General features: G+C 37.3%; 1 pseudogene; it reads left to right on the top strand.

Annotated features, from left to right (window-relative positions):
- Positions 1–7426: 7426 nt before the first annotated feature.
- Positions 7427–37142, top strand: LOC128591346 (glutathione S-transferase omega-1-like; annotated as a pseudogene).
- The last annotated feature ends 23806 nt before the right edge of the window (positions 37143–60948 follow it).

Raw genomic sequence — 60948 nt, 5'->3', positions numbered from 1 at the left:
TATTTTTCTTCAGATTGTGGTATTGATCCTTTACATGCAAAAAATGAGAGAAGAAATTGGTATAAGATACACAGTTCCTCATTCAAATTATTGAAACACAAATGCTATCTATTAATATGTGTTTTTTCGTATATTCTTTAAATCACAGAATTTTTTAGGCAACACAATCTTTCTTAAATCTAGAACTATTCACCATTCAAAGCTCCCGTACCCACATCTTATAATCTCCCCATGACAGAGGCCTCCATTTATAGGATGCCAAAGTTAAATAAACTATGTATGTAAATATATGTTGGATTTATATACATATGTAAATCAATGTATATAAATATATGGTTGGATGTTGGTGAAAAGTGAGGTGATGTAAATTCTACATAATGAAATTAATTTATTTGTAAAGTAGCTTCTTCCTACTTAAACTATTTCAAGCAACTTAAAATTAAAACATAGATACAGAAATGTATTTCAAATAAAGTAAATATGAATGGTGAACGTGGAAGAATTTTTTCTTTTGCTTCTTTATAGTCTGATAAGTTTCCCAAATTTTTCATAATGAGTATATTTTTTAAGTAAATTCAAAATATGTAGGATAATATTTAGAAATAAACATATCCTACATCAAGCACACAGAGTGAACTCAGTGTGAGTTTAAAATGGCTTGGTATTTTTCCAGAGGCTTAAGGGACCTGGGCACCCCCGGGACACACACAGAGTTGGCTTGCCTGGAGTTAAAAATTCCACAAGCCCATTCTCTGAAGCTGTGCGCCCCATGAAGCCTGAGATCAAAGGGTATGCCACCCTTCCTCAGAGATACAGGCTTGATGTATGTTAACAAGAGGGTTGATGTATGTTAACAACATATTGTCAGAAGTCTATAGGTGCTCTGCCCTGAGGAAAAGACACAGTCATTACTTCATACTGAGTAAACTGAGTGAATGCTTGAAGATACTCTTCCATTAACTCTGTTCCCCTGTGGCTACTTTCTTCTTTGTGATCTTTATTTAGATAACTGCCCAGAGATTAGTCAGTGTCTAGAAGAAGATGTTTACTGTAAAAGTGATTGTGTTGATATGGTAACAGGATATTTCTTTTCAAGTTAATTTCAGATAGGTAAAATGAGCTAATGGTGAAACTAACAGATGATAGATTAAGTGTGTACGTGACTAGAAAGGTATAAAATCACAACCCTGAATAAAGAATTTCACTACACGGCATCCCATCCCAAGTAGTCTGTTTCTTGACTTAATAATTACAGGAGCGAGTTTACACCCACGGCAAAGCTGCTGGTCGTTCACATCTCTGGTCACGCAACAAAATACATCAAAAAAGGGCAAAAATCAGAGACTGCATAAAGACAGGAGAAATACATTATACACAGAATATGGTGTAGTCAACTAAGAATGAAATTAAGCTCTTACTTAGAGACCAGAAGCTGGTCTGGTGAAAATTATCTCAGTCATTTGGATAAGATCAAAATCTTTCCTGGTACTATGTTCCAAGAGGAAACTGTCACTTGGTTTTATTGAAAAAGCAAAATACTGGACATAAATACTCAGGCTCCACCCCCAAAATATTCTCAACTAATTTTGAGACCAATTACTTAATATTTCTGAGATTCACAGGGGGAGAAAGTAGTAAGAGTCACTTCATGTTTCTAAGGTCCCTTTGGCTTCAATGTCATATGATCCATGTTCAGGTAGAAAGTTTCAAAATAAAATTGGGAGCTTTTTCTTTTTCTACATTGAAAATGGAACCTCAGCAACAATTCTCGCTGACCCTGAGAACTTGAAAGAAAAACTGTATCCCTTTGCTCATGTAACGATAAAGACAATTCAGAGTCTTGCCTTCGCCAAAGATAAAAAGAATGACTCTTACACTCTCCTCTTTCCTAGATTTCTGTTTTTAGACTTTCACACAAGCAAAAAATATATAGAGGGAGTCAGTCTTTTCCAAGTCTCCTGCTGCTCCTTTGTATGTATTTAAACCCAGTGTTTTAGCAGAAGATGAGAATAGATACTCAGTGCTGATGTAAATGGCAATGCCGTCATCACTCAGCTAACAAGAAAACAGAAATCAAGGAGAAGGGAAGTCGAGCAGTTCTGAGGTTGATGGTAGTCAGACATGCTATCCAATTCTTTTTTTTTTTATTATTAACTCATAGTTCAATGATGTCTTTCTTTTCCAAGTTATAGTAGCACTACCTAAATTCTCCATTTGGTAATGTCTCATGCAAAATCAAGACATGTTTTCTTTTGAGTCGACTTCTTTCTATAAAATGTAGTTAGTTTCATGATCTTCCAATGTCACACTCAGAGGGCCTCCTACCAGGTCAGCAGTATCTTAGGGGCAGCAATGTATTGTAGCACTTTCTACCTTTCATGGTAGCTTTCCAGAACCTGTGCCCTGCATGTGGGGTTTTGGTTGAGACTTACATTCTCTGCATCTGAGAGGTTATTTAGAGAGTGTGGATTGGTTAAATGAACTTAGCTATGACTTGCCTGTTGCCAGTGTCTCCATTCTAGTACTTTGTTCAAAATCACTTGACCTGCCTTTTTTGTTACTTCTCCAACTTCCCCCAAGGGAACTTCTTTCCCTTGTTTCTTTCTATTTCTAACCCAACATCTTCTTCCAGATTTACATGAAATTTTACCTTTCCTCTTTCTATTTCTAACCCAACATCTTCTTCCAGATTTACATGAAATTTTACCTTTCCTAAAAGACTTCTGCTCTTAATATTTTTTCTTCATTTTGACCATCCTTTTTGAAGTGATTTATAGTATCTTGAAAATTCAATTTTCCTTTTTTGCTGCCATTTTAAAATGTTTTGAATGTACTTCCACTCTATAAACTTTGCTTCTAAACAGATTGTGAGAAACAATGCTGGGTCACTTTCTTTTTCTTAGTGCTGAATATGCAATGCCTGGTACATTGTAGTAACTCAATAAATGTTAGTTTCTTCTTTTTGCAGCAGCCTCAAAATAGCAGGCAGTAGAAATGTCTTATAAAATTACACTGATACCCCAGGCTGAGCAAGAGGGAGGCCCCGTTTCTACCTAAAATGAAAAATGCTAGCCAGGCATTGTGGTGGGCACTTGTAGTCCCAGCTACTTAGAGGCTAAAGCAAGAGAATTGCTTGAGCCCAAGAGTTTGAGGTTGCTGCAAGCTATGACGTCACGGCACTCCACGAGGGCAACAGAGTGACATTCTATCTCAAAAAAAGAAATAAAGTAAGATAAAAAATAAAAATACAATACAATAAAATAAAATTACACTGAGACCGTCTTATAATATAAAACCATATTTTTAACAGGAAAAAAAGGGAGGTGCTTCATATAACAAGTTTCCTGAAACAATAAAGGCTGGAAGCAGCAGACAGAATGAAGAGTTACTCTTAGTGAAGTTATCTGACACCAAAACCAAAGGGCTAAATTCTTGCCATATTCTATCCCACAGTGATAAATTAGAAACCACTTAGATATCCAGAATAAGAAAATTGTTAATTTAATTATGGCACCTAAGCAATGGAATATTATTTAGTCACTAAAATTCATATTTTATAAGACTAAAATGTTAAAACTATTTCTGGTAATGAGTTTGGCCCTCAGTGACCACTGCCACTCTACCATGTTTATTAATTCAAAGTAGAGTGGAGTAAAATGACAAGAAACTTGTTACATTTTGGAATCACAGGATAGCAAAACTCTATACAGAAGCTGTGTGATGACTCTCGTGGGGGCAGAGCTGGCACCCTAAAAAAGGCTGTGACTTTGCTAAAGTCAAATAGCCAGTTCAACAGAGGGCACTTCAATCTAAATCATCTCAACAGAGTACCCTTGTGACTCTGCCTTTGTAGCTCTGCTTCTTCCTGAATCAATACTTTTCAAACTATTAACATGTACTTCTTGGTGCTCCATCTCTAATACGGCTATGGAAGGTTAATTTCCTCCATTTCTTTTGAATTGAACCCTTCTGATAAAATATTCATGGCAGTTCATCTTTTGTAGACTACCTTCAAAGCTTGTCGAACTGGCATATATGTGCCTCTGATGATTCATGGATGGGGTAAAGTTATTTATAAAGCCACAGGATAAACAAGGCACATCTTCCAGTAACTTCATTTTCATATTAAAGCACAACAATAGATTTCCTTTTCAATAATGGGATCTTAAAAAATTTCAAAGTTATGACTGCTATTAAAACCTTCAGGCTACTCTCTCTGGAATAGGCATTTCGGCGGCCTTGGAGTTAGAACTCAGGAATAAAAGTTGAAGCAGAGAACTTAACAATAGCCAGTGCAATGCAAACCCCTGCAGCATCAGTTTATAAAACTATCTGGACGCCCTGTATTAGTTGTGGTTTGGCCTTGACTTTCTATCAGTCTTAATCTTTGTGTCCACTATCATTTAGCTAGGTACTGAGCACAGTACACATTTATTGCCTAATAAATATAGAATGCATATTAAGGGTGACAAACAGTGAGTGAAACTGCAGAGTTAGAGGATTTGAAAATTTCTGCCTCGGGAAATATGAAGGCCCAGATAAGCAATAGTAAGTAATGTTTTAATCTCTAAGAAAAAATCCACAAATAAAATAGAAGCATCTAGTGAGTTTAATTGCTGTTAAATGTTTATTTAAGCATATGTGGAAGAATTTTGGGGAGAGGAGCTAAAATCACTTCTATTATATTTTTAATAATTTGGTCCTAAAAAAGAATTTAATTACTTATGTAAATGTATATTATTGTATTCAGAAGATAAATAGTACTTAATCATATTGATTATGTTTATGAAAAACCAGAAACCTACATATTTAAAAGCTAATAATTTAATTTATAATTTAATAATTTAATTAATAATTTAAAAATTCAACAGAAAATATATTTTCTCATCTACAAAATTTCAAATTTTATTTGATTGCTTCATGATACATAACTTCAAGAAAAAACAAAAGCTTGCTGCCTTCTGTGGATTATAAATTCATAAAATCAAAAGCATAGGTTAGCTAACCAATGGGATTTTTCCACATTTTCATAGTAAGGTGGATAATGGCTCCCTTTTCATAAAAATAATGCTATAACAATTTGAATACAAATACTTAAAAATAGAGAAAAAAATCCCTTGAACACTGCTATAATTGAGAAAGCCATAACCTTGGTCTTAGGAGACTTGAATCCTAATCTTGAATGTTCAGGACACATAAATAATGTTATAAATATTCAGAATCTTTGACACTAGAAATGCAACTTACTGACTAAATTCACTATTGCTCACTTTTTGTGAAAATTTCTCTAAAGGACATAAAGGATAGTTTTATAGGCTCTTAGTGTAATATTTCTCAGAGCTGTTTATGGAATAAATTTAGATTCTACCAAGATGACTTTATTTTATTTTAATAATTCTCTATTATGAAAATACATATTACAAAAAAATTTTCCTATTGTAGTAGTGTTCAAAATGTTCTTTGATATTTACATTATTTATTTGTTTTAAAAGAGATTATATGAAATATTAATATAAATATGATAGGTGATAATAAAGTAAAAAATATTTCAGTAATACAGGATGCCTGATTTTTGAGAAATAAATACTTCCCTAGGCTATGCAAACTCCAACTTGAAAAATTCTAGACCATGTGGTAATCAATACCATGTTTCCCCAAAAATAAAATGTCCACCGAAAATAAGACCCACTTACAGGTTTCCTTCTGGGTGAAATATAAGGCATCCCCCGAAAATAAGCCCCCCCCCAGGCTCTGTCTCAGAATGAAAATTAACTTACTGTAAACTGGTTGCTAGGGCCATCCCGACTGGCATCTAGCAACCAGTGACTTTTCGGTAATCCTGACATCACTGCTGTGTGGAGGCGGAGCGTAGGTCGGAGTGAGTGGTGAGCGCAGGGCGGGAGAGAGGAGGAGACTTTCGCAGATGCATGTAGAAGAACAGGAGGATCAGAACGGACGGGAAGCCGCAAATGTGGTAAATGCTGGTCTGTCTCTGGTGACACTGCCTGATGCTCACGGCTGCCCTCATGATGACTGAAGGTAGGATTCACAGTTTGTCTGGTTTGTGTTGACAACTACCATACTACTGTACCATATACCGGTAATAAATTTCCTTTATTTTCATTTAACAGTAAATGTGTACCGTATTCTTCTTCATGGAAAAATAAGACATCCCCTGAAAATAAGACCTAGCGCATCTTTGGGAGCAAAAACTAATATAAGACACTGTCTTATTTTGGGGGAAACAGGGTATCAATACCCTCCCCCCATTTTTAAATACAGGCCTCTAGTAAAAGTACACCGTGGTAGCTTTTACAGTCTCTTTTTTGTCTCTAATGCATAAATTTTGTGTCCCACATGTAAACTTTGAGAACCTTAAGCTAAATTTTATTTTTCTTTGGGTGGCACCTGTGGCTCAGTGGGTAGGGTGCTGGACCCATATACCGAGGGTAGCAGGTTCAAATCCGGCCCCGGCCAAACTGCAGCCAAAAAATAGCTGGGCGTTGTGGTGGGCACCTGTCGTCCCAGCTACTTGGGAGGCTGAGGCAAGAGAATCGCCTAAGCCCAAGAGCTGGAGGTTGCTGTGAGCTGTGATGCCATGGCACTCTACCGAGGGTGACAAAGTGAGACTCTGTCTCCAAAAAAATTTATTTTTATTCAAAATGCAGTTTCTTATGTCTTAGGGGGTTCTTCACATTAATTACTCAACATGCTTTGAATCTTAACTATTCAACGTCTTTTAAAGGGAAGCTTTCATATGGATATAGCTCATCACCCAGGACCTTTTCCAAGGGAGCATAGTTTCAATAATCAATTCCATGTGGTATTAGTGCTGATTATTGGACATACACATAAAAGAAAAAAAATAGAGACCACTGAAATAAATCCATTTAAATAGGATTAATTGAATTTTAATAAAGGCACTTAAATATTTCAATGGGCAAGGTAATAAAATGTTTGTTTAACTGAAAATGCTGAAACAACTGGAACTTTAGGGGAAAAATGAGTCTTGAATCTTATCACACATCCTATGTAAAAATTAATACAAAATAGATCATAGATCTAAACATAAAAGCTAAATCTACAAAATTTCTAGAAAGAAACAGGGAAAAAATCATGGTTAACTCATAAGATTTTCTAGGTGGGTTACAAAAATCACCAACCATGTAAGAAAAATATGCAAATGAAACTTATTCAAAATAAAAAGAAACCACTTTCGGAGAGACATCAATATGAAAAGAAAAACCACAGATTGGAAAAAAAATTGACAATACATATATGTCTGATAGAATATCTGGCAAAAAATTCATAACTCAATAATAAAGAGACAAGCAATTCAATTTTTTAAAAAGATTGTCAAAATATATGAACAAACTTCACAAAATAAGATACGCAAAGGACCAATAAGCCCATGGAAAGATGCTCAATGGCATCAGTCATCCGGGACATGCAAATTAAAATGATGACATCACACACACCCATAAGAATTACTACAACTTTTCTGAGATTGGTAATGTCACATGTTGGCAAAGACTTAGGATAACAAAAGTCTCATACATGCTAGTAAGAATATGTGAGAGCACTTTGGAAATCTGTTTTGTAGTAATGTTCAAATTAAGCACATACTTAGTATGTAACACATTAATTCCATCCCTGGGTATTTACCTAACAGAAATGAGTGCTATAGCCACATAAAATCGGTATACAAATACACATAGCAGTTGTGATCATAGTAGCTCCGAAGTAGACACAATCTAAAGTTTGAATAACAGGTGAGTAAATAGAAAACTACTACTACTTAGCAATTAAAAAAGAATGAAATCTTAGAAATGGACATAAAGAAGTCAGAAATAAAAGAGTATATATTATATCTGTGATGAAATTGTAGAATCAGCACAACCATTCTGTAGCAACAGTAGACAGACCAGTGTTTGTCTAAGGCCAGCAGTCAAGGAGATTGACTTTAGAAAGGGATACATTTCTGAGTTAATAGAACTCTTCTAAAAATTTTGTTTTGAGATGTTAGTTACACATGCAGATTCACTTATGTGTTGATCTGTACAATTAAAGTGGGTTGCATTTTATTTTATGCAAATTATAACTTGATAAAATTTATGTTTTAAAAAACTATAAAATTATATTAATATAGTGTCCGCTTATGGGGTAGAATTGTAATGAGCACAAGGGAACTTTACAGAGGGATGAAAATATTCTGTATTTTCATTGGGGTGTTATTCTGCTGTATACATTTGTCAAAATTTGAACTGTAAGCTTAAAATCTACCCAATATATTCTATGCAAATTATTCTTCTATTAAATAAGATAGTATTTCCCCTTCTTTCAAATCATTGAAGGTATATTACACACACATCTATATACTATGCATGTATATTTGTATGTCTAAAAGTTAATAAGATGGACATTTTTGTTTACTGATGTTGGGAGTACAAACTAATATATTTTTGGAAATAAATTTGCCAATATTTACTAAGCTTCTGAATATTTATATGCTTTGATCAAGTAGCTTCCCTCAGACTTTTATACGAACAAAACACTCAGAAGTACATTTATGTGTAAAGATATTCATCCCATATAACCTGTAATTTAGAAAATTGGAAAGAAACCTGAATGTCGAACAAGTATGATATAATTAAATAAATTATGGCATTACCATGTGGTTGATTACAAAGTCATTAAGTGATGTTTATAAATGATTTTTAATAGAATGGAAAATATTATGTTAAAAATTTAGAATAAGGAAAAGAAATCAAATAATATTTAGAATATTATCCCTACAACATAAAATATGAATGTGAAAACATAAAAGAAATCAATGTAAATTTAATAGTAGCTATTACTGTAAACCAAGATTATGATTGTTATATTCTTCTTTTTTTTACATTTTTAACCCAAATTTATTTTTATTTTTAGTTATTTTTTTTTGATTGTTGGGGATTCATTGAGGGTACAATAAGCCAGGTTACACTGATTGCAATTGTTAGGTAAAGTCCCTCTTGCAATCATGTCTTGCCCCCATAAAGTGTGACACACACCAAGGCCCCACACCCCTCACTCTATCCCTCTTTCTGCTCCCCCCTCATAACCTTAAATGTCATTAATTGTCCTCATATCAAAATTGAGTACATAGGATTCATGCTTCTCCATTCTTGTGATGCTTTACTAAGAATAATATCTTCCACCTCCATCCAGGTTAATACGAAGGATGTAAAGTCTCCATTTTTTTTAAAAGCTGAATGGTATTCCATGGTATACATATACCACAGCTTGTTAATCCATTCCTGGGTTGGTGGGCATTTAGACTGTTTCCACATTTTGGCGATTGTAAATTGAGCTGCAATAAACAGTTTAGTACAAGTGTCCTTATGATAAAAGGACTTTTATCCTTCTGGGTATATGCCCAGTAATGGGATTGCAGGATCAAATGGGAGGTCTAGCTTGAGTGCTTTGAGGTTTCTCCATACTTCCTTCCAGAAAGCTTGTACTAGTTTGCAGTCCCACCAGCAGTGTAAAAGTGTTCCCTTCTCTCCACATCCACGCCAGCATCTGCAGTTTTGAGATTTTGTGATGTGGGCCATTCTCACTGGGGTTAGATGATATCTCAGGGTTGTTTTGATTTGCATTTCTCTAATATATAGAGATGATGAACATTTTTTCATGTGTTTGTTAGCCATTCGTCTGTCATCTTTAGAGAAAGTTCTATTCATGTCTCTTGCCCATTGATCTATGGGATTGTTGGCTTTTTTCATGTGGATTAATTTGAGTTCTCTATAGATCCTAGTTATCAAGCTCTTGTCTGATTCAAAATATGCAAATGTCCTTTCCCATTGTGTAGGTTGTCTCTTTGCTTTGGTTATTGTCTCCTTAGCTGTACAGAAGCTTTTCAGTTTAATGAAGTCCCATTTGTTTATTTTTGTTGTTGTTACAATTGCCATGGCAGTCTTCTTCATGAAGTCTTTCCCCAGCCCAATATCTTCCAGTGTTTTTCCTATGCTTTCTCTCAGGATTTTTATTGTTTCATGCCTTAAATTTAAGTCCTTTATCCATCTTGAATCAATTTTTGTGAGTGGGGAAAGGTGTGGGTCCAGTTTCAGTCTTTTACATGTAGACATCCAGTTCTCCCAACACCATTTATTGAATAGGGAGTCTTTCCCCCAAGGTATGTTCTTGTTTGGTTTATCGAAGATTAGGTGGTTGTAAGATGTTAGTTTCATTTCTTGGTTTTCAATTCGATTCCAAGTATCTATGTCTCTGTTTTTTTGCTAGTACCATGCTGTTTTGACCACTATGGCTTTGTAGTACGGACTAAAATCTGGTATGCTGATGCCCCAAGCTTTATTTTTATTACTAAGAACTGCCTTAGCTATACGGAGTTTTTTCTGGTTTCATACAAAATGCAGAATCATTTTTTCCAAATCTTGAAAGTACGATGTTGGTATTTTGATAGGAATGGCATTGAATAGGTAGATTGCTTTGGGAAGTATAGACATTTTAACAATGTTGATTCTTCTCATCCATGAGCATGGTATGTTCTTGCATTTGTTAATATCCTCTGCTATTTCCTTTCTGAGGATTTCATAGTTTTCTTTATAGAGGTCCTTCACCTCCTTCGTTAGGTATATTCCTAGGTATTTCATTTTCTTTGAAACTATGGTGAAGGGAGTTGTGTCCTTAATTAGCTTCTCATCTTGAAAGTTATTGGTGTATACAAAGGCTACTGACTTGTGGACATTGATTTTATATCCTGAAACATTCCTGTGTTTTTTGATGACTTCTAGGAGTCTTGTGGTTGAGTCTTTGGGGTTCTCTTAATATAAGATCATGTGGTCAGCAAAGAGGGAGAGTTTGACCTCCTCTGCTCCCATTTGGATTCCCTTTATTTTCTTGTCTTGACTAATTCTATTGGCTAGAACTTCCAGCACTACGTGGAATAGTAAAGTTGGCAGAGGACAACCTTGTCTGGTTCCAGTTCTAAGAGGAAAAGCTTTCAGTTTTACTCCATTCAGTAAAATATTGGCTGTGGGTTTGTCATAGATAGCTTCAATCAGTTTTAGAAATGGGCCACCTATGCTTATACTCTTCAGTGTTCTAATTAGAAAAGGATACTGAGGGCGGCTCCTGTGGCTCAGTCGGTAAGGTTCCAGCCCCATATACCGAGGGTGGCAGGTTCAAACCCGACCCCGGCTGAACTGCAATCAAAAAATAGCCGGGCGTTGTGGCGGGCGCCTGTAGTCCCAGCTACTCAGGAGGCTGAGGCAAGAGAATCACTTAAGCCTGGGAGTTGGCTTAAGTTACTGTGAGCTGTGTGATGTCACGGCACTCTACGGAGGGCCATAAAGTGAGACTCTGTCTCTACAAAAAAAAAAAAAGAAAAAGAAAAAAAAAGGATACTGAATTTTATCTAATGCTTTTTCTGCATCTATTGAGAGGATCATCTGATCTTTATTTTTGCCTCTGTTAATATGGTGGATAACGTTTATAGACTTGCGTATGTTAAACCAGCCTTGCATCCCTGGGATGAAGCCTACTTCATCATGATGAATGACTTTTTTGATGATAAGCTGTAAGCTATTGGCTAGGATTTTGTTGAGAATTTTTGTATCTATATTCATGAGCGAGACTGGTCTGAAATTCTCCTTTTTTTTTGGTCTTTTCCTGGTTTTGGTATCAGGGTGATGTTTGCTTCATAGAATGTGTTGGGGAAGATTTCTTCTTCCTCAATTTTTTGGAATAATTTCTGCAGTACAGGAATAAGCTCTTCCTTGAAGGTTTGATAGAATTCTGGAGTGAAGCCATCTGGACCAGGGCATTTTTTGGTTGGAAGATTTTTATTGTTTCTTTAATCTCAGTGCTTGAAATTGGTCTGTTCAGGAGCTCTATTTCTTCCTGGCTAAGTCTAGGGAGAGGGTGTGATTCCAAATATTTATCCATTTCCTTCACATTGTCAAATTTCTGGGCATAGAGTTTCTGGTAGTATTCAGAGATGATCTCTTGTATCTCTGTGGGATCAGTTGTTATTTCCCCTTTATCATTTCTGATTGAGGTTACTAGAGATTTTACATTTCTATTCCTCGTTAGTCTGGCCAATGGTTTATCTATTTTATTTATTTTTTCAAAAAACCAACTCCTTGTCTCATTAATTTTCTGAATGATTCTTTTGTTTTCAATTTCATTGATCTCTGATTTGATTTTGGATAATTCTTTTCTTCTACTGAGTTTGGGCTTAGATTGTTCTTCTTTTTCCAATTCCATAAGATGGCTTATGAGATTGTTGATGTGCTCTCTTTCTGTTTTTCGAATGTAGGCATCTAAAGCGATGAATTTTCCTCTCAAAACTGCTTTTGCAGTATCCCACAGGTTTTGGTAGCTTGTGTCTTCATTGTTGTTATGCTCAAGGAAGTTAATGATTTCCTGTTTTATTTCTTCCTGCACCCATCTGTTATTCAACAGAAGATTGTTTAATTTCCATACCTTTGGGTGGGGTCGAGCATTTTTGTTAGAGTTGAGTTCCACCTTTAGTGCCTTATGGTCTGAGAAGATACAAGGTAAAATTTCAATTCTTTTGATTCTGTTGATATTTGTTTTGTGTCCCAGGATATGATCAATTTTGTAGAATGTTCCATGGATGATGAGAAGAATGTATATTCTTTATCTTTGGGGTGGAGTGTTCTATATGCGTCTATCAAGCACAGTTGTTCTAGGGTCTCATTTAAATCTCTGATATCTTTGTTTAATTTCTGTTTAGAGGATCTGTCCAGCTCTTTAAGAGGAGTGTTAAAGTCCCCTGTTATTATGCTATTATCAGATATCATATTGCTCAGACTGAGTAAGGTCTGTTTCAAGAATCTGGGAGCACTTAAATTGGGTCCATAAATATTTAGCATTGAAACGTCTTCTTGTTGTATTTTTCCCTTGACCGATATAAAGTGACCATCTTTGTCTTTTTTGACTTTAGTTGCTTTAAATCCACATGTATCTGAAAATAAGATTGCAACTCCTCTTTTCTTCTGAATTCCATTTGCCTGAAAAATTGTCTTCCAACCCTTGACTCGGAGCTTGAATTTGTCTTTTGAAGCCAGGTGTGTTTCTTGCAGACAGCAAATGGATGGCTTGTGTTTTTTAATCCAGTCAGCCAATCTATGTCTCTTCAGTGGGGAATTCAAGCCATTAACATTTATTGAGATAATTGATAAGTGTGATAGTATTCTATTCGTCTTATTTTGTGAGAGTCCATTGCTTAGTTTTATATCTTGCATCAGTGTGGAGGTTAGGTTCTGTCCTTTAATTTCTGAGCTCTTACTTTGCTGCTAATCCATTGTGGTGGTCAGTGTGCAGAACAGGTTGAATTATTTCCTGTAGAGCTGGTCTTGTTGTGGCGAATTTCCTCAATGTTTGTATATCCGTAAATGATTTGATTTCTCCGTCAATTTTGAAGCTTAGCTTAGCAGGGTACAGAATTCTGGGCTGGAAATTGTTCTGTTTAAGTAGATTAAAGGTAGATGACCATTGTCCTTTTGCTTGGAAAGTTTCATTAGAGAAGTCTGCGGTCACTCTGATGGATTTGCCCTTGTACGTCAACTGGCACTTAGTCCTGGCAGCTTGCAGAATCTTTTCTTTTGTCTTGACTTTGTATAGGTTCATCACATTGTCTCTTGGAGAAGCTCGGTTAGAGTTGATGTGACCTGCAGTCCGATATCCCTCTGAAAGCAGTGTGTCAGTATCTTTGGTGATGGTTGGGAAATTTTCTTTTATAATATTCTCTAGTATGGCTTCCATTCCTCTGGGGCATTCTTCTTCCCCTCCTGGAATTCCAATAACTCGTATGTTGGAACGCTTCATGAAGTCCCATACTTCTGACAGTGAACGTTCTGCTTTCTCTCTCTTCTTTTCTGCCTCTTTTACTGTCTGAGTTATCTCAAGAACTTTGTCTTCTACCTCTGAAATTCTTTCTTCTGCATGGTCTAACCTGTTGCTGATACTTCCCATTGCATCTTTAAGTTCCCTAATTGACTGTTTCAGTTTCTTCAGCTCTGCTATATCCTTTTTATATTCTTCATATCGTTCATCTCTTATTTGATTCTGTTTTTCGATTTCCTTTTGGTTATTTTCCACTTTATTAGCAGTTTCCTTCATTGTTTCCATCATTTCTTTTATTGTTTTCAACATGTGTATTCTAAGTTCCCTTTCTGTCATTCCTAACATTTTTTATAGGTGGAATCATCTGCAGTAGCTACCTCATGGTCCCTTGGCGGGGTTGTTCTGGAGTGGTTCTTCATGTTGCCTGGAGTTTTCTGCTGATTCTTCCTCATGAGTGATTTCTTTTATCTGTTTCCTTGTCCTAATTTTCCTTTCCCTTCCTCTTGCTCTTTAAGTTCTCATGCCTGTGGACTAAAGGTTACAGGAGCAGAAGGGTGAGAAGGTTGAAGAGCAAAAAAGGGATGAAAGAAAGGAGGACCGAGTTATAATAAAAAAAAGAAAAATAGAGAAAGGAGCGTGGGTGGGTAAAAGGAATATTGACAAAAAGAAGAGAGGCACAGAAAGAGGGAGACAGAGCAATATAGGTGTACAGTAGGGTACTTTGACGCAACCTTAAAAGAACCCCTCCTTCTGGGGGTGCCCAGTTGAGTGGTTCCCTTGCGGTCAGCAGCTCTTTGCTAACCTGATCAGACACAGTACCCCACCTCCACCAAGTAGAGAGGAAAGACAAAAATGCTATAAATCAAACCAAAACAAGCAAACAGAAAACTTTACGGGATAAAATTGGGTGGAAAACCAAATAATAGCGGTAGAAACACTAGCAAAAATGAAGTTCTAGTTATTGAAAAAGGCAGCAATGGGAAATTATAATTAAACTAGAAAAATTGAGAAAGTAAAGGATCTGTATGGAAAAGGTTGAAATTAAAAAACAAAAAAACATCAACAACATCAAAATAAACAAACAAACAAAAAAAAACAAACCAAAAACAAACAAACAAACAAACAAACAAAAAACCAAAACACAACCAAAAACAAAGCAGTATGTATATGTTATTGAATATTGTCTGGGCAACACGTGGTCTTCTGGGGTATGAGATATTAATCAGTGTTTTGACACGACTGGAGGCTGCTGATTTCTCAACCCCCAGCAGGTAGACACCCTAAATCTCTCTTTAGCCCACTTGAAAGGAACTTTGAACTTGTAAACTTGCTGAGCACAAGCTTTCCCAGTAAAGGCTTGTCACTGGAATCACTGCTGAAGTGGCTATCCACTTACCCAGTGTGCCAAAACCAGTCTCACTCTGCCCCTGAGGGTTAGGGCTGCAAGGCGGCTCAGACCCCACCCTTAGGCTACTTGGTCACTGGGTTACCAGCTCCCACCCGATTCTAGCTCTGCAATCCTGAGGGCGGTGCTTGCCGGGGCAGATTGCTCACAATGGCTTCCTGTGACCCACAGCCAAACACTATTAGCTCCGTCTGGATCAGCGGCTCAGACTGGGGCCCTAGACAATGGCCAAAGTTCTCCGCACTCCTGCTCAGGCCTTCCCCAAGGCAGTTCAACTGAGTGCCAAGTCCAAAGACACCAAAACAGTTCACAGGTAAGGCCTCTCTGGTTTGCAGTCTCGCTGCTACTGAACTTACAGTTGCGGGCGGGTTTAGATGGATTGAACACACGTGACCACTTGCCCTTTTTCCACTGTTTTAGTCCTCCTCTTGGGGTCCAGAAGTCTCTCACTGACTCCCTGTATCCTCACAGGGGTGATGATAGGCAGATCCCACCAGCCAGAGATGCCTGGATTCCTATCTCCCCAGACTCACGGTGCCCAGATGCAAGGAAGCTGTTACTCGGCTGCCATCTTGCTCCGCCCCCCGATTGTTATTTTCTTTTCTTTATAGTTTCCTGTGATCCTTATTTTCCTAATTTGCAAGTATTTTTGTGAGAAAATTAGGATTAAAATTACATAATAAATCTTTCTCGTTAGTATTTGCAAATATAAATGTGTATTATTGTATAAAGATACTAAAACTTTGTATTATAAAGATATCTAATATATGCCCCATACAGTGGCAAACTCTATGATTAATGTTTTTGATTTACAAATAAAACATGACATTTCTCTGAATATAAGACATTGAATTATTTTTATCAGTTTGGAATTTTTTTGTTAAGCTTTGTCTTCTTAATTGTTATGACTACTAAAAAGTAACTTCTATTTTTTCTTTGAAAGGAGAATTAATAACTTGTATAAAGTAGAATTGCATTTTTAATATAGTACTCAATACTCATAATGACTGCTCATGTTGTGACAGATAGACAATTCTCTATATTAATTAATAATGTCAGTAATAATTTGTATTAATTACTGTAATTAATGCTTACATGATTCCCCACCATTCCCAGCTCCCTTTCAGCATAACCGTACGATGAATTCTGGCGAAAGGTTTTACCTTTCAGATGTTTCTTCCCCTGTAAATCTTCCCCTATAAAATCTTCAACATCAGATGGAAACATTAGGATATTCTGCATGAAGATCTGCTGGGTATCACTAACCAGCAGCAGAAATTTTTTTTTTATGTTAAGCCACTGAGATTTCAGGATTTCTTTCTCACTTCAGCTTCAACTAACTGCACTTACTAATACAAATGTTGCTATTAGGCTGCTATAAAACAAAAGCTTTCACATCTATTAAGTGGGAAAAGCATAGACACTAGAAAGGTGATGAAACATGTTACCCTTGGCCGTGTGTGGTAGTGCTTACTAGAAGTGTGGCCTATACTTGACAAGTTATTACAAAAACAACAAAAAGAGCTTTTGAAACAATTTTCTGGGGTATAAGTGAAAACAGAAAGGAATATTCAAGGCCTTGTAGATTGGGGGAAAAATGAATGATTCTAGACAACATCCCATAAGGGACAGTATTTTTAAAAGGCTCTTTTCAATAAATGGAATATGGAGTGTTAGCTCAAATGACTTAAAAAAGATTAGATTCATGATAGTAGCAAGCCAATGAAGAGAAGTATGGGGCAAGAAAGTACAGACATGTAGCAAATCTGGGACATCAATGCCACTACAAGCATACGAAGGGGAAAAAAATTATTAAATTTGTAAATCAAGTTTTAACTTCATGCAAATCACGGGTTTGATCTAAAAATACTGTGAATATTTAAATATAACACGATCATTAGGCCTTCAAACTTCCCTAAACAAGAAATAGACTGAGATAGAAAAACTATACAGTCCTAAAGACAGCACACTCTCTAACAGCTCCTTAAAATATAGCAAAGAGAAAATGATAGAAAAACAACCCCTTTATGAGCCATGAAAAACAATAGTCAAGAAACTTTCCTCTGGTTGTTGAATCAGGAGCTGGATAAACACAGTACATCCAATAAGATTTCAGAATAACCACCGTCCAATACAGGCTGCATGTCTCTCATTCTTTCATTTATAATGGGAGATTTTATTGGGATTATCCTCTTCTTTCCCCACTACTGCATACTGGAGGAGGAAAATGTAGACATCTTGCTTTTTAGCTGATAGATATCTATACCAGGGATAGGGAATTTCTGGCTGTCTCAGTCCTTAAGTGATCCCTTAAGTGAATCCAAATTTTATAGAACAAATCCTTTTTTGTATTAATACATTTTTATTTATCTTTATATTCACATTTTATTTTAAAATGAATGTGTTTAGAATACAAAAAAATCAAACAGCTTTCAACAAAATAATCTTCCCAGATTGACTGGAACCATTGGACCATTAGTAAGCTGTAAGGACTGAAGTGATGGCCGCTATGCTTACCACCTAGTTCTAAGGCGCTCCAGCTGACTGGCAACCAGTGAGGCTGGTTGGCTAAAGTTTATGGGGGTGGAGTAAGCCGGTTTGTTATCAGCTTTGACAATAGTGCACTGTGTTTCTGTTTAAAGTGGAATCTGTGAATAGTTGCACAGCACAACAGTATTTTTTCATTCCATCTGCTTAATGGCCGGTTATGCCAAAGAAGACCAAGAGAACCCTGGAGGAAGATAACAGATTTCTTAATAAGGATTGGGAATTGCAATATTATCCTGTTTCTATTACGGATGATTTACTTGCTTTATGATACTGTAATATCAAGATTAAAGAAATTCAATGCTCATCAGCATCCCAATAATCGCATGGATCCCACATTATTTTATATTAGAGTGACAGGTGTGAAAGATTGCATTGTAGAAACCAAAAGATGAAAAGCAAAACCAAAGACAATTCTTCCAATAGCAATAAGACCTGGCAAACATGCCGCTGAAGCAACTGATAAAGTAGCTACATACTCAGGAAAAAAGGAAAGCCATTCAGTGATGCAGGAATTGAGAAAGAGCGCACTGTTGAAGTTGTAGAATGCTTAACCCCTGATAACATTTCAAAGTAGAAACAAGTGTGTCTTGCGAGAATTGTAATTGATCAACAGCCTGAATTAGCATTCAACTTAGCAGAACAACTTCAAGCAGTGCTTCAAGGAGAAAATATATATTAATTATTCAATCACTTTGGATGAATCAACTGATACACTGACAGGTTTTATACTTCATGTGACAACAGATTTTTTTTCCATGAAGAGTTACTTGCTTTGGGCCCTCTTAGGAACAGAACACAGGTGATAGATACCTTCAATAACTTTTAGGATAAATGTCATGAAGTTGAACTGAATTTGTAAATTTAGTGTGTACAGATTGTTTCCATAACAGGAAGCCATGAAGGGTTTGCTGCATAGATAAAAAAGTATTAGCAAATCCAGATGCTCTCATTTCATTTCATTGTATTTTGTGTCAGCAAAATCTCTGTGATAAAACTATTTTATTTTATTTTATTTTCTGACACAATCTCACTCTGCTTCCCTGGGTAGAGTACCCAGTGTCATAGCTCACAGCAACCTCAAACTCTTGGACTTGAGCAATCCTCTTGCCTCAGCCTCCCAAAATTAGCCCTGCTAATGAAAAATGATTAGCAGTGGAATGATTTCTCATCTCATTTTAGTAGAGATGAGAATCCCAGAGTGCTAGGATTATGTGCCTGAGACACTGTGCCCTGCATAAAGCCACCATTTTAAGTGACACTTTGCAACAAGTTATAACTATTATTAATCATACTTGTGCAAATCCAACACAGCATTGTCAGTTTTGTGACATGCTAAAGTTGAAAGATGAGATAGTTAGTGTGGATTTGCAGTATCATTCTAAATTGCGTTGGCTAATGCAGGACAGGTGTTAGCCAAAATTTTATTTCTGTGAGAACAGATAGTAAAATTTATGAAGAAGATAATCAGTAATGTGAATTATTGAAAGAAGATTTCTATAGGAATGCAGCATTTCTATGTGGTCTCATGTCAAATTAAAATGACTTGAATATTTCTTAGCAAAGTAAAAACTAAGTCTGAAAGTAAATCCAAGAATTTCACAAAAAGCTCTTCATAAAAAGGATATTTTGGATGAACATTTTTCCCAGTTTGCTAAGGTCATTCATTGATGAGCAGGATGATATATGCAAATTATTTGAAGAATATGCAGCTGTTACAGAACTATTAATTGGAGAATACAATGAAAGGTTCACTGACTTTGAGAATCATGACTTCACACTCAAATTAGCATTTCAGACTCACCTAGTTGATATCACGAAGGTCCTAAAGAACTACAGATGGAGTTGAAGTTGATTGAGCTCTCAATAAGTAACACTTTATTTTTTTGAGTAATTTTTTATGTTTTCAAATAATATGAGGGTACAAGTTTTAGGTTACATTGTTCTTCTTCCAGGGTAAAGTTTCATTTGTAGAAGAACCCTTCACCCAGGGGACATGTTATACAACCTTGCAATGTACCCATTAGGTGAGAATAAGCAACACTTCAAAGTCATTGTTTGATGCTAAAAAGATCTACTTGAAATATGGAAAAATACATAGAATATCCATGCTTTTGGCAACATTCCTAGAAAAAAAATGCTTTCTTGCTTTTCAACCATTTATTGTTGTAAATCTACCTTCTCCTACTTAACCCTAACCAAGATGTCTTTAAAATACACATGACTAATATCCTTCAGGATCAAGTGAAACTCCAGGCTTCTGGGTTATAACCAAATATTCAAATGCTTCCCAAGGAAAAGTAAGACACAACAAAGTCAAAGGTTTGTGAACCTTAAAATTAACAAATAATTTTTAGTTTTTGAAATTATTATGTACACCACAGTTAGATTTTTACAAAACAATGAACATCTTCAAGTATATCTAATTGAAGTTTCTTGATTGTGGCTTTATTTTATTTCAGATAAATTAAAGCAGGCTTTGAAGTGAAAAGTTTCCCCATCCAGGAATGACTAAGAGGAGCCACCACCTAATCAAGTATAACTTGAATTTCGAGCAAGATACAGTGATAGAGTATGTCATTAGGTTGTGTCTTTAGAATAAGGTTGAGTGCAGCTGAGTAGAAAAAACTAAGAAAGGGATGTTTATTTACCAGAAGAACAGATAGTGGTGTAGACATGGGATAAACAGGCTCTTCCCTTGTCTTCCCTTCATCTCTTAGTCCCTTTGCAGTTATGCAGAACCATGTAGCTAGTTGATAGTGAAGAAGCTAAAAATAGAATTATATGTGCACGTTAATGTCAGCTGCCAAAAACTTAATTTTTGTTAATATTGGGTTAATTTTTGTTGCACCACGATGTAGTTTATCTTGACAGATAAATACGTCAGTAGAGCAGTTGAGTAAATTTGGAAAACAAAGGGAAACTGAAAGAAAAACAAACAGCATCTATAGTATGTTCACAAAGCTTTTATTTTGGGTAGCAGTTGAAGTTTTATGTTTGGAGTTAGAAATTCAGAAAATGCTGCCCATAAAAAAGTAAAAAATAAAATCACTTATATTCACATTTCTCAAATACAATCACTGCTACCATTGACACATCATTAAAATATGTGTGATTTTCAATAGTATAATTATAATTTGCATATTTTGTTATCTGAATTAAAAAAAATCTTTCCACGTCAAACAAATCTATTTCATTCTTGATATAAAAGTATAATTTATATTACGTTTATGTATTTTTAATTATAAAATCTCATTACATAAAATTAATAGTTTTCTCATGGCAAGGCAGACATACTTTACATCGTTTGGATATATTTGAAATATTAGCATCACGCTGTGCTTATAAAGTCTTCGATGTATATATATTAAAATACTTGTCAGATTTTTTGAGTTTTTTTCTTAGATTCTGCTAGGTTTCATGTCTTTTGTAAATAAATTCCCCCCACCCAATTATAACAAATATTTATTTTTATTTTTACCAAATAATCATATGAGATTATCTGTGTGTTGTCTTGCTGTATTTATTAAATTCTGGATCTTGGCAGCCCCAAATTGATAGTCGTTTGCCTCCCCCAGAATTTGCAAAAGTGTGTTTAACATGTATTAATATCTTACATAAATATGTGTTTTTTGCACCTTCTATTGTATTCCATTGATTTCACATATACTGTTGCCAACCTATGTTGTTATCATCGATGCATTCTTATAAAATATTTTATATCTTTTAGAGTAAGTTTTCCTTTTTTGTTAAGGGAAGAGGGAATACTTTTGCACATGGTTCCTTAGGAAGAATTGCATAATTAGGGAGTTGCAATAATCTTCAGAATATTGTGATTGGATTTCACTAAACATATAAATCAACGAAAATGTATATATCACATTACTAAAGACTGACTTTCACAGGAAAAAACTGTATACTCATCTCCATTTATTCAGATTTTATACAAATTTTTAAAAATGCTTATGTATCTTATAAGGACCATCAAATTCTCATGTTTCGATGAATTGTAAAGTATGAAAATATACGAAACAATAAAAAAACTTAAAATAATTCTAACTATATTAATGAAATGGAAGGAGACAAATATTCTTTTTCAAATAAAGCTTATGGTCATCAGAAAGGCAACCCGACTAGCAGGGAGGACTTGATTCTGCATTACTAGATATGTAATAACATACTTCATCTATGTTAAGATGCAAACCTTTTTATACATTCACTCTGAATATCTCTGAAATTGTCATGTGTAGTACATTTTATGGAACACAGGCCTGTATGCATGTCCAAAATTTGGTCATCACTGATTATTTGCTATGGCATCAATTAAGCTATGAATATTATTAAACTATATGATGTACACTGAGGTCTACTTTTGTGTGTGAATTATAATATAATTGAAGCCAGACATGGTGGCTCATGGAAGATTGAAGCTCTTTGGAAGACTGAAGCAAGAGGATGGATTGAGACCAGGAGTTTGAATTTGGAATGATCTATGATAATGTCACTGCACTCTAGTTGGAGTGAAAAAAAGTGAAGTCATTGCATACCAAGAAAAGCAGTGGTGTTTGGAGTGTTTTCTATCTGCAAAGAAAATATTTCCATTAGAAGAGTAAACCAACTCCACACTTTCTTGCAGATCTGCAGCCAGTACTTAATGAGCCCCAAGAAAGAAATCCATAGCAGATAATGTGTAAGGTTTTGTTGCTAAAGGACTGCTTATCACACACAAGAAAGAGTAAGCATCAAAACTTGCAGAATAGGTGTTTAGGACCTAGAAAATGCAGAGACAGCTGTTGGCCATTTGAGAAAAGCTATTTCTATAAGGAAGTTGTCTGGTAAGAACATAGGGTCATGGAAGATGATGATGATTGAAATGACTTGAAGAGTTGGACTCTGAATGGAAATGTATTTTAGGATTATTTTAACTAACAACTAACTTACTTTACTCTCACTCATAACCTCTTTCTAATGAATGCCCCCAAAACTTAATGTTTAAAAAAACTACCTCGAAAAAAGTCTAATAAAGAACTTTCAAAAAGTACAAATTTTAAAAACCCAAGGGATTATAAATCATTGATTCTTAGCTTAATTGGAAGGATTTTATTCCCAGTAGTATACAAAATAACAAGTATTTTGATGGATAGTGTTTTACATTAGATGACATATATTTCACATTAGTTAGAACTCCTTCACTGTATGGGAAATATAAAAGCTTCAAATTTTCCTAAACACCAAACAGAATAAATTAGTTTACTTAATTATAACGTCCAGTTTTTTCAACTTGACTCAGGTAAGCTTTGATCCAGGGTCTTATAATATCAAAAGAAATTAGTTTTGTGTCCCCACTGTGCCTTCCACCATGGGCTTTACCTCCAGGTCAGCTCTTTTCTAATGTAAACATGACCCCCAGCAGCTGCTAGAGCTACAGCCTTCTTTTTCCACAGCCATGAAGATAAAGTGGGAAATTTCACCCAGGAATCCAGAAAAAGTCAGCATGTAACTCTAATTAGACCACCTTAAGTTATAGCTCCACCCCTTAATCCCCAAAGGTAACAGGGAACTCTTGCACAAGGGGTAGGGCGCCAGCCCCATATGCTGGAGGTGGTGGGTTCAAACCCAGCCCTGGCCAGAAACTGAAAAGAAAAAAAAAAAAAAAAACAAGATGAAAAAGACAGAGAACAGATATAGGGAAGACAACCACACGTGACAAAAACATTCTCTTGTTCACCAAGTGTGAACTTGGTGATTCCCACATCATCACACACTTCAGGGGTGTTGGGCCTGATTTCCAGCTGCCAGCACCTGGACCTCTTAGTCTGAGGACTACTTTTGTGTCCAAAATATTCTTTGTCCACCTATGCAAGAGGCCAGAAGTGACAGGAAGCTAACGGCCCTGTGTAAATGGATAACTCTAGCTCCTAGTTCCTTTGCTCTTTGAATGGGCTAATTCTCAGGTGCATGTATGATGCTGGTTCTCAGAGCAGGATTGAATCTCAGTAGCCCACAGTGGTAGATGATTTGACAATACATTCTTTGTTGATTGCCTGCCCTTCCCTCTCTCATGTCTCCACTTCCCTTCTGATGATTTATTCTTCTTCCGAAAAAACTCTTTGCACTTGTACTTTTGGCTCTAGATCTACTTCTGGAAAAATCCATACTTAGTGATATTAAAATTTCAACTTTCCCTACCCATTTTAAATAAAGTGTTTATTTTGCAAGATATATTTGAAACTCAGTTTTCTTGAATAAAATGGGCATAATAATGTGTGTCCCACCTTTCTTGACAAAACCGTTAAGACGATCAAGTGATATAATACATCTAAAAATGTTTTGTAAGATGCTGTACAAATGAGCATTGCTATTGTTATAATTATCATAAACTAATGCTTTATAAAAGTAAATCGTCACAGTTATTGGCAAGTAAATAACACAGAGTATTCATCAGTGGTGAGATCCTAGGCAGTGCCTTCTGCCTTCTCTTGATTTCAAAAGGATAAGAATCAATAAAAAATCAGATGATTCATCACAAAGGGATTGCCTAAGGCAGCCTTTTGTGTAATATACAGCTGCCACTTACCTGTGGTTAATACCAGAGACCTCTCAGCAGGTAGGGAGTATAAAGTAAACAGGCAAAAAAATGCTAGAAAAGGACAAAGAGAAGACACCTGCTGGGCACTGCTCACTCAAAGACGAATTTAACCTGCAAGGTCTCACACCTCAGGCTCTACAGGGCTGCAGACCCAGAGCGGGAGTATAATCCATGCCTCTCCCACTTGACAGATGCAGAATGTTGGTTTCCAGAGAAAAATCAGATCAAATTAACAATAAATAGTTGCCAATTTTATGGTCATTAATCTTACTCAAGTTTGGAATTCAATATGCTTTACTTTTATTGTTTTTTCAAATATGCATATTCTTGAACTCGAATAGGCATGCAGGAAAGTTTATAATTCATATGTGCACCTTTTAAGGGATTAGGATATTACAAACAAACTGGTAATTACCAAGCAAGTCAAGAAATAAAGCATTATGGGCACCCCTTCTGCCTACTCCAGTCACCACCCAACTCTCTTCCATAAAGGTTACCTCTGTCTGGATTTTACCACTAAATATTAATTTTACCTGATGTTGAACTTAATATAACTGATCCTTCCTGTCTAGCTGTTTTCACTAAAATCCTGATTGGGAGATGCATCTATGCTATATTTCAGTCCTTTCATTGCCATAAAGTATTGCATTGTCTGATTTTTTTTTGCCATGAGTTATATATCCTATCTGCTGTTGATAAATATTTAGTTTGTCTTGTGTTTTGGACTATTATTACTCATTGTGCAGTGTCATTCTTATAAAATATTTTTTATGGATGTATGGACTCATTTCTTTGGGCCATAGATCTTGGAACTGTTGGGTCATAGAGTCAGTATATGGTCAATTTTATTAAAAATTACATTCTTTCAAATGTATCATGTACAATCACCTCAGTAGTTTAGGAGAATTCCACTGTTATATATCCTTGTAAGCACTTTTTATTGCCTGTTATTTCACTTTTACATTTACTGATGGTGTCTCATTTGCTCTGAAATTCTATTTCATTGATCACTAATGACTTTATCATCTTTTAAAATATTTTTTGGCTGTTTGGATATCTTCTTTTGCAATGTGGCTGTTCAAGTCTGTTCGTTTTTTTACTGCCTTATCTATATGTCTTTTATTGATTTTAGGTAGTTAGACATAGGCATCTTGAATATAAATAATTTCTTAGTTAAATGTATAGTGTCCAACTTCTTTCATTCTGTGGCTACACTTTTTATTCACTTTATGTATGTCAAGAAACAGAAGTTCTTAATTTTAATTTAGCTTAATCTATTAGTCTGAAATTTTGCCTACTCTGAGATCAACAGGTATCTCTATCATGTTTTAGAAGATTTTTTGCTTAGATTTTTATCATATTTTATTGCTAAACTTTACCTGTAATTAATTTTTTATGTGTGCTCAAGAATCAAGATTCACTTTTTTGGTCTATGGTTAGCCAGTGATTTGCCATATGCTTGAAGAAATTCCCTTAATATTTCTTATAGTGCACATGTGTTGGTAATAAATTCTCTTAATTTATGCTTGTCTGAAAATTCTTTCTTTTCGTTATTTCTTTTCTTCTGCTGGGTTTGGAGTAGCAATATTCTTCCTTTTCTAGTTGCTTGAGATGATCCATTAAGTTGTTGGCTTCCTCTCTTTCTGTTTTCTTGATGAAGGCTTCCAATGCTATAAATTTCTGTCTTAGGACTGCCTTTGCAGCATCCCACAAGTTTTGATAATTTCTGTTTTCATTATCATTTTGTTCCAAAAATTTGGTGATTTCTTTCTTAATCTTATCTTTGACCCAGCTATCATTCAACCTAAGCTTATTTAGTTTCCATGACTTTGAGTATGAAGATACCTGTTGCTGTTGAGTTCAACTTTTATTTCATGGTGGTCCCAGAAGATGCAAGGAATAATTTCTATTCTTTTAAATTTTTGAAGGTTGGACTTGTCTCCTAGGATATGATCTATTTTGGAGGATGATCCATGGGCTTTGAGAAGAATGTATATTTAGTTTTATTAGGATGAAATGTTCTGTAGAGGTCCATGAAGTCCATTTGTTCTAGGATCAGGTTTAAGTCTAATATTTCTTAATTTCTGTCTAGTTTCTTCTTGGAGGATCTATCCAAAACTATCAAAGGGGTGTTAAAATCTCCAACTATTATAGTGCAGGAAGATATCAAGTTGTTCACATCCATTAGGGTTTGCTTTATAAGTTGAGGAGCATTCTGGCTTGAAACGTTTTGGCTGAGACATCTGCAGTCATTCTGATATTTCTCTCTTTGTGGGTGATGCTTTTCTTACATCTGGCTGCTTGCAGAATTTTCTCCTTAGTCTTAACTTTGTAAAGTTAATCACACTGTGTCTAGGAGATGCTTTTTTTGGATTGAATCCTGCTGGGGTTCTGAAAATATCTACTATCAGAAGCTCTGTATCTCTTGTTATGCTTGAAAAATTATCCTCCAAGATCTCTTGGAGTAGAGCATCGGTACTTTTAGGACCATCCTCCTCTCCTTCAGGAATTCCTATAACATGAATGTTTGATCTTTTGGAGTGATCCCACAACTCTCTCAGGGAATGATCAGTTTATGCTCTCCATTTATCTGTCTCTTCAAGTGTTTGGGAATGTTCAAAAGCTTTGTCTTCAGTTTCAGAGACCCTTTCTTCTGCCTGGTCAACTCTATTACTGAGAGATTCTACTGTGTTTTGGAGCGCCTCAACTAACTTTTTTATTTCCTTAAGCTCTGCTATCTCCTTTCTCATTATGCCCATATCTTTGGTGATTTTGTCTTTGAATTCATTGACTTCTTGAGACAATCTTTGGAATTCAATTTCTATCTTTCTTCCATTCTATTTTTCTTATTTGCCATCCGTATTCTGAATTGAATTTCTGACATTTCTGCCATCTGTCTATGCATGGCATCTTCAGTTTCATCTCCTTTGTCATTTCTTGGGGGGGGGGGTTGATCTACTCTGGTTATTCACGTTTCCAGAGTTCTTCTGTTGGGTCCACACCATGTTTATTATCCACCATTTGGTTATTAGAACTGGTAGGGTGAGATTGAATTGGGGTTCCCAGGTAGTAGAGATAGTCCCTTACCAAAGCACTAGGCTTTGTAATTGTGGCTTAACTCCTATAACCTTACAAAGTTCCCTTTCAGAGTTTTGGCTGGAGACCCTGAGGACCTACTTGGTGAGATAGTACAAGCTAGCTCTGTTTTGATATCAGCCAACCTCTACCCTATCCTAAGAAGCCACAGTATTACTTTTAAATCTTGGCTGTGATGAGATACAAACAACTGTGGTGCCCAGCCCCCATTCTTCAGTTCTTTCTGCTACAGAACTTCGAAAGTCAGCCTCAGCATATCCCCAACTGGAAAGCCCCAAACACAGTTCCAATTAAGTTGTCTCAGGCAGTGCAAACCCTGCTCAACAGAAAGGGATTCAAAAGTCTCCAACTGCACAATTGGAGCTAGGAATCCACGCCCCTGCCTGCCAGACTCAGTCCACACTGTTGTCTGCTTCTCTACTCATAGGCCCAGTTAGAGCCAGGGGCCACAACCCCACCCACTGGTCTCAGTCCACACCCAGCTTGCCTCTGCTTGTTAGCCACAACTGGTGATCAACTTGTCCCTATGTGCTCAGGACTTTTCCAGTATTAGCTCTAAAAACCTGCATTCTGGTTTTTAGTCCAGTTTGTCCAGCCCTACGTATGTTTTCAAACTAAAAGTCCTGCATCTTGGGGAATTTCTCAGTCTCACACAAACCAGAATGGTTAGTTGCTCTACATCAGCTTATCTCTTTATTACAGTTTATATGTCCCTTCCTCTCTAACCCCTGCTTCTCTACCAGCTTAATTCAGATCCTGGGCATTTTATTTGGATTGTAGTAATGAGCTGCTAAGTAGTTTTCATGCTGTTATCATTGGTCCCTATACATTGCTGATTTTAGCCATCATTTTTAAGTATGCACAGATTCTAAACTATGTTTCTTGAAGCCAGTTCTATACCAGATTTGCCTAGAGACCAAAGCTCTCTCTCTCTCTGCTAGAACGTTGGTACCTATATATTTGTTCTAATAGCTCAAGAGACCATGCCTAGGCTGTAGGAAATAATCTAATTTAATTTATAAAAGGCTGTGTTTTCAGATCCAATGTGCTCCAACTTTCAGTGTCAAAACAGATTCCGAGGAACTTGGTGTTTTTGCTAGTGCAGTGGTTCTCAAACTTCCTAAGGCTGCGGCCCTTTAATACAGTTCCTGTGGGTCATGACCCACAGGTTGAGAACCACTGGTCTAGTGACTTGACAGTTCTTGCTGATGTCTAGCACTCATGTGGGTGGGTAACTGTTGTGCTCTTTTTATGTCCAGGGGATTTAGAGTGATCCTAAGTGAACTGTTCTAAGAAAAGAATGCTCATTAAAAGTATATATGGAATATGGGGTTTGGATGCAAAGAAAGTAAAAATAGTTAAGAAAGTGGAATAAATCTTGAATTAATTTTTAGCTTTGTGGCTATTGAAAAGTTAGGGTACATTCCATTCTTTCATGGTTTGTGGTTCCAGATAAGCCAAGTATTTTGGTCCTCTTCTGATTTCTTGGGAGGAAAGTTCTGGGTATTTCTCAAGTGAACCAGTTTTATGGAAATCTGAGAATTTTTCTAGAGAAATTGTGGGCATTACAACTACCTCAAAAAAATCTTAAATTAAATAATGACAGTGGGACAAAATTTATGTACCAGCTCATCAGCAGCGCTTAAGGGAAGATTTTGATTCTTTCTGATATTGTCTATTTCTACTTAGTGTCATCATTGCCAAAAACTTTTATAAAATTATCAAATCACTTAACCATTTCAAAACCATGTTGGGAATAGAATTTGGCAAATAAATTACCTTGAGGCCAGAAAACCATAAACTTTGTAGTTGAATTCATGGCCAAAAGATCACTTGGTAAAATGGTTTTGAAATTGTATGTTTCTTCGGTGGTGGATACCTTTTTTTCAAATAAACTCTCATACATATGTGTACTGTATAAAAGAAGAAAAGTAGCATTCCTGTGGATAAAGCATGGAAACATAATTGCTCACCATTTCCCCTCCCCCGATATTTGCAGTATTGTGAATAAAAGAGATTTATTAGAATTTATGATCAGATTGTACCAACTTTGCACAAAATTGTCATGTAACATACAAAAAAACTGTGTAGGAAATTGCTTCCCAAGCTATATTCCTGAAAAGAACACAGTGGAAATACACAGTTATCCTATCAGTTTGAAGTTGGATATATCATGCATTTTCATATTTGGAAGAGCTGAAAGGAAGTTTCCAAAAAGCCTCATATTTTTAAACTCCTGTATTAAAAACAACATTTGAATTATGCATAAAATACCTATTTGAAAAGGTGGACTGTTATCCCTTTGTAATAAGAAAATGTTAAAGGCTTTAATTCACAGATATAAACTTTTTTGTTTGTTTGTTTCTTAAAATAGGGTCTCACTCTGTCTCCCAGGCTGGTGTGCAGTGGTGAAATCATAGCTCACTGCAGCCTTGAACTCCTGGACTCAAGAGAACCCTCTGCCTCAGCCTCCCAAGCAGCTGGGAGTGTAGGCACATACTATCACACCCTGCAAACTTGAAAAGTATTTTTTTCAATGAGATCTCTCTATGTTGCCCTGGTTGGTCTGTCTCCACCTCAAGCAATCCTCCCAGTACAGCCCCCTAAGGTGCAGGGATTGTAGGCATGATCTACCTTGCTTAGCCAAATTTTTGATTCATATACTTGTTTTATATCTTTGTATTTTAAATCTGTGTAATCATTTCTTTAAATCAAATTTTATGTGTAAGTTCTCTGGGTGAAATACTTTGAGGCTGAGCTCTTCTACTTGAAACAGGAAAGAATCCCCAAATCCTAACCCTTTGTTTTCCCAATGACATTTTTTGACCCTCTAAGAATCTGTTTGTAGGCCCAGATCCCCTCTCTGCCAGTGTGGAAACCACCACACTAAAGGCAAAATAGTTAAGGATGCAGGGTCTAGAATCAGTGAAATCTGGATTTAACTTACATCTTTGCCATTTACTGATTTGTCAGCCTGATATCTCTGACCTCCAATTTCCTCACCTGAAAAATGAGAACATTGCAATCCATAATCTCTAAAGTAGGTACCATCATTTCCTTTTCTCTATGTACAGCCAACATGCTCCACCCATCAAGAGGTAGATTCTTCTACTTCCCATCCCCTTGAATGCAGGCCCACCCTGAAAATTCCTTTTACCAATAGATTGTGGAGGAATTAATTCTGTGTCAGTTCCAGTAATAAGCCTTATGAAGTCTGGAACAGTGGTTCTCAACCTTCCTAATGCCATGGCCCTTCAATACAGTTTCTGTGGATCACAACCCACAGGTTGAGAACCGCTGGTCTAGAAGGTTCTGGCCAGGTACAGTGACTCACGTCTGCAATCGTAGCACTCTGGGAGGCCAGGGCGAGAGGATTGCTTGAGCTCCGGAGTTCCAAACCAGCCTGAGCAAGAGGAAGACCCCAACTCCAGAAAAAATAGAAAAAGTTTCCAGCTATCATGGCCTGCGCCTGTAGTCCCAGCTACTTGGGAGGCTGAGGCAGGAGGATCCCTTGAACCCAGGAGTTGGAGGTTGCTGTGAGCTAGGCTGATGCCAGCACTCTCCGGCCTATGGCAACAGAGTGACACTCTGTCCCCCACCCCCCCAAAAAGCCTAGTAGCTTCTGTCCAGGAAAGCCAGCTGAAAAGATCCAGTGAGACAATTAGATGGGGCAAAGACCATGTAGTGAGAGAGAGGCCACGTGGAGGAGCACTGAGGCACCAGACATCTGAGTGGAGCCTCCTTGGAACTTACAGCCAAACCCAGGCACAGCTGAAGCCAGACAAAGGCATGGTCCCTGTGTAGAAAGAGAATTGTCTAACTGAGACGGACCTAAATTCTGACCCACTGAACACTGAGCTATGATACATTGTTGTTAGTGGCTGCTCTGCATCCGTGGGTCAGAGTTCCAGGGACCTCTCCCTTTTGGGAGCTTACATTCTAGAAGGGGCAGGCAGAACTATAAGTAAATGATGGAGTTTGTTAGCATATGATAGTCTGTTGAAATGCGATTAAGTACTATGGGGGAAAAAGGAAAAAAGAGCAAAATAAAATGGTAATGGGGAATTGGAAAAGAAGGAGACAGTTTGCAATTTTAAATAGGACAACCAAGATAGGCTTTAAAGAGAGATTAAATGTCAGAAAAGGACTGTAAGGGCCTCAGGGAAGAAAACATTCCAGAGAAAGGACACGGTGGGTACAAGCACTCTAAGAGAGAGCCTACTTGGAGTGTTCAAGGCTTAGAAAAGAGGCTAGTAGCTGGAACACAGTGGACACAGTGGAGCACGCTAAATATAAAGATAATATTGGGGTGAGATATAGACACCGTGAAGACCTTGACTGTCCTAGAACGTCATTCCATGTAATGAAGGCATTGATCTTGTCTTTCAAAAACCAAATTGAAATTGAGCAAGACCTTTTAAACACTTATTGTTAAAGCAGACAATTAGTTGCCTGCAATCATCTTGCTTTGTTAATTTCTTTACTTGTATATCCTGCCAGTCCTACTAAAATGTAAGCATTATGAAAATAATGCTTTATTTCATCATTGTAGCTCCAAAACTTAAGAGTCCCTGGCCTAGAGTAGATGCTCAAGAAATAATTTTTGTTAAGGAAATTCACAGGCAAAATCTTATGATTAACAAACATATTTTAAATTACAAGATGTTTTTACATAAATTATATCATTGTAACCTTGTAACACTGTGAGGTGAAAAATATTATTATTACATGTTATAGAAATGGAGATTGAAGTGCAGAAATTGTAAAGTTCTTGCTGGGGAGGTCCTCTGGAGCATCAGAGGTAGGTGAGCTAGGCTAATTTTAGGGAGGTCTTCAAAGGTTTTGTTTGCATGCTGTCTTGTTTTTTTAAAAGGAGTTGGAACATATTCTTCTTAGTAAAGCCGCATAAGAATGGAAAAGAAAGAATCCAATGTACTCAATTCTAACATGAAACCAGTGGACGATCTAATACTCACATAAGGGAAAAACTCAAATCAAATTAAGGTTGGGGGGGCGGGAGCAGGAGGGAGGACGAAGAGGGGAGGAAGGTGGGGGGTGGGTGTGCTCCTACTTAATGGGCACAATGTTAAGGTGTATGGCACACCTCTTGGGGGCAGAACACAATTATAAGAGGGACTTTACCTAATAAATGCAAACATTGTAACCTAATTCTTTGTACCCTCATTTAACCTGAAACAAGAAAAAATAAAATAAAATGAAAAACAGTTGTCTCACATTGCACATTTTAATTTGATATCTAAATAAATTCTTATCAAACATTTAAATAATTACAAAAAATGTAATTTCTGGCACAGTCAAATCTTGACACCCTTCTTTTATAAGGAACAAATTCAATCTAACTATTAGAGCCATTTTATATCTACTATTGTCCTTAAAACATACATAAACAAGCTTTTCCCCCCAAATTGGTTGAAAATCTTTATATATTTACTTTTTTCTCTTTAAACACAAATTAAAGAGAACATTGATCTTTATGTTCACTATAAGCTTTCATCTTAACCAAATTTTATATTTGAAAGATTTGAATTGGTCACTCTATCAAAATTCTTAGCAACAAAACTGCACATGTAAATTAAAATTTAAACATTTTATTTACTATAGCAATAAGAATTCAGGTTGAGTTATATCATTATAATTATAAATGCACAGCTAATAAAATTTACATAAATATATTATAAATGCTAAAAAATAATAAACATAAAAAGTAAAAATGTACAGCATTTTTAAAGGAAATGGATGAGGATTTTCTATATGCATACAGGAAATACTTCACTTATTTTTAAAAAATACAGGATTCAGCATTACTTTTACTCCGATTTAAAGTTTTTTCTGATATAAGTGGTAGGAAGACATGTTTACATAAATAAATAGATGGAAATGGAAAGAGTTACATCATCAGCAAATCTTTGATAACTCTTCCAACTTAAATAACCAAAACTGTTTAGTGATCCAGCATCAAAAATTATTTTTAATAATCTATAAGCTGATAACTCACTTAGATAAGTCATGAAAGCCGACATTAGGAAGCACCTGATCTGAGAAAACTTTTCCAACCATTTTTTATACCAATGTTTAGAAAAACGTTTTTGTGCATACTGGAAATTTCTTACCTGAGTAATGCAACAGAGTAATACAAAGCGTGATAGAAAGATACTTTAGGAGGTGTTTGTAAAACAGGAGGTGAGAAAGGAGAACTTGTGTGAAACATTAGCAGGGTAACTTTTATGTGAGATTATATATGGAAATTGACAATTTAGTATTCCATTCTCTTTAAAACGTCCACATGCCCATCTTCTCCCAGGAAACCCACTGATTTCTGGACCCCAGAAATTTCTGGACTGCCTCATAAGAGAACAGTCTTCAGAACTGCCCAATGTAGGAAGGGGACAAAGAATGAATGTAATAACCAAAAATAGAGTCCAGAAGTATGACCTCCAAGAAATCATGATGCATAGAGACACAGTGAATGTTTTAGACTAAGAACACAGAGTGGATAAAGCAGAAAGTTTAGGAGCAAAGTCCTAGATCTTTGGGTTTCTAGGGATGAAGGCGTGGGTGGGAGTGGCAGGGATTAAGTATGATGGGACCAGTGGGGGGGATGAGAGGGGGAGGGCAGCTGAGGGGGGTGGGGAGAGAAGTCCTCAAGGAACTTTCACCTTCAGATCATTGGAAAATTTTATGTGAAACTTCTCTTTGAATCTTATAGGAAAATATATGAAAAAATTATAAAAGAGGAATGATGTAAAGGGAATCATATGCTTTTATTTGCTAGTTTTAATGTTTCATTTGTTTGCTGTCTGTGTAGTCAAGTAAAAAATCCAAGGCACTATAGAGCTATACCATCAATAGGACAGCCGTCTGCATTACGCAGCCTTAAAGAAAAATGGAGACTTTACCTCTTTCATGTTTACATGGATGGAGCTGGAACATATTCTTCTTAGTAAAGTAACTCAAGAATGGAAGAAAAAGTAATCAACGTACTCAGCCCTACTATGAAACTAATTTATAGCTTTCATATGAAAGCTATAACCCAATTATAACCTAAGGATATGGGGAAAGAGAGGGGAGAGGAGGGGGAGGATGAGGGGAGGGAGGATAATTGGTGGGACCACACCTACAGTGCATCTTACAAGGGTACATGTGAAACTTACTAAATGTAGAATATAAATGTCTTAGCACAATAACTAAGAAAATGCCAGGAAGGCTATGTTAACCAGTGTGATGAAAATATGTCAAATGGTCTATAAAACCAGTGTATGGTGCCCCATGATTGCATTAATGTACACAGCTATGATTTAATAATAAATAAATTTTTAAAAAATAGGACAGCCATAATAACAGGCGGATCTTAGGCACTTGACACTCAGCTAGTCAGTTTAAGATGTGCTGTGTGTACATAATACATATCAGATTTCAAAGATTTAAAACAAAAAAAGAATGTTACATCTTTTTGTAACAGATAATATTTTGTATTGATTACATCTTAAAATTACAATTTTTGGATATATGAAGTTAAGTAAAATATACCACTTAAATAAATTTCGACTTTCTTTTGATTTTCTAAAATGGACATTAGAAAATTTTATATTATATACATGGCTTGCATTTTATCTTAGTGCTGGGCTAGAGCTTCTTATTTATCTGAGGAATTTTTTAATCAAAATTATTTGGTGTGGTTTTAAAGTCACTTAAATTGTGGTATCTATGAAAATTTTAAAACATAGAGAAAAAAAAGGGCCCGTTAATGGATTTCAAAAAATAAAGATATAAATAAATACTTGACATAACAACTAAATGGGATATTATTAAAATCATGGTATGTTATACTCCTAAATTTGAAAAAAATAAACATTTTTTTAAATTTTATTTTATCATTAAATCATAGCTTTGTATATTAATGCGATCATGGGGCACCATACACTGGTTTCATAGACCATTTGACATATTTTCATCACACTGGTTAACATAGCCTTCCTGGCATTTTCTTAGTTATTGTGTTAAGACATTTATATTCTACATTTACTAAGTTTCACATGTACCCTTGTAAGATGCACCGCAGGTGTAATCCAACCAATCACCCACAGCTCCATCCATGTAAACATGAAACAGGTAAAGTCTCCATCTTCCTTTAAGGCTGCATAATATTCCATGGTGTACATATACCACAATTTATTAATCCATTTGTGGATCGATGGGCACTTGGGCTTTTTCCATGACTTAGCAATTATGAATTGGGCTGCAATAAACATTCTGGTACAAATAAATATCTCTGTTATAATGTGATTTTTGGTCTTCTGGGTATATACCTAGTAGAGGAATTATAGGATTGAATGGCAGATCTATTTTTAGATCTCGAAGTGTTCTCCAGACATCTTTCCAAAAGGAATGTATTAATTTGCATTCCCACCAGCAGTGTAGAAGTGTTCCCTTTTCTCCACATCCACGCCAACATCTCTGGTCTTGGGATTTTGTGATGTGGGCTAATCTTACTGGAGTTAGATGGTATCTCAAAGTAGTTTTGATTTGCATTTCTCTGATGATTAAGGATGATGAGCATTTTCTCATATGTCTGTAGGCTGTGTGCCTGTCTTCTTCAGAGAAGTTTCTCTTCTCTGGGCAAGTCCCTTGCCCAGCCTGCGATGGGAAAAATAAACATTTAAATAGATAAATGATCGGACAGTTCTTCACAAAAATATTAATAATGGATTTTCCCTCAATGATGAGATTATATATGATTGCAGTTTTTAAAATTGTATGTTATGTTTCCTAATTATCTCAAATAGACATGCCTTGTTTTTCTTATTAATTTTTAAAATAGTATAATGAGCCACAAACCCAGAGCCTGAGGTGGCAGGAGATCGGCCACCATGTCCAAGTGTCAGCCATGAGCCTGGCTAAGGGAAGTGCATCCCCTGGGTCAGTCCCTGAGGGTTTGATCGCATCTACAGCAGGAGGTTCTGCCTGTATGCGAACAGGACGCTTCTAGTCCTGAAGACCAAGGGAATCCGGCATGAAGTCATCAACATCAATCTGAAAAGTAAGGCTGAGTGGTTCTTTAAGAAGAATCCCTCAGATCTGTGCCTGTTCTGGAAAATAGTAAGGATTAAACTGATCTACGAATCTGCCACCACTCATGAGTACTTGGGTGAGGCATATGGGGGAAGAAGCTGTTGCCAGAGGACCCCTGTGAGAAAGTTTGCCAGACAGTCTTTGAGTTATTTTCTAAGGTGCCATCTTTGGTAACAAGCTTTCTTGGAAGGCAAACTAAGGAAGGCAGCTCTTGCCTCAAAGAAGAATTGCATAAAGAATCTAGCAAGCTATAGGAGTGTCTGAGTAATAAGAAGACAAACTTCTTTGGTGGCAATTCTCATCTGTGATTACCTCATCTGGGCCTGGTTTGAACGACTGGAAGCACGCAAGTTAAATGAGTGCATAGACCATACTCCAAAACTTAGGGTCTGGATGGCAGCCACGAGGGAAGACCCCACAGCAGCAGCCCTCCTCATTGATGTGAAGAGCTATAAAGGTTTCATAGATCTCTACTTACAGAATAGCATGGAGTCTTGTGACTATGGACTCTGAAGGAGGCAAGAGTTAGCAATTAAGCTATGACTGGCATATTCCTTCACTAATATGAATAATAACATTCTTGTATTTTACCAAGTGCCTTCACAAAACAATAGTATAATGAGAATATTTTATTATGAGAAAATAATAAAAATGAATAGACACAATGAGAAATGTTTATTTCTATTGTTTGGGACATATGAGAGGATAACTAAATTATGTGATGGATGATAAGTATTTTAGGAATACTTATAGTTTCGTTCCTGCATTGTCCGCTATTAATTGGGACTTTTTGTTCTCTTTCACTATCAATAAACTGCAAAATAATGGGTTTCAACAACTAAAAGCATTGAGTCATGAAAAGGATTTGCTCAATTTTTCAAAAACATTGTCTGCAAGAAAATTCTGTCTACTTCACCACCACATAAAAGACTGAGACTAGGGCGATGCCTGTGGCTCAGTGAGTAGGGAGGGCACCGCCTCATATACTGGGGGTGGCAGGTTCGAACCTGGCCCCAGCCAAACTGCAACAACAACAACAAAAATTGCCAGGGGGTGGCACCTGTTGTAAGGCGCCGGTCCCATATGCCGAAGGTAGCAGGTTCAAACCCAGCCCTGGCCAAAAACTGCAGAAAAAAAAAAAAATTGTCGGGCATTGTGGCGGGTGCTTGTGGTCCCAGCTACTCAGGAGGCTGAGGCAAGAGAATCACCTAAGCCCCAAGAGGGAGATTGCTGTGAACTGTGATGCTATGGCACTCTACTGAGGGCAACAGAGTGAAACTCATTCTCTAAAAAAATAATAATAATAAAAATAAAAGACTGAATGTATAAAAAGCATTTCATAGACTTGATCCTAGTACAAAAAAAAATAAAATAGAAATTACAAAGTTGATTTGCAGAGATCCCTGATATGGCAAATATTCATCTATAGTTTACCAACACAGACAATGAAAAGTGAAGAGAATTCTCTCTGAACTTGCTTTCCTAGTATCTACTTTTAAAAATTGTATTTAATTCATTAAAGCAATAATTTTCTAATTATATTCAGCTGAAAGAGACTTCTGCCATTTCCAAACATATCTAATTTATAATCAAGGGGGCATTTCCACAGGAACAATGTGAATCTGTTTGCAAGTATGTCTGAAATACCCGTCTCTGGTTCATAATCATCAACCACATGATTATTTATTTACTTATTTATTTATTTTTGAGACACAGTCACATGATTTTTTTTACAGAGTGAAGATATGCAACCCAATATGTGAGAAATACTGATGTCTCAAGTCTTAGGAATGGCAACAACGAAAAGACTGCTTCATTAAGAAATGGCAAAGTAGTCTAAACTCAGCAAGAAGGTAATGGCTCAGCATTTACTCTGATCACTGATCTGCTTTTTAATTTTCTCTGGTTCATTAACTTCTCTCTTTTCTTAATAACTACTTTATTGGTTCTAGTTTCTCATGAGGCAGTGAGAATAGAAGAGTCTTATGTGAAAATTTCCGGGCTATGTTCATGCTGTCTTTTTCCAGTGATTCATTTCAATGCTCATGACTTAATGAGCCAACATTATTGGGAAAAGAGGACTCTGCTGTTACATCTTTGTATTACAGCTCGCATTATGAGCTATAAGTAAGTCAATATAGATTTAGGTGGAAATGATAAAAGATTGCCATTTAAAACATGTGATATGTGCTGTATGTAGTGGAGAGTTGTACATATGTACATATGTCTAATATGTTCTAAAAACACAGAGAACAGAGCAATTGAGAGCAATTCTGTTCTGCTTAGTGAAAAGGGTTATGAGTTTGAATAAGACTTCACAAAGGGGTGTGATATTTGAGTCTATTCTTGCCAGGCAGAGAGTTGGAAAAAAGTGGCAAGGATGTTCTAGACCAGTGGCAGTCAGACTTTAACTCAGATCACTGAGCCCCACCCTAGAGTTTCTGACTAAGTAGATCTGTAATAGATTTTAAGTAGTCCCCAAGTCATGCTGATTCTGTTGTTCTGGGAACCATACTTTTTATTTTTGAAATAATGAAACTATAATCAATTCTATGTTAATACTTCCCTTTCCCACCATGGCTAATCTTTAATACACGTTCACCCAAATGTTGACCAAGGAACAAGAGCATGGTTTCATTTCTAAAGTTAATCAGGTCCTCATAAGACACCTTTTGAGACTTCAGCTTTGTCCTAAAGGATATAGTTGAAAAACAACTCAATAGCTGGAAGTTTCTTAGTCCTCAATAGCCCCAGTGGACCACAGCTTGAAAGCCGGAGTAGGAAGGAGATTAAATGCAGGAACAAGCAGAGTTTGAATGCAAACTCTTTTGGGGACTAGAATGGTTTTGCGCATGATGGAGAAGTAAGAAAACATCTTTGTTCTGAGTTTAGATTTTTCTGACTATGAAAATTTGAGAGTCAATCTTTGTTCTAGGGAGGTATAAGCTTTTCATGTGTATGCATATGTATATGATTGGTTATCCACTGAAAACTTGGGGAAAATAAAAAAGCATAGCCATTAATTAACTCTCAGTAGCTGGCCTGTAATGACAAAATTTTGTGGGGCTATACCAGCCTGAATTGTGCTGGAGGGGACCAAAGTCAACCTAGACTTTTCTCCAATAGTCTCCTGGGATATAGTCTAAACTGAGTAACTCAGAATTAAGGAAATGAACTCTGTATGTTTGTGTGTGTGTGCGTGTGTGTGTGTGAAGGCTAAAGTAACTCTAACAACCTATGGGTAAAAGAAGAGGTTTCCCCAAGATGGATCAAGACCCTTCCCTTCCCTTCCCTTCCCTTCCCTTGTCAGAATTTCCATCATCCTGGGGTTGAGTGCCCAGCCATCATCATAGCTCACAGCAGCCTTAAATTCCTGGGCTCAAGTAATCTGCTTGCCTCAGCCTCCTGAGTATCTAGGAATACAGGGGCCTACTATAACACCCACCTCATTTTTCTGTTTTTAGTAGAGATGTGCTCTCACTCTTGCTCGGGCTAGTCTTGAATTCCTGAGCTCAAGTAATTCAACTGCTGCAGCCTCTCAGAGTGCTAGGATTACAGGCATGAGCTACCTTACCTGGCCTTTTGTTCAAGATTTTCATACTTGAGGTTAGGTGACATTACTCTCTGAAATGAAAGCATATCCAGAACAAAGAGAACAAGATTTGGGACATGGGGCATATCTACAGATACACTTTCTGTGAAGGGCTTTAATTTGGGGTACTTTTCTCTTTAACTATGGGAAATACAACATTTAGTTCATAGTTTTAAGTTCTTTCCATCTTAATTTGATTTAGTTTTTCCTAAGCCTACAATATGCTCTGGCATGTTCATATAACTGGGTGGTTGTCTTTTCTTTTCTTTTTTTTTTTTGAACACACCTATTTATTAACTCTGAAATTGTTCTTATCATCCGTATGTTTTTTTATTAAGTCTTTTGTACATAGATCATAAATACATTTGTCTTTTCAAAGGAAACAAAGAATGCAACCACAACAGGAAATGAGACTTATCTCCTCCAGGCAAATAAACTTCTTGGAGACTTTTCAGAGGTGTCTCTACCCTCTGTATCACAAGGAAAACTGTAATAAACTGCAAAGCATGGATCTTATGCCCCAACCGACTGCAAGTCAGCAGTGAGTCAAAATGACTTGGTCCAGAGACAGGAGGAGCAGTCACCTTCAAAGGTCGGGGCTGCGTTGATAAGTACAAGTAGGTATGAAACTGTTGGTCATGCATATATTTTTCCCTATATTGAGAAGATGTTGACTTGAGGAGAGGGAAAAGCTGATCCTTTGGAAAAATTTAACAAAATATGTTGCCCGATCTCCTATTTAGGGCCTTGGGAGGGACTCCTGGGAGTGAGAGGCCCTGAAGTTTAGGTTTCATTGGCTTCATAGTGAATCTGCTGTCACATTGCTCGACTTTGGTCAGGATCCCACAACTGGTATCTCATTCTCCTTAGTTCCACTTTTCTGTCTCAGGTTAGCAAGTCCTCACCTGTATATAAGGTCATCATGGCCTGAAACTTTTCGTTTTCCATGAAAGTATAATATGCACATATAAAGGTGAATGTTTTTAAATTGTACAGCTTGATGGTTTCTCACCAGCTGACCCCAAGCAATCTCAATCCTGATTTCTACCCAGTACAGAGAAATTCCGCATATAGGTTCACTTTATTATGAATCATGCAGAATATCTACTTTGCATATGACTTCTTTCTTTTCTTTTCTTTCTTTCTTGTTTTTTGTTTTGAGACAGAGCCTCTCTCTGTGCCTGGTTAGAGTGCCATGGCATCAGGCTAGCTCACAGTAACCACAAACTCCTGGGTTCAAGTGATTTTCCTGCCTCAACCTCCCAAGTAGCTGGTTCTACAAGCATATACCACAACCCCCAGCTAATTTTTCTATTGTGTGGTAGAGATGGAGTCTTGTTCTTGTTCTGGCTGGTCTCAAACTCCTGAGCTCAAGCAATCCTTCCACCTCGACCTCCTAAAGTGCTAGGATTACAGGCACGAGCCACAGTGCCCAGCCATGACGTCTTTCATTTAAATTATATTTGTTAATTGTTTATTCTCAAAGATGTATAGTATTACATTGTGTGATTACAACTCATCCAATGGTCTAATTTTTGATGACTACTTTTTATTTTTGTGTCTTAAACTTTAAAAAGGTTGCTGCTGTGAACAGTTTTATTTATACCTTTTGTTACGTTTGTGCTGCATCTATTGGTATGTAAGTAGGAGTGGAAATTCTGGGTCATCAAGTATTCTTATAGCAAGCTTAATGAATACTGCCAGGCAGTTTCCAAAGTAGTTATTATAATATGAACTCCCACAAACTGGTGTGAGAGATCTAATTATTCTATGCCTTGACCAAAACTTCCTAGTATCTTTTTTATTTTGGGAATTCAAGTGGATGCAAATAGTATCTCATTATGGCTTTATTAGAATGATGTGGATTATTTTTTCAAATATTTGTTAGATATTTGGATATGATTTTTTTAATAAAATATCTCTTCTAGTCTTGAGAACATTCTTCTATTGGCTCTTCTGTTTTAATTTGTAGGAAATATTGATATGCTCAAGATAAAAATGATTTGTGAGATACATATATTCCGAACACTTACTTCCTCTAAGATCTTGCCTCTTCATTTCTGAATCGTACCTTTTGATAAAAGAAGTTCTTATTTTTAATCTAATCTAATTTATGTTTTTTGGTTTTTTTTTTTTTACTTTTATGACTAGAGATTTTTGTACCCTGTTGAAGAAAATTTGGGGTGCTCCAAAGACACAAATATACTTTCCATTCACTCTTAAAGTTTTATGCTTTCTTTTCAATATTTAAATCTGCAATCCATCTAGAATTAACTTTTGTGTACAGGGTTAGGTATAAATCAATATACATTTTTTCTACATGTGAGTAAACAATTGGCTCGGCATTATTTATTGAAATTAGTATTCTTTTCCCACTTCTCTGAATTGTTATCTTTGTTATATATCTAGAAATTGGTTTTATAATGTATTGTATTCTGAACTACAGGACTACATTGAGTGAGTGCCGAGGAATGGAAAACAAGGGAACAAAATAAAAAGAGAATTACATTCAGGTGCATGAGGTTGTCATACCATTTAAAGCAAGGACTACAGAAGACACAAGGAGCCGGGCAAAGGGCACTGGAACGCCCTCCAAAAAACTGTTTAAGATTCTTAGACAACCATGTTTATAGGCTGAGGTCCCAGGCATCAGTCATGGGAGACTTCTTGCTTGTTTTAGAAGAAAAATTGGGATTAAAATAGCATGAATTATTTTCAGAAAACAGTTTCCTCAACTGTAAAATGGGGATAACAATTTCTCTCTTATAGGGTTACTGTGAAAAGAAATGAGTAAATATATTTGAAACTCTTAGAAATTTGACTAGCTTATATCTAGAATATACAAAGTTGTAACAATGTTGTTGTTGTATGTGCTATCAAGGTCCTGAATTTCCTGTTCCCAGATATAATTTTTCTTTTTTCTTTTTTTTGCAGTTTTTGGCCGGGGCCGGGTTTGAACCCAGCACCTCCAATATATGGGGCTGGCACCTTACTCCTTTGAGCCACAGGTGCCGCCCAATTTTTATTTTTTCTACAAAAGAAAAGAACATTCCTTACGTTTGCCAGGCCCAGTGGCTCACACCTGTAATCCTAGCACTCTGGGAGGCTGAGGCGGGTGGATCGCTTTAGCTCAGGAGTTTGGGACAAGCCTGTCTCTAAAAAAAAAATAGCCAGGCATTGTACTCCCAACTCCCCAGGAGGCTGAGGTAAGCTGATCACCTGAGCCCAGGAGTTTGAGGTTGGTGGGAGCTGTGACACTACGGCACTCTGCCTAGGGTGACTAAGTGAGACCTTGTCTTAAAAAGAAAAAAAAAAAGAAAAAGAAAGGAACAAACCATGCTTTTACGCTTTGAAAATTCTTGTGAGAAATCAGCTTATCCAGAGATTGTGCTTACTTATTATTTTAACATTTTTATCCAAAATCTAAAAGAAAAGTGGGGTAACAATACAACACCACTGCCTAGGATGCCCAGTGAGAAAAAGATAGCTGAAATCGAATGGCATCCGAGGCCATCATTTTTACACAGAAAAGCTTATAAAAATGTTGGGACACCAGTGCCATCAAAAGTGATCATGTCTTGAAAGTCAGTTGTGAATAATTTTCACTATTTTTTGTTGTTATTTTTTAAACATTTTTCACACATAGAGAAGACTGCCTGTTAAAAATATGTAGAAGGATGATAAATAAAACTTGTGTATTCATAACTCAGGTTAAGAAATGGAGGAGTACCTGTACGTGCGAAGGCCGTGTATGCCCTGAGCCATCCCATCCCCCACATGAGAACACTGTTCAGAACATAACACATCTTTCTCATTTCTTTCTAGTGAGCCATATAAATATGCATAATTAAAATGTATTAATTTGCTTCACACATTTTCTGAACTTTAATAGAATCATATTATGTGTTTTGTCCTGAAATTTGTCCTTTTGGCTAAAATTTTATTATAGATTTTTCCAAACTAATCTATGTAGTTGCAATTCACTCATTTCACTACTGTATAGAGTTCTTTTGTAAAAATATATAATTTATTTATTCATTCTTCTGTTAATGGGTATTTGGGTTGTTGATAGTATGTCACTAAAAAAGTATGCTGCTATGAGCATTTATACACTTGTCTCCTAAAATATACATGTAAACATTTTGGATTTTTAACTGAAAAGGAACTTTCTGGGTAATCAGTTGTGCACATCTTAAAATGAAATAGATAATCCCTAATTGCCTAAATGGTATGAATACACACAGGCCTAAGAGCAGTGAAATGATCCCTCATTGCACCACAGGCTTAAAAAGTTGGTATTGTCAAATTTAAACATTTCTGCCAATGATGTTGAACAAAATTATGTTTCATTATGACTTTAATTTGTATTTTGCTGATTATTAGTAAGATTACAATTATTTGATAGGTTTGATGCCACTCACAGTAAGACATGGAAAGCAATACGGAGATTCTCTAAAGAACTAAAATTAGACCTGCCCTTTGATCCAGCAATCCCATTATTGGATATTTATTCAAAAGAAAAGAAGTCATTTTATCAAGAAGATACCAGTACTCAAATGTTTACTGCAGCAAAATTCATAATCACGAAGATGTGGAATCAACCCAAGTTCCTACCAATTCATGAGTGGATTAATAAAATAAAATATATACACACACAAACACACACACACACAATGGAATACTACTCAGCCATAAAAAGGATAAATTAATGACTTTTGAAAACATATGGGTGGATGGAACTGGCCACCCTTATCCTAAGTGAATTATCAAAAGAATAGAAAATTGGGCTCAGGGCCTGTGGCTCAAGCGGCTAAGGTGCCAGCCACATACACCTGAGCTCGCCGGTTCAAATCCAGCCTGGCCAACCAAACAACAATGACGGCTGCAACCAAAAAATAGCCCGGCGTTGTGGCAGGTGCCTTTAGTCCCAGCTACTTGGGAGTCAGAGGCAGGAGAATCGCTTGAGCCCAGGAGTTGGAGGTTGCTGTGAGCTGTGATGCCACAGCACTCTACCACGGGCGACAGCTTGAGGCTCTGTCTCAAAAAAAAAAAAAATAAAAATCGAACACCACATGTACTTGTTATTAAATTGCAACTCGCCTGTGAGCACACATGTGCATGGAGGTAAATAAAACTCAGTGGGAATCAAGCATCATGGAGCGGTGAAGAGGAGGAACTGGGCAAGAACCTACTATAGGTACAATGAACACCATCCAGGCGAGGGGCACACTTACAAGCCCTGACTCAGGCATTACAAAAGCGATCCATGTAACCCAAACTTCTGTACCCTTATAATATTTTGAAATAAAAAAGAAGAGGAATAACTCAATAGGGTAGCAAGCTATTGATTGCTCCAGGCCATCAAGGTTATTAACATCTGCAGTGACGTTATGCTGATAGTACATTCTCTTGATGTGAGGTAACGAAAACAGCACTTCCCACAGTGTCTTCTGCCTTCAAACCCACAACCCCAATATCATCATAAGAAAAAAGAAATCATGTAATTCTCAATTGAGAGGTATTACAAAATATTTGACCAATTCTCCTCAAAATTTTCAAGATCATCAAAACTAAAGAAAGTTTGAAAAATATTCACAGTTAATAAAAGCGTAAAGAGCCCAGGGATCCTAAATGGAATGTGGCACCCTGAATGGAAGGCTTGAACAGAAAAAACAGCACTAAATAAATACTAAGGAAACCTACCCACTGTACTAAAAGGTAGAATTTAGTTAACGATGTTTCAGCATCAGTTCGTTAAGTGTGCCAAATGTACTAATGTAGGTATTCAAAATAGGGAAAAGTAAGTGTGGAAAAAAAATTGGTCTCTGCTTTTCATGTCATCACTCTATCTGGTATTTGTTCCTATTGCACCACTTATTACATTTAATATTTTTAATTTTTTATTGAGACATAATATACATCAGAAAGGTACATATCAAAAACAGATCTGTACATTTTTGTAAATATATTAAATTTTATGTTTGTATTTTGGTCTATTAGACTATGAATCAGTGGTTCCCTATACTATTTCTAAGACCTATCACAGTGACTAGAAAAATATTAAAGAAATGATAGGGTTCAGTGCTTGTAGCTCAGTGGTTAGGCACTGGCCACATACAACGGGGCTGGTGGGCTTGAACCTGACCTGGGCCTGCTAAAAACAACAATGATAACTACAGCAAAAATATAGCCGGGCATTGTGGTGGGCGCCTGTAGTCCCAGCTACTTGGGAGGCTGAGGCAAAAGAATTGTTTAAGCCCAAGAGTTTGAAGTTGCTGTGAGCTGTGATGCCATAGCACTCTACTGGGGGCAAGATAGTGAGACCATCTCAAAAAAAAAGAAAATAAATGATAGGCACTTATTTCTTTCTTAGAGACTTTAATTTCTAATTATTGACTACACAGCAATTTCTTAATGCTTTTTAGTACTGTGAAGTTGCTATTGTTACTGCCATTTTGCTGATAGAAGTTTGTGTTTCTTGCTTAAAATAAATTAGAGATTGAATTATTGGTTTCAATACATCCTTTCTTGTAGTAACCAAGGCTACTGCCATACACATTGTAGTTTCCACTTCCATCATGCAAAGGGGATTCTTCCGTCATCCTTGACTTTGGGCTCGGCCACGAAACTTGCTTTGGTTGATTGAAAGTTAGCAGATGTGATGTAAACAGACACTTGTAGTGTGTACCTGCCAAGTCAAGCATTCCTGTGTCTCTGCCATTGCTATTAGAAGAGCTTTTCTTGTGGGGCTCTTGCCCCCTTAGGTCGAGCCCTGGAAAGAGATGTGTGAAATAAGACCAAGCCAGACTGGGTCAGCTGACCTGCTGACACGAGAGATCCATTGAGCATAGCAGAGAGCCCTCAGTCAACTCAAAGTTTAAGATAGCTGCGTGCTTCTGAGACCACAGTTTATTATATAACATTCGCTCACTCATTTAGGGAGTGTTAACACATCTGACCCTTAGATCAAGGTTTTAAGCAGAGTGCAATTTTCTCTCCTCTACTCTACATTTCCTAATCTTCAACCAAGGGTTAGACTTCTTATCCATGTGTTATCTGGTTCTGTTTCATTGCATTTTTTTTTAATACAAAGAAAGTAGTTTTCTTCCCTTCCTTTCCTTTTTCTTCCCTACCTACCCCCATTTTTCTCATGCATGTTGTTGTATGATTTGTCTAAACATTCTATTCTACTTACTATAAGCACTATGTAACTGATGTCCTGCACATTCTATAGAAAACCTTATTTTTCTTCTGCTTTGACCAACTGTTTCAGGCTTGGGAATTATTCTCTACCAATTTTCCACAGTTCAGTAAAGGCTTAGTTGACGGCAGAGTTGAAGGTCCTGGTCTGCTCTTTCATTTGCATTGTGTTTAAAGTTAAAAATCTTGTATTATGGTTCACTTCTCATAGACAGAAGTTTTACTTGTTTCCTTGAGTAGATGACAGCGTTAGATTTTGAATCATTTTTCTATGCCACATGGAGACCTGGAAAATAGTGATTTCTGAAGATTTTGCTGCTAATGCTGACAGCCTATTGGGAAAGGCAGGAGCTTCTACACTTTGATAGTTTTCCATTACTGTTTTCTAACCTACCTGCTCGCCCTGTGTTGATTTCTCTCCTAATTGGTAGAAAGAATTCTTAGGATTTATTTTACTGCTCTTCCTTCCCCATACTGCTTCTAACAGCTGGGAAAGGTTTAGGAGCTCTCAAGATAAGCCAGACACTTCCGTTTGATTCATAGTTCACTATGTTTTCTAGTTGATGAAATTAATTTTCTTATTTAGTTATAAGAACTAAATATGTTATGTTATGTTCCAGTTTTTATATTTTGTTCATATCATTATATTTTTGGAGGGGCCACTTTTCTCAATCTTTTGCACAATATTGGCTACAGGTACAAGTATGTCATCAACACTGAGTCTTTGGCCTTTATTTGGATGTTTAATTGATAAAGTGAAGGAGTCACTTGCAAGGTTTTACTTTTTTCTTCCTTTTCTATCATTTTACATGTCTACTTTATTTAGTTTTACAGTTATGATTATAATATAACGTACAACTGAGCTATAATTCACATACCATACCTTTAAAAAATCTTTCCACTTAAAATATAGAATTCAATGGATTTTAGTGTATCTACAGAGTTGTAAAATCATCACCATTATCAACTTCAGAACATTTTGTGTGTGTGTTTGTGTGTATGTAAAGACAGAGTTTCACTTTATTGTCCTCAGAAGAGTGCTGTGGCGTCACAGCTCACAGCAACCTCCAACTCCTGGGCTTAGGCAATTCTCTTGTCTCAGCCTCCCAAGTATCTGGGACTATAGGCACCTGCCTCAATGCCCAGCTATTTTTTTGGTTGCAGTTTGGCCGGGGCCGGGTTTGAACCCACCACCCTTGGTATATGGGGCCAGCGCTCTACCCACTGAGCCACAGGCACCGCCCAACTTCAGAACATTTTTGTTACCCTGCACCCCAAGAAAAACCCACAACCATTAACAATCACTTCTCACTTTCTTTCCACCCCTCCAGCCTTACACAACTAATGATTCACTTGCTATCTCTATACATTTACCTATTTTGGACATTTCAAATAAATGGCATCTAGTATGGTCTTTCGTGCCTGGATTCTTTAACTTAGTTTAGTTTTTTCAAGATTTATCTATATTATAGCCCTTATCCGTTCGTCATTCTTTTAAACAAAGATTCTTTGTAGAGCAACTTTAGGTTCATGCAAAGACAGGAAGGCACAGAGACTTCCCATATACACTTTGCCCCACACATACATTGCCTCCCCCAGTACCCTCATTTCCCACCACGGTGTTTCATTTGTTACGACTGGTGAATCTACGTTGATGCACCCATTGTCCATAGTTTACAGTAGGGCTCCCTCTTACTGTTGTACATTCTATGGGTTTAGACAAATGTAAAACAACCATTATTGTACCATGATACATGATTTCACTGCCAGAAAAACATCCTCTGTGCTCTACCCATTCCCTTCTCCCTCTTCCCAACCATGAAAACCACTGATTATGTTACTGTCTCCATGGTTTTTTCTAATCTAGAAAGTCATGTAGTTGGAATCACACAGTATGTTGCTTTTCAGATTATCTTATTTGATTGACATAGTAATGTGGATATAAGTTTCTTCTATGTCTTTTTTGTGGCTAGATAGCTTCTTTCTTTTTCTAGCTCTGAATAATGTTTCATTGTCTGGAGGAACCAAATTTTATTTATCAAGTCACCTATTGAAGGATATCTTGTTTGCTTCCAAGTTTTGGCAATAATGAATAAAACTACTGTAAACATCCCTGTGCAGGTTTTTGTGAACATACTCCTTTGGGTAAATGCTCAAGAGTACAATTGTTGGATGATGTATTAAGAATGTGTTTAGTTTTATAAGAAACTGCCAAATTATCTTTCGGTACAGTTGGGCCATTTTTGTTCTTTAAATTATTGTTGTGATGGCTTACATTAATTAACTTTATAATACTGAACCATTCTTGTATACCTGGAATAAATCCCACTTGGTCATGGTGTTTAATTCTTTTTATACATTATTGGATTTGATTTGCTTCTATTTTGTTATATCTTTGTTCATGAGAGAAATTGGCCTATAGTTTTCTTTTGTTTTAAAATCCTTCTGGTTTTTTATTTTAGGACAATGTTGGCCTCATAGAATAAGTTAGGAAGTAGCTCCTTTGCTTCTATATTCTGGAAAAGATTGCAGAAAATTGGTATAATTTATCCTTTAAATATTTGGTATTATTGACTAGTGAACCCATTTGGGCTTGGTGCTTTCTGTTTTAAAAGATTATTAATTACTGACTAAATTTCTTAAAAGATATAGGCCTATCAGATTGTCTCTGTCCTTGGATAAGTTTGGCAGATTGTATCTTTTAAGCAATTGATCAATTTCTTCCTGGTTATCAAATTTGTTGGTGAAAAGTTGTTCATAAGATCACTTTTAATTAATGTCCACGAAATCTGTAGTGATTTTTCCCTCTTTAACTTCTGATTTTAGTAATTTGTATCCTTTTTTTTTTCCTTAGTTACTCCAGCTAGAGGTTTATGGATTTTATTCATCTTTTCAGAGAAGGTTTTGGTTTCATTGATTTTCTCTATTGATTTCCTGGGTTTTCAATTTCATGGATTTGTGCTCTAATTTCTATTCTTCTGCTTACTTTGAATTTAAATTTCTCTTCTTTTTGTAGTTTCCTAAGATGAAATCACAAATGATTAATTTTATATATTTCTTTTTTCTAATATATGCATTCAATGCTATAAGTGTCTCTCTTTGTACTGCCTTCACTGTATTCCACAAATGTTGACAAATTATATTTTCATTTTCATTTAGCTCCAAATAGTTCTAAATTTTCTTGAGATTTATTATTTGAATCATGTGTTACTCAAAAACGTGTTGTATTTTGAGATTTTCCAGTTGTCTTTTTGTTACTAATTTTTAGTTTAATTCCATTGTGGTCAGACAGCAGACATTGTATGATTTCTGTTTTCTTAAATTTGATAAGGTGTGGCCCAGAATGTAGTTTATCTTTGTGAATATTCTATGTAAGCTTGAAAAAAAAAAGTATTCAGCTGTTGGATCAGATAGTCTATAGATATCAATTACATCTAGTTAATTGATGGAGCTATTGAGTTCATCTATATCCTCACTGATATTCTGCCCACTGGATCTGTCCATTTGTGATACAGGGTATTGAAGTCTCTTACTATAATGGTAGATTTATCTATTTGTCTTTGCATTTCTATCAGTTTTTATCTTATGTGTTTTGATTTTCTGCTGTGGATGCATACACATTAAGAATTATTAGTTGTTCTTGGAGGCTTGGCCCCTTTATCATTATGTAATGCCCTACTTATCCCTGACAACTTTCCTTGCTTTAAAGCCTGTTCTGTCTGAAATTGATATAACACACTCCTACTCCCTTTTTGGATAGTTTTAGTGTTGACATAATTTCTTTTTGCATTAGGGTGTTGGTCTCAGGAATTCAAAGACTGAACTCACAGACCACAGATCAGTGGTAAGATAGAATTTATTCAATGGAAAGGAATAGAGAAGGAATAAAAAGCACCAGATCTTCTAACAGAGGGACAGACCCAAGTGGGAAGTCTTCACATGGATGTTTTGTCTAGGGGTATAACGTTTTGAGAATTACATTTGGCCATGACTTTGTAGATGGAAGACACCTTTTCAATATTGATGAATGTATTAACAAAATGAATCATGAGAGGCGGAGCATGATGGCGGACAGGACGGATGTGTAGCCCACCTCTCCCAAGCCACCAGGTGAGAGGAAAGGCAGTCTGGACCTTCCCTGTGTGTGGATTATTGGAGTGGACAGACAGCTGGAGACGCCCAGCGAACTGGCGGTTTGCTATATATGAGGGGTAATTTAAAATCACAGACTCTGTTGTAGAGATTCTTCCCTGCTTGGCCGTGCCAGCCAGCAGGCCCCTCCCCTACAGAGGTCAGCAGCTTGTAAATGCTGACAAAATCCAATTGACAAATAATTAATCCTGAACTGAGGGAGGCTTCAGAAAGGAGAGCCACTCAAAACCACGGGGAGCTGGGCAAACTGTTGGACAATTGAAGGGAAGGGATCCTGCCCGGGAAACAGACATTTTGAACTACCCAAAAGGGTGGGCACCTTTCCCCCAGGTGTTGGAGGGGGCTGGCGGTTCAGGCTGCACGAGAACTGGTGGGTGCCCATCCAAAAGGGTAACTCTGAACCATAAAACTCAGAATAAGTCCCCCGAGTGCTCCAACCACGGGAACCGGCTTGAAGCGTAGGACCTGGCTTTGGCTTCTGGAGCCGCGAAGCTACTGAAGCCGTGGACCGGCTTTGGCTGCTGAAACCGTGGGAACCAGCTATAGGAGATAGAGCCGCGAGCCTGCCAACGACCGCGCTAACTCAGCACCGCTCCCCTTATGGCCGATTGCAGTCGCCAGTTTGCAGGGGAACCTGGGAACAGAGTGGAGGGACTTAGGAAGCGTGGACACCTGCACTGAGTGGGAAAGTCAGTCGCAAGTGCTATCTGGAAAAGAACAGCCAAGGTTGCACAATTCGTAGGTGACAATCTTTTACGGAAACTCCAAAATGGCAATTGGCCATGGAAGGTGGTTACCGTGGTAACGGTATAAACTGTAAATCAGGTATAAGTCTCGGAACCACTCACAGCACCACCTGGTGTCCAGAAAGTATATCGCAGTATGAATATATTCCTAAGAAAGTTGATCCCTACAGCAGAAATATAGATATTTATAGGTATATTTCTACACACAAGAATATTTTTGTAGTTGGTGCCTTTTTTTTTGTTTTGTTTTGTTTTTTGGTTTTCGTGGTTTTTTTTTTTTTGTCTGTTTTTTCCTCACCATTTTCTTAGAGGAGATTTCAATAATTTTTTATTATTACTTTTTATATAGATTTATTTATTTATTTATTTTTTTTTTTTTAGAGACAGAGTCTCACTGTACCGCCCTTGGTAGAGTGCCGTGGCGTCACACGGCTCATAGCAACCTCTAACTCTTGGGCTTACGCGATTCTCTTGCCTCAGCCTCCCGAGTAGCTGGGACTACAGGCGCCCGCCACAACGCCCGGCTATTTTTTTTTGTTGTTGTTGTTGCAGTTTGGCCGGGGCCGGGTTTGAACCCAACACCCTCGGCATATGGGGCCGGCACCCTACTCACTGAGCCACAGGCGCCGCCCATAGATTTATTTTTTATTTCTATGTCTTCTAATTTTAATTTCTTCTTTCCTCTCATTTAACATTCCTTCTAACACCACTTTTTTCTCTCTTTTTTTCCTTTCTTTCAATTATTTTACGATTATCACTATTTTTATTGCAGTTGTTCTTATATTGCTGTTGTCGTGGCTGTTGCCTGTATGTCTATGTGTTTCCGTCTGTCTCTGTATCTATGGGCCCATGTGCCTGGTAACCTTTGTATCTGTTTATTTGTTCATTTGGTCTCAATGAGCTTGGTGTTACGACCTGCAACTCTGAGCTCCTAACACTCCCCTCCACTCTCTCTGTGATCTGGAGACCTGCCCCCCCAGGAGTCCAGATTCTTGGGTGAACCCTCGAGAGGTGTAGACAGGATCTGGACTGCAGCTGGCCAGTGCTGACTCTGTAGCAAAGGAGCGAGAAGACGACGGTCGGCTGAGAGGGAATTACACTGGAACGGTGGTGCCCCAAGGTGCAGAGCAATAGCCGTCTTCAGCAATAAAAAGGCCCACCCCCAGATATCCCATAGCCTCTCCTCCTGTCTTCCTGGGCAACCACATGAGGCCGAGCATCTTCTCAGATGGCAACCACCATGGAACAGACCTGGGACTGAAACACAGGCCCCATGAGTAAAGGGTTTTCCTGAGCCGGTACCGACCTGGGTGGAACACGGGGACTAGAAAACACACCAGCAGAGCCGGGAAATTCCCAGGGTGGGGCTGATCTAGAGGACCGCTCTACTGAGCCTAAGACGCACCTGGCCCTTAGGGGATCACCAGCCTATAGACAAAGGAGGCCAAGAGGCTATAGCCAACAACTGATTGTGCTGTGAATACAAACCCGCAGGACTAAAGACAGGGCCTGAGGCACAGATTCCGGGAACTCAAATCAGCCACTCCTCTGCAGAGGAATCTGGCAAGATCAGAAACAAACTCCCACAGAGTTGTTCCCTTCACCCAGTAACATAAACTAAGGGTGGGGCTGGAACTGAATGAACACCTCCAGCCTCCATCAAGTGCCCAAGGTTGACAGGCCACACCACCCCCTGCTGGATAAAGACAGAGAATAGCAGCCTAGTCGAGCAGACACAGACTACCCTGTGACTTAGGCAGGTACAAACCCCTGGAGTATCTGCTTACTGCAGACAACTGACTGGGTCACAGCCCTGTGGGGCTAGCAGCGACTGGGTGTGACAGAGCTGCAAGGTGGGGAAGGAGGCATCAATCTTCCCAGACTGATGTATTTACTGGTGGCAATTCCTGACTCCACGCAGCACTGGAGCAAGCCATTTTAGAATAGTCACCAGACCCCTGTGATCTAGTTCCCAGGGACCTCTTGAACTCTCCCACCCGAGGCAGCTGCTGACTGAGACAATTGACTAGGACCTTTTGAACTGAGTCACTCAACTGGGGACTATCCAGATAGTGCCCTGGGTGTGTGGTTGTAGGAAGGTTTGATTTTCCTTTTCCATTTGTTGCCTGTGGTGGGTGGGGTGACTTAATTGCTGGTATTTCTCCACAGCTGAGACTTCAACCCAGAGTAACTGTTTCACTAGGGTCACATAGAAACAAGCTGAAAACAAGACAGAACCACTTAGCCTCTCTACACCAAACAGGGCCCCAGTTTCTCAGGCCACAGCACTGTACGGGTCCTCGACAAAACACCAGAGGAAAATCAAAGGGAGTAAAACAATCATGGGGCGGAATCAGCAGAAAAACTCTGATAACATGAATAACCAGAATAGATCAACCCCCCCAAGGAAAGATACGGCAGATGTAATTGAAGATCCCATTCACAAACAACTGGCTGAGATGTCAGAAATCGAATTCAGAATTTGGATGGCAAACAAGATTAACAAAATGGAATTAGGAATTCGTGGAGAAATTCAAAAGCTGTCTCAAGAATTTAACGAATTTAAAGACAAAACCACCACAGACTTAGACACACTGAAACAAGAATTTGCAGCCCTCAAAGATATGAAAAATACAGTAGAATCCCTTAGCAACAGAATGGACCAAGCAGAAGAAAGGATCTCCGACATCGAAGATAAAGCCTTTGAACACTCCCAAACTCTCAAAGAGGAAGAGAAATGGAGAGCAAAAATGGATCACTCACTCAAAGAGCTCTGGGATAACTCAAAGAAGGCAAATATCCTACTCATAGGAATTCCTGAAACAGATGAAGTAGCCTCACTGGGCGCAGAGGCCCTTCTGCATGAAATTATGAAAGAGAATTTTCCAGACATGCCTAGAGAACCTGAAATTCAGATAGCAGATAGCTTCAGAACCCCAGCACGATTCAACCCCAATAAGACATCCCCCAGGCATATAATTAACTTCACTAAAGTTAATATGAAGGAGAAAATTCTCAAAGCGGCCAGGCGAAAGGAATCTATTACCTTCAAAGGGAAGAACATTAGAATGACTGCAGATCTCTCTGCTGAAACTTTTCAAGCCAGAAGAGGGTGGTCATCAACGTTTAATCTCCTCAAGCAAAATAAATTTCAACCCCAGATCTTGTACTCAGCTAAACTGAGTTTCATTTATGATGGAGAAACTAAATACTTTAATGACATACATATGCTAAAGAAATTTGCCATAACCAAACCAGCTCTTCAGGATATTCTCAGACCTATCCTCCATAATAACCAACCCAATCCTCTACTACAAAAGTAAACTCACTCAGAAACTTCTGATCAAACTCCAACTTCCACAATGGCAAAAGGATTACAAATGCCCACTGGACTTTCAAAAAACTCAATACCCCAAATTTCACCAAACTTATCAATACTCTTCATTAATGTGAATGGCTTAAACTGCCCTCAAAAGAGACATAGGTTAGCTGACTGGATACAAAAACTCAGGCCAGACATTTGTGCATACAAGAGTCACATCTTAACTTAAAATACAAATACAGACTCATGGTGAAAGGATGGTCATCCATATTTCAGGCAAATGGTAATCAGAAAAAAGCAGGAGTTGCAATTTTATTTGCGGATACAATAGGTTTAAGCCAAAAAAAGTAAGGAAGGACTAAAATGGTCACTTCATATTTGTTAAGGGTAAGACTCAATATGATGAGATTTCAATTATTAATATCTATGCACCCAACCAAAATGCACCTCAATTTATAAGAGAAACTCTAACAGACATGAGCAACTTGATTTCCTCCAACTCTATAATAGTCGGAGATTTTAACACTCCTTTGGTAGTGATGGATCGATCCTCCAACAAAAAGCTGAATAAAGAAATTCTAGATTTAAATCTAACCATCCAGCATTTAGATTTAGCAGACATCTACAGAACATTTCATCCCAACAAAACTGAATACACATACTTTGCATCAGCCCACGAAACTTACTCCAGAATCGATCACATCTTAGGTCACAAGTCTAACCTCAGTAAATTTAAAGGAATAGAAATTATTCCATGCATCTTCTTGGACCATCATGGAGTAAAACTTGACTAACAACAGGAATCTGCATACACATACAAAAACATGGAAGTTAAATAACCTCATGTTGAATGATAGCTGGGTCAGAGATGAGATCAAGAAGGAAATTGCCAAATTTCTGGAACAAAACTTCAATGAAGACACGAACTATCAGAACCTCTGGGACACCGCAAAAGCAGTTCTAACAGGGAAATTTATAGCACTGCAAGCCTTCCTCAGGAGAACGGAAAGAGAGGAACTAAGCAACTTAATGGGACATCTCAAGAGACTGGAAATGCAAGAACACTCCAACCCCAAATCCAGTAGAAGAAAAGAAATAACCAAAATCAGAGCAGAACTAAATGAAATTGAAAACAAAAGAATAATACAACAGATCAATAAATCAAAAAGCTGGTTTTTTAAAAAGGTCAACAAAATAGATAAACCTTTGGCCAACCTAATCAGGAAAAAAAGAGCAAAATCTCTAATCTCATCAATCAGAAATAACAAAGACGAAATAACAACAGACTCCTCAGAAATCCAAAAAATCCTTAATGAATATTACAAGAAACTTTACTCTCAGAAATACAAAAATGTGAAGGAAATTGACTGTTACGTGGAAGCATGTCACCTTCCAAGACTTAACCAAAATCAAGTGGAAATGTTGAACAGGCCCATATCAAGTTCGGAAATAACATCAACCATACAAAATCTCCCCAAAAAGAAAAGCCCGGGACCAGATGGTATTACGTCAGAATTCTACCAAACCTTTAGAGAAGAATTAGTACCTATATTACTCAACCTGTTCCAAAAGGTAGAAAAAGAAGGAACTACCCAACATGTTCTATGAAGTAAACATCACCCTGAGCCCCAAACCAGGAAAAGACCCAACAAGAAAAGAAAATTATAGACCAATATCACTAATGAATATAGATGCAAAAATATTCAACAAGATTCTAACAAACGGAATCCAGCAACATATCAAACAAATCATACATCATGACCAAGTCAGTTTTATCCCAGGATCTCAAGGCTGGTTCAATATGAGTAAATCTATAAATGTAATTCAACACATAAACAAATTAAAAAACAAAGACCATATGATTCTCTCAGTCGATGCAGAAAAAGCTTTTGATAACATCCAACATCCCTTCATGATCAGAACACTTAAGAAAATTGGTATAGGAGGGACATCTCTTAAACTGATAGAGACCATCTACAGCAAACCCACAGCCAATGTCATATTGAATGGAGTTAAATTGGAATCATTTCCGCTCAGATCAGGAACCAGACAAGGCTGCCCATTGTCTCCATTGCTTTTTAACATTGTAATGGAAGTTTTAGCCACCGTAATTAGGGAAGAAAAGGCGATCAAGGGTATCCATATAGGGTCAGAAGAGATGAAACTTTTGCTCTTCACGGATGATACGATTGTATATCTGGAAAACACTAGGGACTCTACTACAAAACTCTTAGAAGTGATCAAGGAATACAGCAGTGTCTCAGGGTACAAAATCAACATTCATAAATTAGTAGCCTTTATATATACCAAAAATAGTCAAGTTGAAAAAACAATTAAGGACTCTATCCCATTCACAGTAGTGCCAAAGAAGATGAAATACTTGGGAGTTTATCTAACAAAGGACGTGAAATATCTATATAAAGAGAACTATGAAACTCTAAGAAAAGAGGTAGCTGAGAAGGTTAACAAATGGAAAAACATACCATGCTCATGGCTGGGAAGAATCAACATTGTTAAAATGTCCATACTACCCAAAGCAATATATAATTTCAATGCAATCCCTATTAAAGCTCCACTGTCATACTTTAAAGATCTTGAAAAAACAATACTTCATTTTATATGGAATCAGAAAAAACCTCAAATAGCCAAGACATTACTCAGAAATAAAAACAAAGCAGGAGGAATCACGCTGCCAGACCTCAGACTATACTACTAATCAATAGTGATCAAAACAGCATGGTACTGGCACAAAAACAGAGAAGTAGATGTCTGGAACAGAATAGAGAACCAAGAGATGAATCCAGCTAATTACCATTATTTAATCTTTGACAAGCCAATTAAAAACATTCAGTGGGGAAAAGATTCCCTATTTAACAAATGGTGCTGGGTGAACTGGCTGGCAACCTGTAGAAGACTGAAACTGGACCCACACCTCTCACCATTAACTAAGATAGACTCTCACTGGATTAAAGATTTAAACCTAAGACATGAAACTATAAAAATACTAGAAGAGAGTGCAGGGAAAACCCTTGAAGAAATTGGGTTGGGTGAGTTTTTTATGAGAAGGACCCCCCAAGCAATTGAAGCTGCTTCAAAAATACACTACTGGGACTTGATCAAACTAAAAAGCTTCTGCACAGCCAAGAACACAGTAAGTAAAGCAAGCAAACAGCCCTCAGAATGGGAGAAGATATTTACAGGTTATGTCTCCGACAAAGGTTTAATAACCAGAATCCACAGAGAACTCAAACACATTGGCAAGAAAAGAACAAGGGATCCCATCACAGGCTGGGCAAGGGACTTGAAGAGAAACTTCTTGAAGAAGACAGGAGCACAGCCTTCAGACATATGAAAAAATGCTCATCATCTTTAATCATCAGAGAAATGCAAATCACAACTACTTTGAGATATCATCTAATTCCAGTGAGACTAGCCTATATCACAAAATCCCAAGACCAGAGATGTTGGCGTGGATGTGGAGAAAAGGGAACACTTTTGCACTGCTGGTGGGAATGCAAATTAATACATTCCTTTTGGAAAGAGATATGGAGAACACTTAGAGATCTAAAAATAGATCTGCCATTCAATCCTGTAATCCCTCTACTGGGCATATACCCAGAAGACCAAAAATCACACCATAACAAAGATATCTGTATCAGAATATTTATTGCAGTCCTATTCATAATTGCTAAGTCATGGAAAAAGCCCAAGTGCCCATCGATCCACGAATGGATTAATAAATTGTGGTATATGTACACCATGGAATATTATGCAGCCTTAAAAAAAGATGGAGACTTTACCTCTTTCATGTTTACATGGATGGAGCTGGAACATATTCTTCTTAGTAAAGTGTCTCTAGAATGGAAGAAAAAGTACCCAATGTACTCACCCTTATTATGAAACTAATGTAACCTTCACATGAAAGCTATAACCCAGTTACAACCTAAGAATAGGGAGAAGGGGGAAAAGGAGGGGAGGGAGGGGGAGGTAGGAGGAGGGAGGAGGATTAATGGGATTACACCTGTGGTGCATCTTACAAGGGTATATGTGAATCCTAGTAAATGTGGGATGTAAAGGTCTTAGCAAAATAACTAAGAAAATGCTACAAAAGCTATGTTAACTAGTGTGATGAAAATGTGCCAAACGATCTATGAACCAAGTGTATGGTGCCCCATGGTCATACTAATGTACACAGCTATGATTTAATAAAAATAAAAATAAAAAAAAATGAATCATAACCTTGAAATAGAAAAATCACACTTAAAAATAGCATTTTCAAAATACCTTATAATTTCTGTTAGATGCCTAAACCCTTCATGCTCCTCCTCTCCCAGAACAAGACACCTACTTAACTGGCCCCAGGAGTTCCACTAGAAAGATTCTAGCCTGCCAAAGCCTTCCAGTGACCTGTGGAATCTCCCTCCTCCTACACCCAGTATAAAACAAGCCCCAACCCACTCTCAGTGCACTCTCCATCTTTTCCCAGGTGGGTCTCAGTCCTCTTTCATTAAACTTGGCCTGAACCTCTCCTGGTCTTGTCTCTGAGTACGTTGCTGAACCCCTTTCATCTGGTATTGAAAGCCCAGGACTGGCAGTTGGTTAGCAGCCTGGCCCAACCACCCCAGTTTCCTTTGAACCTGGCCTGGTATTGCCCAGCTCTAACTCCACTGACCCTCCTGTCAGAGATTGTTAGAGGATTTCATCCCATCTGCCACCAAGGATCAGTAGGGTTCCTGAACACCTTTACACAGAACTCCCCTTGGCCTGCTCCATGCCTCTGGGTTCTCACACCCCCTTCACTTTGTTCTCGCTTAACCAGGATTTTCATTACCAGTCTCAGTGCTGGGTCCTGGTTCAAGCTTCTAGCCCCTGAGGATCACGAGTCTCTGAGAGGACCAAAAGATGCCCATCCTCTCCGAGAATCTCTTTGTTTTAGACAACCTAGGTTTTGGAAAATAAGGGTGCCCTCTTTTCTAGCTATGTAGGAGGAAGACATCTGAGACATGGGAACATGCCCTTCCATTCCCTCAGTGGAAACACCTCTAGGGTGTCTTCTCCAACAGCATAAAAATTTAGGCCTCAAAGGGGAGATTCAGTCAAAACGCCTCATATTCTACTGCAACACAACTAGGTCTTGATACAAATTAAATAATGGATCTATATGGCCCAAGAATGGGACCTTCAACTTTGATGTCACAACCCATTGACACCCCTTTCTATAAACTCAAGGAAGCCCTCCTTTGGACCCAGCTCTAACCCTGCCTGACCCAACTTGCCCTTTTACTCTTTATATCACAGAAAAGCAGAACCTAGCCCTAGGGGTCCTAGGACAAT

Source organism: Nycticebus coucang, chromosome 8 (genome assembly GCF_027406575.1).
Source record: "Nycticebus coucang isolate mNycCou1 chromosome 8, mNycCou1.pri, whole genome shotgun sequence".
Classification (NCBI taxonomy): Eukaryota; Metazoa; Chordata; class Mammalia; order Primates; family Lorisidae; genus Nycticebus; species Nycticebus coucang.
Note: the sequence above shows the minus strand (reverse complement) of the source record. Positions and strands in the feature narration are given on the sequence as shown.